The sequence below is a fragment of the Lolium perenne genome, chromosome 6 (assembly GCF_019359855.2).
Source record: "Lolium perenne isolate Kyuss_39 chromosome 6, Kyuss_2.0, whole genome shotgun sequence".
NCBI lineage: Eukaryota > Viridiplantae > Streptophyta > Magnoliopsida > Poales > Poaceae > Lolium > Lolium perenne.
In genome coordinates, this window is record NC_067249.2 from 257,738,580 (window position 1) to 257,810,668 (window position 72,089).

At 44.4% G+C, this 72,089-nt stretch overlaps 1 protein-coding gene and 2 long non-coding RNA genes across 5 annotated transcripts; 1 reads left to right on the plus strand and 2 right to left on the minus strand.

Moving 5' to 3' along the window:
* Positions 1-14,966: 14,966 nt before the first annotated feature.
* On the minus strand, positions 14,967-27,037 carry LOC127309166 (uncharacterized). Of its 3 annotated transcripts, XR_007856980.2 has the most exons (12): positions 26,776-27,037; positions 26,597-26,696; positions 24,880-25,162; positions 23,987-24,184; positions 23,184-23,310; positions 21,946-22,137; positions 19,316-19,388; positions 18,274-18,431; positions 17,000-17,256; positions 16,235-16,337; positions 16,029-16,093; positions 14,967-15,370 (listed from the first exon to the last, which is right to left on the minus strand). It is a non-coding gene; the product is annotated as an uncharacterized lncRNA (long non-coding RNA). The 3 variants fall into 3 exon arrangements; XR_007856979.2 differs by lacking the exon at positions 16,235-16,337 and having other exon boundaries at positions 14,972-15,370; positions 24,010-24,184; positions 26,776-27,034; XR_007856977.2 differs by lacking the exon at positions 16,235-16,337 and having other exon boundaries at positions 14,972-15,370; positions 26,776-27,034.
* A 1,408-nt stretch (positions 27,038-28,445) lies between these two features.
* On the minus strand, positions 28,446-32,278 carry LOC127309167 (uncharacterized). Its single transcript, XR_007856981.2, has 8 exons — positions 32,003-32,278; positions 31,589-31,689; positions 31,262-31,471; positions 30,512-30,800; positions 30,039-30,138; positions 29,651-29,744; positions 29,324-29,532; positions 28,446-28,791 (listed from the first exon to the last, which is right to left on the minus strand). It is a non-coding gene; the product is annotated as an uncharacterized lncRNA (long non-coding RNA).
* An 82-nt stretch (positions 32,279-32,360) lies between these two features.
* Positions 32,361-32,995, plus strand: LOC139832714 (coumaroyl-CoA:anthocyanidin 3-O-glucoside-6''-O-coumaroyltransferase 1-like). Its single transcript, XM_071822533.1, has 2 exons — positions 32,361-32,373; positions 32,529-32,995. The coding sequence occupies exons 1-2, from the start codon at positions 32,361-32,363 to the stop codon at positions 32,993-32,995; spliced, it is 480 nt and encodes a 159-aa protein (XP_071678634.1).
* Positions 32,996-72,089: the final 39,094 nt, after the last annotated feature.

Here is a 72,089-nt window from a genome sequence, read left to right on the forward strand (position 1 = left end):
AAATTTAACGATATAAGACTTGACTAAGCATAAACCTAGCGGAGAACTAAAAAGGCCTTTTTCTTTTTTCTACCTCACGGCCACTCTTTTGTCTCCCTATTGTTTTTTTAGAAGAAAATTGTTATATTACAGGAAACATATTTTTTTAATACAGTACTAATTTTTTGGTGGAAGATTTATCCTAGATCAAAGGAAGGTTCCTTGTTTGGTGTAAAGTGCAAACTACTCGAAAGATTTTATCTTAAGACAAATAGGTGAGGGTGGGCTGGGTAATTTTTCTTATAGAGGCTCTTTATTGGGCCGAGTAGTTAATATTGATCACAAAAAGCCCTATATTCCATAGCGGTTGGGCCCCAACACTCACTGGGGCCTAAAACCCTAGTCCACTCTGCTCTACCCCGCTTGAAGCTGGGCAGCCGTAGCTGTGATAGATCGCCGCTGGACAAGGTCAAGATCAATGATGGTGATGGCGCCCATGTAGAAAGGGCAGAGCCAGAAATATTGTAAGAGGAGGCCGATCAGAGAACTAAACCTATTGCTAATTCTTAGAGAGGACGAAACACAATATCACACATTTTAGTAGCTTTTAGCATATAAAATACGAGATCTAAAAAATTGCATGAATGTTAGGACTTAGAGGAGCTACTAGTCCTCCTGTCTCTGCCCTGCATATAGATGACTTCAATGCACTGGACTAAAGCAAAACTTGTGGATTTATGCATTTTTCAAAGAAAAACCCATCAAATCGATTCACACAATTATACATTCTTCATTATTCGAAACTATTAGGCAAATCCAGGAATGTCAAATAAGTCCACAAAAAAAACCGATGGTGCATGCCTGGTGACAGAAACTCCACCAACATGCTAGGTTACAACAACCCTTTATGACAAGTGACAAAAAAAACAAAAAATACACAACTCATGGACAAAGTTGTACAAAGGTCCATCGCATGCGCGCATATGTTTGAGTCCAATCATAGGTTGGTCTTCGGGTTTTCATCCACAAAGTCAAGATTAAAGCAACCACCTTCAATAAGGAAACAATGTCGGAATGTCGACTGGTAATGGATCTTGTGTTTTCACCTCGAAATCATCACTTCAAACTATCGCTCTACCAACATACGACATTTCTCTGAAGTCTAAATAGATACCATTGGGGGAGATGGTAGAAGAAAGAAAGTCCCCATACCACTAGTCCACTATCAACAACAACAAATGTTTTGCCGACGTCCATTACTGATGTGGGCCTCTGTGGAATTTGACATTTAGAGAAAGCTATGTGAAATATGAAGACACGACACATAATAAACATTGATTCAGTAGAAACAGGGTTGTGTGGCAGCCCTTAACAGAGTCATTTGAAGTGACAAATGAAAGCCCCGGTTGATAACATACCGTTAACATTATGACAATGCTATTGAGAATTATAATCGTCACAGAGGACTGAATGTGGTTGATTTATCTAGGTATTAACTAGCACAAAACCCGTGCGTTGCTACGGTCCTTAGGTGGTCCAAAGACCTATTTGTAATTTTTATTACTTTTAAATCTGTTTGTACTGCTATTGATGATTACTATTAGATAGACAGAATTTTCGCAAAAAATAAAATAAACGAGCATCTATTCGTTTAAATCCTTACATCGGTAAATGGTGTGGACCATTTGATTGACCTGTCCATTAGGTATCAAACTTGGAAACCTAAAGACAGAAAATAACCTACTCCATCCTTATATAGATCGGAGGGAGTACATCCTTTTAATCGTGTAAACTACTCTCGAAGGGCCTTAATCTTGTAAACTACTACCGCAATGAACTATCAATTATAAAAGCTTGATTATTTTATCATGAATTAAAGGCTTAAACCTGCTTCACATAAACTCGGTACGGTGGACCTTATAGAGACAGTAGGAAGATTACATATGGAGAAGATCAACGTCTTTTAAGTGTTGGGGTCTCTAACCTGCCTGTTTTTGACTATGGAATTCTAGCTGTACGTGACTGTCAGTCTAGAGAAGGACCTGGAGAAAAATCTGCATGGCAAAATTAAGCAATTCCTCACCTGGAGAAATGCAACTAAAGCCGCAATTTCCATGCAAGCGGGTCACTTAGTTGCAAGATTGCTTGCGGCAACCCCTAGCCTAGGTGCATGTTTGTACTGCCAAACTTTGTATCAAAAGTGTATGTACATGATAGATCATATGAGATGAGGGAGTTGAATCTGGCAAGTGACATAATCATATTGCAGGCTTGCAGCTAGTACGAATGGAGAGCAACAAAATCAGGCCATCGGCTCTTCGGCAGAAGAGGCACCAAGGCATCGGGGAATTTTGTCTTGGGTGTAGCTAGAAGCTGCAATGCCAGGGGGCTCTACATAGTGGTCACCTCCAGCGGCAGCCCTCAGACAAACTCCGTCCGGCTGCTGCCCCCGCAAGGCGGAAGGCGGCGAGGCCGCCTGGACCGTCGCTGCCCTCAGCATCATGGCACCACTGAGCGCCTCCGTCACATTTGAGTCAGGCTTGGAAAAACACACGTTTTTCGGCGGTCGCCATGATCATACTTCGCTTATGAATCTAGGAAATATTCAATCGATCGTGAATCCCTAGAATTAGGGCTAGCGTGCTTTTACACCAAAAAGGCTTGTGTTTTAGGTGGATGAAAAAGAACAGCTTGAGCCGCAGGTGAGATCAGCCTAGAAAGCACAGGTCTGAACGTGAACGCTATGTTGACATCGAACCCCATGGTACCCGGCATCGCAGCAGGCCGACGCCGACAGCTAGAGGCAGAGCATATCCCGCTCCCGTTTCGGTTTAGACATGGTGTCTCGCCACATGAGGACGACAGAGTATACGTTGTGTTGTCCACCATGGCGCACCAGAGGAGGCCGCCTGGTGTAGAAGGCTGAGCGGTACGGGAGTCATGGCAGTTGCTAGATGCAAAAGACGTACGGTGCCGGATGGATGTGTGACGAAACTGGGATACGCTTTGGACTTTTTCTTGTCGAGGGTCTCCTATTTATATTACCTAGGTTTGCGAAAGGTTCGGTGCCCATGCATGGTTCGTGTTCTGACTGGAGTCGCCAGAGATTCCATGTTGAAATAGATCGACTTCCTGTCGCTAGGAGTTCAATCTGTGTTTGGAGACCATTGTGGATTCGTTTTTTTTTTCCTTTGTAACACCGATCGGTGAGAACGGGAGTATCAGGGAAACGTAAAGGCGCACTCACGGACGGACGAAAGCGTAAAGAGACGGTCCGAACTACGGAAACACTTCTCCCTTTATTATTAGGTATAGATATAGATATAGATACCACATCTATTGCGAATAAAAGGCGCCCATACCCAACTCGTCATAGCCACTTCATCCTCATATGTGCATTTTACATCATCAATATAGTGACTTATATGATTTTTTAATGATATTTTCCATGATCTATCATTATTTATGCCTTTTTAGTTGATTTATGAGAGTTTCCTATAAAGTTCCTTTTATTGGTATTTATTTTCTGGGAGGCAGAAAACCTACTTTTTCATATTTTGGTGTTTGAGGGACCTTCTCGACGCCTAAAAATCAAAAGAAAAATACATGATTAGTTTTTCATCAAGAGGAAGGCCGTGGGCCAAAGAATCACGAGAGGGGAGCCACGAAGCCCGAAAAAGACCAGGTGGCGCGCCCCCCTCAAGGCCTAAACAGGACGCACCACCTAGGCCGATTTCGGCCTCGAGTGTCATCCCGGCCCCTCTTTTTTTACATACGCCTCCGTCTCGCTATAAACCTACGCCATAATTTTCCCAAGATTTATAGAGGCGGCGGCGGAGGCGAAAGTCCTCTGCTACTCCGGGAGAGGACAGATCCTGCAGCACCGAAGCCTCTAGTGAGGGGGAAATCGACACCATCGTCATCACCACTCCTCCTTGGCGTAGGGGGAGGCCTTTCCATCAACATCATAATCACCATCTACATCTCCAAGATCCACTTCATCCCCCTCATAGTGTGTGATTGATTGAACCCCGACTATTGTTTAAGTGCTATTTGCATATTTGTGATTGGCAACTTGTCTTTATTTGGTGGAGATATTGTAATCTATATGCCTCTGATCCATATTATGTTTGTGTATTAATGATTCCTATACTTGCTCATGAAAATGTCTCTAGGACATATCATAATGGGTGTATTTGATCATATTTATGGATGCACCTAATTTAAGCTCCGCCCCCAAGGAATGAAACTTGACAAGATCCTCATAATGTTGTGTACGTAGAAATCTAAATGCTAAGTAAATCCATGCCACCTGGGGAACACTTGTCACATATAAGTTCACACACCCATATTTGAGCTTGTCCTCTTGCTGCATAAAGGATTGGGCTTACTCTCATCGAGAGCATTACTTGTTACTATTTATTTTCAGTACTTTATTTTATTGCGAACTACAAACCCAAAACAACATAACCACTACACCCTTTAATATATTGTTTTACTTGTCAAACTTACTAATCAATAATTTCAGCTCCTTGCTGGTTTGATAACCTTTCCTATTGAAAAGTGCTACAATTGATCTCCTGCACGTGGGTTCAAAAATTCCGAAACATTCCAATAATGTCTAAAACACAAATTTCCTCCATATAACTTCATTAGAGAATTTTCAATAAATCCCAAAACAAATTTAGTAACTCTGGAACTCATCTAGTATTACTTCTCTCTCATATTAAGTCTAAGATTAATATCAGTGTCCCTTTGGAACTATTCGGATGACACGGAATATCCACCGAATCTATTTCGATACTGCCACAACTATTTCCGGACACTCTCTCAACCACATTCCATATATAGAACTCTCACAACATATTGATTGAACTTAAGTGTATGACCTACCATGTTCGGAAATACACGAACATGAAAGTCCTTTTGGACTAATAACCAGCAACGCGACCTGGACCTCTATAATTGCACCAACACATACACGATAATTTCGAGACAACCTTGGGTTAATAAAAATGTTATTCCCTATTGCCTCACGATACTTATGAAAGGGATTTCTATTTGCGTGCCCTCGGGTCTTTATTTGTACTCAGTTTTTCCCAGCTTCTTAGTTTTTCCTTAGTTTTTCCCAACCCTTGTCTGAAACCCGCAGAAGGAGCTCGGACGGGAGGATTCCTGTTTAGTTGACCGTTTCGTGCTGACGTATCGGGCCGCTTCGTGTGGGTCTGGTAGAAAGGGACCATGTGGGATAGGATGAGACCATGTTTGGTTATACGTGAGCAGAAGCTGGGTTATGTCTCTCTCGTCCCAAATTGGCATCCCTTTTTAAGAGCACATTTTTTTCCTCTTTCTCTCTTTGTCTTTCTTCACCAAATTATTATCAAATCTAGAGAAGCTTCTATTTCTGTCTTTCTTCAATGATTGTTGCCTTTTGGCCCTCGTTTTTTGCCCAATATGGTAATAAATCTAGTAGCAAATCTAGAAGCTAGTATAGGATAAATTCACAGCAGCATAATAAATCACGAAAACTAAGTATAATACTTAAACTGCATACAACAGCCAAAAGCAGCCAATAAAGATGTTAATGTTCACGACAAACTAAGCTGAAAATAATACAAGACGCAATGTATGGCCAATATGAAGACTATGATACCCCAGGATGAATGAATCTTTTCTTCATTCAGCATATATTTCTTTGTCGCTCCATTCCTGTATCTGAAGGAAATATTAATTGAACTCCTTTCGTCTGCAGTGTGCATCCAATACATCCTCCAAACGGTATGGCCTTAGTTCATTTCTCAAATTGTAGTTTCCTAATCTATCCACACGTAGTGGCCACTCATCCCAAGCCTTTATATCATCAAAGTACTCTCTGATATAACCCAAATCTGTGTAGTAGATGCAGCTAGGTCGAAGTGTCGGGTGCACTCTGGTATCGACGGAGATACACCGGATATAATGGACGAAGAAGGCACGACTACCAATGTTACTGACGGCATGGAGAGAGCGGCGGCAGATCACCATCCGACTTCACAAGGTAGAACTTGTCAATTCCAAGTTCTGGAAATGAAAGTAGTGTCTCCATCTTGATAGTGCTCGCGCGCTGCCCAACTGGACATTGTTTGTGCACACTAATTTTCCGAACTCAAAATTGTCCACAACTATTGCATACAATTCACCATTGAACGGGGTAATGCAACGTAGAGCATGGTGCTCGATCGAAAATCTTCCTTCTCCCCAATCTTCATAAATACCCTTAGTTCGAGTGCTCTCATCGACCCAAGCAATTTCCATCGGGTAATCTGTGGAAACGAATACCATAGTCGGGGACTTCATTACAGCGACTGACTCCAGAAAAATAGATGGCATCTGCGCCTCAAACATAATGTTCAATGTCTTTGTGAGTGGGTTCAGAAGCCGTATCTTGTGTGGCTGGTTCTTCTGGGCAAGCACGATTACGCCACGGCAAAAGTCGACGAAGTAGTCTCTAAAATATATTGATGAAGATAACATTCAACACTAAGATGTTTACGATTGAAAATAAAAATAGATTAACTCTATAGATCTGGAGGAATTTGAACCTTGCATGTACTTCCGTTAGATCGATGGTGACGTAGCAGGATGTGCGGAGGTGGAGGAAGGTGAACTCAGCGGCGCGTGTTGTACCATGATCCATTCGTGCACGTGCACGTCGGGCTCAGGTAAACCTGAGCACCAATTTCTACTAACTTGCCTCAAAGCAGAGTAGGTGTCCACGTACTCCTCGTTCGCCAGTAAGCAGTCGCCGATCTTGTGAAGCGGTCCGTCAGCCGTGAGAGAGGCCCAGTTCACAGAGGCGTCGCGCTTGGATGCGCCACCCTTGGAGGCGACGGGCTCGGCGGCGACGGCCTCGGATGCGACGGGCTCGGCGGCGACGGCCTCGGATGCGACGGGCTCGGAGGCGATGGGCTCGGAGGAGACGGGCTCGGAGGCGACGGGCTCGGCGACGACGGCCGCCGGCGCAATCTTCTTCTCCATCGCCGGCAGGGGAGCGCGCGTAGGGCGGTTGCGGTATTTTTTCTTCGATTTGGAGAAGCTGATGGGACATAAGAGGCGTGGTTGCGTGCGTGAGGGGGAGAGGGGCTCTGTACAGGTAAGGTGACGGTTGGTCTCGGCAGTTCCAAAAAACTAGACGTTTGGTCACAACACTCGCACCGCCTAACTGCTACGCACCGCGACACGTGTCTGTGGTACTGCACGTCTGCACCGTTACGTGTACTCAGTTCTACCCTCGAGTCTTACACTGGAAAAATATCTATACTCATTTTCCCCCTCGATTACTAATACTGGCTAGTGCAATATACTTAATTTTACCCTCAAGTGGTTGGTCAACAAAGAGTCAACACATGAGATTAAGCTATCTAATTGAGTCATTTCATGCGCAAAAAATTCCAAAAAAGATAAAACCATAGTGACACTTACTCATGGAGTCTTCTTACGCGACCTGCCACGTTGGGAACCATAACAATCATAGATAAATCAAGTTTGACCACAAATTGCCACTTCTCAAATCACCTAGTAGCTATGAAGATGCATGGATTTCCACAATAAGCCCTTCCCAAAACAGCTTTCCTCAAAACATATTTTGTCTTAATGAGGCCACAATTTTTACACTCGTGTATATTTGTATTGCAAATAGTTTGAGGTAGGCCAAGATGGGTTTCATTGTACAAAACACAAATTTTCCATTTTTTAAATCTTATATTTGAATCCCTTAGTCTGTTTACTACTCATGTGCCCTTGGTTTCTTGATACTTCTCAATTTTGTCCTCTTCCTTCACAAATTCTCACAAGGGACGCCCAACCTTGTCCTGATTGGTCTAGCCCTTGTCACGCGGATCGTGTCCGTGATCGTATGATCTAACGGGCAGGATAAGCCCTCTCTCTCTGATCGGGGACACCACCCTCTCTCTCTCTGTCGGCGGCTAGCTTCCACCCTCTATGTATGCTAAATACCCAGTTTGCCACCGGATTCAGCAAGTTTGGTTTTTTGTATTATTTTTCACGCGCTAAAAATTATAAACTATTTTAGGCATTACTTTCTCGCAAAAAATGATAAACCATGACCGATTTCTTGTAGCCATTACTTTTCACGTAAAAAATGATAAACCATCGTCGATTTGTTGTAGCCATTACTTCTCACGCAAAAAATGATAAACCATCACCGATTTCTTGTACTCCCTCCATACCGGTTTATAGGCCTATTACATGTTTCGAGAAAAACTTTGATCATTAATTTGGTCAACCCAATATAATTTATATGCCTAAAAAATTATACCATTGTATTCATATGCAAAAGAAGTTTCCAACGATTACAATATTTGTGATATGTATTTCATATTTTGTTGACCAAATTAATGGTCAAAGTTCATCTCAAATCACGAAATGTGCTTATAAACCGATATGGAGTAGCCATTACTTTTCACACAAAAAATGATACACCATCATCGATTTGTTGTATCCATTACTTTTCACGCAAAAAATGATAAACCATCACTGATTTGTTGTAGCCATTACTTTTCACACAAAACATGAGAAACCATCACCGATTTGTTGTAGTCATTACTTTTCACGCAAAAAATGATAAACAATCACCGATTTTGTGGTGACCCAGCATACCACTGCATGGTGTAGTATGCAAGTCTGACATAACACCAATGAAACATCGTTCCACTAGTATTACATCGCTCAGAGTGGTACAACAGAAACATATGCGGGTCCAAGGCATGTCTATAGAATTACAACTCTGACTCTTTACAGAAGATCAACCTAGCCTCCTACTCCCTCCGTTCTTTTTTAATTGACTCAAATTTAGTACAAAGTTGTACTAAATCTGAGTCAATTAAAAGAGAACGGAGGGAGTACTTTACAATGAGGTAAAACTGCAAATTAACTCCAGAAGAACGACTCGTAGTCTAATCTTTTCACGAACTCTATTTATAGAGGATTTCACTAGCTATAGAGGCTATGACTAGATTCTAGCTAAATAGGAGCTAGGTTTAGGAATCTAGTTCCCTTCTACTCCTAGTCTAGGTTTACTCCATGGTAGATGTGGTATTTGACTCTTCTGACAGGGTCTTGTCCCTTGAAGTAGTTGTTGACTCATCGGCCTTCGAGTTGCACTGTAGATCCTCCTTTGATGCCTCCATATCTAAGCAGGGGATTTAAGGCGGGATGAATACGAGCGTACTCAACAAGTTCATTATAGGAAAGAGGTGTTTAATGCGCCTCCGTCTCGCTATAAACCTACGCCATAATTTTCCCAAGATTTATAGAGGCGGCGGCGGAGGCGAAAGTCCTCTGCTACTCCGGGAGAGGACAGATCCTGCAGCACCGAAGCCTCTAGTGAGGGGGAAATCGACACCATCGTCATCACCACTCCTCCTTGGCGTAGGGGGAGGCCTTTCCATCAACATCATAATCACCATCTACATCTCCAAGATCCACTTCATCCCCCTCATAGTGTGTGATTGATTGAACCCCGACTATTGTTTAAGTGCTATTTGCATATTTGTGATTGGCAACTTGTCTTTATTTGGTGGAGATATTGTAATCTATATGCCTCTGATCCATATTATGTTTGTGTATTAATGATTCCTATACTTGCTCATGAAAATGTCTCTAGGACATATCATAATGGGTGTATTTGATCATATTTATGGATGCACCTAATTTAAGCTCCGCCCCCAAGGAATGAAACTTGACAAGATCCTCATAATGTTGTGTACGTAGAAATCTAAATGCTAAGTAAATCCATGCCACCTGGGGAACACTTGTCACATATAAGTTCACACACCCATATTTGAGCTTGTCCTCTTGCTGCATAAAGGATTGGGCTTACTCTCATCGAGAGCATTACTTGTTACTATTTATTTTCAGTACTTTATTTTATTGCGAACTACAAACCCAAAACAACATAACCACTACACCCTTTAATATATTGTTTTACTTGTCAAACTTACTAATCAATAATTTCAGCTCCTTGCTGGTTTGATAACCTTTCCTATTGAAAAGTGCTACAATTGATCTCCTGCACGTGGGTTCAAAAATTCCGAAACATTCCAATAATGTCTAAAACACAAATTTCCTCCATATAACTTCATTAGAGAATTTTCAATAAATCCCAAAACAAATTTAGTAACTCTGGAACTCATCTAGTATTACTTCTCTCTCATATTAAGTCTAAGATTAATATCAGTGTCCCTTTGGAACTATTCGGATGACACGGAATATCCACCGAATCTATTTCGATACTGCCACAACTATTTCCGGACACTCTCTCAACCACATTCCATATATAGAACTCTCACAACATATTGATTGAACTTAAGTGTATGACCTACCATGTTCGGAAATACACGAACATGAAAGTCCTTTTGGACTAATAACCAGCAACGCGACCTGGACCTCTATAATTGCACCAACACATACACGATAATTTCGAGACAACCTTGGGTTAATAAAAATGTTATTCCCTATTGCCTCACGATACTTATGAAAGGGATTTCTATTTGCGTGCCCTCGGGTCTTTATTTGTACTCAGTTTTTCCCAGCTTCTTAGTTTTTCCTTAGTTTTTCCCAACCCTTGTCTGAAACCCGCAGAAGGAGCTCGGACGGGAGGATTCCTGTTTAGTTGACCGTTTCGTGCTGACGTATCGGGCCGCTTCGTGTGGGTCTGGTAGAAAGGGACCATGTGGGATAGGATGAGACCATGTTTGGTTATACGTGAGCAGAAGCTGGGTTATGTCTCTCTCGTCCCAAATTGGCATCCCTTTTTAAGAGCACATTTTTTTCCTCTTTCTCTCTTTGTCTTTCTTCACCAAATTATTATCAAATCTAGAGAAGCAAAACAAATTCATGGCAATAAATAAGGCAATTTGAACACAAGAGACAATTCAAATATGATCAATAAATATCTACCTCATAATTGATTACCAATTGTCCTAGGACAAGAGGTATTAGGAAATATTTCTCGGTGGTAGTTTGTAAGTATACATAAGATCATATTTACAACGAACAAAGCATATGGTAAAAGATAAGAGTTAACCATCATGCAAAGAAAGTTTCTTGATAGCTTCATTTAGTCACACCAACATGCAAGGCAATTAATAGTATTCATACCAACATGCAAAGCAATTAATAGTATTCATACCAACATGCAAAGCAATTAATAGTATGACTTGAAGCACATGGTTTTTCAAAAATGTATTGAGGGACACGTTGTGAAAAACCATGCCAAGAAAAACTTTCACAAATAAGATCCACAAAGATATTAGCAATGAAGCTATTTAAGCAAATTGGAGCTTGTTTGAGCAAACATGCCACATAGGGGAGAGATAATTAACGGTATCAATTCTATGTGACACAACCTCCAATATATGTTTCATTCTCTTTACTCGTTCATGTATTATGATATATCCTCGTGATCTAATCATTCATGTATTACAGTGTCCTCATGACCATTCTCTTTACCCTTCCCGACTCAATTTATAGGATCCCAGTGAAATCAACAGATAGGTGGGCATGAGTGTGATAAAATGACAAATTCCTAACATTACTAATGCAAAAGATAAGGTAACACTTGATTAGGGATGGCACCCGCAGGGTATGGGTACGGGTAAAGTCATCCCATACCCGTACCCGTCACCTTTAATCTTACCTATCACCTGTACCCATATCCATCAACGAGTACAAGTTTTTCCAATACCCGTCACCCGACAGGGTAAATGGGTATCCGTGGGTAAAAATACCAGCGCTTACATCACATCAAATTGATAAAAAATGACATGAGGTGAAGCGATTCTTCTCTTTTGACTAAACTTGGTCACAACTAAAGCTAGTTTTCCGCTGGTACATTTGAGCATATCCTCTTAGCTAGCGTTTGTACGTACTTCTTCCTAAACCAGACCATTAGCTTGCATACGCACTGATCGCATCTCCATGTGTATACTACGCAGCTTTCCGGCCGGACGACTCGATTACACGAACAACTTAAACAAATAAAATATGATGAACTACTAACTAACAAGATTAGTTCCAACAATCACCTCCCTAATCTTGTTGTTACTTATTTCTCTCTCTTGAAGCCCATGGTCGTCGATATCGTCGGTGCACCTCGCAGATGGCCGCCAATGCCATCTTGCACGCCGATTGCCGCCGTCACCATTTGGCCTCGCCGAGAGACGCACCTCCTACGCCTTCACCGCGAGCGTGCCGCCATGACACACTCGATGCCGCATGTTCGCCGCCGGTGCCGCACCTCGCCGGTGGCTCGCCTCCATGTTCGCCACCGGCCGGTGCCGCAACTCGCCGGTGACATAATTTGATAAGATCCCTACACAGCACTGGTCCATGGCGTCCACAAGAAGGCCTTTAACAGCCAAAAAAGTAGATGAATTACATTGGCGTGGATTCGTGTTTGAATCGGATGGGTCAGGTAGATAGGTAGGCGGGGAAGAAAGAAGAAAGAACGCGGGATAGGTAGGAAAAAGGATGCACTGATGAATTGTTGCGAAAAATACAGAATTGGGACCCAGAAGAAACTATTGTGCTAGTACTGAATACAGGAAGCTACGGGGCATTTTCTTCACCAGCCAGGCGCACGCGATGACGGGTGGCCGGTGCAATCTCGCTATATACCAACATGAATAATGGATGCCTGAGAACAAGGAGTTGAATACTGGCCTGATTGTTAGATGGAGAAGAGCTAGCCGCTGGCCTTCCGGCCAGTCCACAACGCCTCGCCTCCGCACGAACACGTCGGTGAATCGGTGCCGCCGCTTCTGCCGTCACCACTCACTCACCGGCCGGCCATGGCGCTCACCCTCACTCTCCTCGACAAGTAAAAGTCAAAGTCTAAGTCATAGTCACACGCGCAATCCACACGCGGTGTGTTGCGAATGACTCGTATATATAGAACTGGGGGAGCTTGAAGAAGACAGGATGAAGTGGTACGATGGGAGAGGATGGATAACCAAGATCAACTGTGCCACGGATGGCTGACTTGCCATATTCCCTCTCGTCAAACAAGACGTTGAGTATGTAAATGATGTGACTCCTTAAAATTTGTGATCCATGGCATTCATCATAGGCCCAAAAAACAATCCAATCCCATTAATTAAAGGTTGGTAAGTAAAGCGTGTGAAATACTCACAGGTCATAGCCATTAGAAAGCATGCAACTTCACGATTTTTCCCTAACAAGAGTGGACTATTGCTTGCTTCCCTGTGCCTACCTAGATCTTATTGTGTCTGGGTATCACGACCTGTTGGTGATCCTAATTTGCGGGACTCGAAACATTTTTGTTCTTTTCAGGCTCATTAGCTCTGATGTGCAACTACGAGTTCATATGTTCCAGAATTTGCATGTGTACATTGAAGAAGCATTGATCTTTAGATATTTTCGGTCATGTCCTAGCTGAGTCGCCACAGCGTTTGTCTCGAACCCAACCCATGATTCACATGTTGTGCCAAGATAGCTCGTACAGAGAAGTGTCAAGTGTCCTCCACATAGTGGCCTGCTCTGAAAATACAAATTCCCTGTCATAGTCACACGCGCAAGCCACACACAGTGTGTGACCGAGTGTCTCATATGTATACAGCTGAGAGAGGTTGAAGAATATTGGGTGAGGTGCTACGATGGAGAGGATGGATAGCCGAGATTAACTGTGCCACGGATGGCTGAGTTGCCATGTTCCCTCTCGTCAAACAAGACGTAAATGATGTGACTCCTTGAAATTTGTGATCCATGGCATTTATCACAGGCCCAAAAAACAATCCAATCCCATTAATTAAAGGCTGGTAGGTAAAGCGTGTGAAATACTCACAGGTCACAGCCATTAGAAAGCATGCAACTTCACGATTTTTTTTCCTAACAGGAGCTGACTACTGCTTGCTTACGTGTGCCTATCAAGATCTTATTGTGTCTAGGTATCACGGCTTGTTGGCGATCCTAATTTGCGGGAGGATAGACTCGAAACATTTTTGTTCTTTTCAGGCTCATTAGCTCTGATGTGCAACTACGAGTTCATATGTTCCGGAATTTGCATGTGTAGATTGGAGAAGTGGTGATCTTTAGATATTTTCGGTCATGTCACAGCATTGCATGCTTTGTCTCGAACCCAACCATTATTCACATGTTGTGCAAAGATTGCTGCCTAACTTCCGTAAAGAGAATTGTCCTCCACATAGTGGCCTGCTCTGCAAATACAAATTCCCTGTCCTAAAAACCCTGAAGTGAAGCACACAAAAATGAAACCTTATCCAGTTTGATCAAGTGCTATTCATAGAACTAAATAGAAACAAAGTTTGGATGTCAAAGGATCTTTTGGTAAAAGAAAATTATTCAAGACTCGCAAATCAATGAATCAATATACATTCTTGTTCAAGTAATAAGAGACAATATAATTCAAGTTTTAAGTCGTGTTCTACTTCTCTTACTTTTGTACATGCATGGGAACCCTAACAACTCAACATGAGAGACCTACTACTTCCAGGTAGCATTCTTCCCTGATGCTTTTGCCCCACGTACGCTGCCCAGCCTCATGTTCAAAATCAATCGCCGAAGCTAGCTGCCAAGATATATTCTGATTACAACGTAGCACTTGTCAAACGATATATTATCTCTGTAGTTGTAAAAGACTGGCAGAAAAAGTGGTAATTAATCAATCAAAATTAATTCCAAATTTCAGCTTGGCATACTCTGTTTTTAGATACACGGTAAAAACCTATACTTCAAGAGATACTAAAGTGCATAAAGCACAGATCTCAAATGACATTCAGGCATACAAATATATACCACCAAACAGCAACCCCAGGACACCGAACAACCAACATCAAGAAAACGTGCTGGTGCACGGAGGGGAAGTTTCTGCAATCAATCCCAAACACATTGCTATCATTCCTACGGCGGGCATATGACGACGTCTCCTTGTACCCGATGGTCTTCCAGCTCCAAAGGGATGCTTTAGGCAACATGATATGGGCAGATTTCTAGACATTAACGATTGCATGGCAACATGGAAAAATAAGGATAGTCATAAGGGAATTAAGTGCAGCAGCACTAGCTAGTCAAAGTACACAAGTAGATACACATTGTATATCTGGATCTATATACATAATCAGGCATACATGTTATCTGATACAAGTGAATAGACTTGTGTGTGGTAATCTACCGAAGCAACTAGCCTTCCTTTCAACAAGAAGCCAGCTTGACGATTTCCTTGAGCCCCATATTGATTGAGCGGTGCTCCACACATCCTCCCCGTCAAACTCCATCTTCTTCGCTGGCAAGGTCGACACCACCAACCGCTCCAATTAGAAGCACGAGGACGCTCCAGATGATTTGGTCATCCCTGTCATACAAAAGCATGTTTCTTATAGCAAATAAATAAATGCAACATCATCCTAATCTATCCTCACGAAGAAAGATACAAAATGTAGCCTAAGTGCATGCTGACCGAAATGTAGACACAGGATGTCTATTCAGTTATGGTAATTCTTTTAAAGTGCAAGTAGCAAGTACAACCAACTAACATAGACATCTTAGCATCGATCTCAACATACTGGCACACTGCACACGAATCTCAGACACAACTCAGAGGAGTAATAAGCAAAGCTGCATTCAGTTCCATGGTTTTAAACCCACCATAGAAGTGCAGAAAAAAAAAGCCCACCTTTTTCCGACAGAGCAACCAAAATGGAGGAGATACAACCCAAAATTCAATACTGTACGAAAGCACTAACATGATAAGATGGTCCTCGATATATTTATATTGAACAAAATAACAACAAACCACATAGTGTTCATTGAATCTAAACAAGGAGACACAATTTGCAATTACTGATTCAAATAAGTTGTACATGGTATATGATACCAATCGACTCAAAATACGATGTGATAAGATTAATCCATACAATGTACGATTCATTTGCAAAACAAACACACCAGGTACAACTGAAGATACGACACAGTATTAAGTTAGACTGGAATAGAAAGTAGTAAATAGTTACCTCCATGCCAATCAAAAGACGCCAAATAAGGATGTACATTCATCGAGCTGCGGTAAAGCGGAGTGCTGCAAGTTGTACATAAGTGCTAGATTAGGCTTCAACAAGTAAAAAACATGTTGATGTCCTCAAAATTATAGCGTCACAAGTAAACAACTCTTTATCCTTGACAAGACATCTTCAACAATTACGCAACACACTAAATTTACCATTTCAATCATACACCAAGAGAATCCATTTATCTGACCTAGAAGTGAACTCTCAAATACAAGCCGACAAAACTCTATCTCAAGCTTTCCACCAATAAGGAAGCTGCATTAAGCGAATAAATGTGAGTCCCAAGCATTGGAAACTGTATATCTGTATTTCCATTTTAGAGGATATGCTCTTGGGGAAAGAGCACACGGCTAGCTATGCAAGATACGCTACATCGGAAACACCACTAGGATAACGACAACTCATTATATCGCAGAGAACAGGAAGCGGTTCATTCACCGGTCAAGTTATCACCCAAATGAATAGAATTGAACATGTGGTTGCTATACTACTACATTCCAATACCAAAATTGGATCAGGTCCAATATCTACTCCAAGTGGTTGTTGTGCTACAAAAAACCTTAAACATTTTAATCAATTAAACAACACCGAGACTGCACCCACATGGACTGGGCCAAGCTGAATCAGTTCGGCTACGTAACCGAGTAATATTTTTTTTGCAGTTTTGGAAGACCGGGGCAGGGCCCAGTATGGTCCCCAAGAGAGTCTGCCTATGGCTAGTTGCCATCCCGCTCAAGCTCCCTCTCACACAGGTTGGCCAAGATAATATTTAATCTACAAATATGAAAGAATAAGTTATGCTATCATCAATCACACAAGGTACCCACTAGTCAGACAGATTGGTGTACTGTAATGGAGGAAACGCTAAGCTAGCCGCAGACCTTGCGTACAGATTAGGAGTGCCAGAGTAATCTCACCATGAATCTCTAAGCTGCAACAATCGACGAAGCAACCCAGTAGAGGCGGCATCCTGGCACCCAGCGCTCATCCCCTGACCTGACCCAAGTGGTTGGACCGGTGGCTTGAGCACCGGACAAACAGAAGCGGCCGAGGTAGGTCCGGCATCAAAGGCCACCACATGGTGTCATGTTGGAGCCACGGTGCATGAGTCAGAGGGGGTACCAAATAGAACTAGTGAAAAAGATTGTTGCACGAGAATGGCTGTCAAGTTGTCCTGTCAAAGTCAAAGTAACAGAAAAGAGTCAAACATCACACACTAGCTATTGGCCAGTTACAAGTAGATACAACGAGCAAAATCAACCACAAATTATATTAAAACATGTATAATGTGGTCGTTCTGTAACTAGCCTATCGAGGAGATCATAACTTTCTTTCACAATAGTAGTATATCAGGAATATCATATCCTTTCAATAATTATGTTTTATGTTATATATAGCGAAATGACTGGCAAATAAGGAGAAACACTTTCAGTAATGTATTACAGACTTGCTTAGCTTTATTAAAGACTGGCTCAAGGAAATAGAGCACGGATTAAATATTTTTTTAAAAAAATCAAGCATGTTAAGTTCGACATTCTCTCATCCCAAATGCATGATGTTTCAAGAATTTGTACTCAAAACCAAGAAAGGTGAAAGAAAGACAGAAAAAAAGGAACCAAACTCGTGTCACGTCCACGGAACCGCACCCCTATTGATTTAAGGATCTATCAAAAATAGGTTAGAAATATATTTACTGTTGGTTACTTATAAACACTTATTTTTCTACAGAATAACATAGTACTGCCATCAGACTAGACGATGAAACAACTCGTGTTCTATGATAAATATTCAAACGCATAATTTATTGAGTGCATGGCAATGGTGCTGCACAAACTTTGTTAAGCATGATTACTTAAACACGTGAAACCATGAAGGGCTGAACTATTTCGGGCAACATAAACTATCATTAACTTCACTCCCAAGAACGAAAGTATGAAACCAAATAAGTGTGAAGCATAAACAGAGGTAAGTGGTTGCATGAAGCAATGTACTATGATAAGTACCAATCCTATTACTTCAGCTTGTTTTCTGTATATTATGTAGTACATATAATTTTAGCCCAACGTTTGGTTGTACAAGTAATGAATTTCAGTAGTGTGAGCTAAAACTAGCCAACTAGAGCACGGTACAACGATTTATGTTGAATTCACAGGGACAGAAAAAAAGGAGAAGGGGACATGCGCTTGTCAACCTCATATGTTTTTTCATACACCGGCAAGTATCGGAGTTCCTGACAGACCCCGCCACACCCTGGTCAACATAAGTGCCTTTGTTGCATGTGTGGGCCGGCGAAAGTATGTATAGAGGCCACTAGGAGCAGGGATGCAGTCCATCTGATGCGCCCTTCTTCTGTAAATACACACATAGAAATGTCAGATCTGATATACTAGGAGTTTCACAAATCAATTGGCTTCCATGCAATTATTACAAAAACCATCTAGATTTTATAACATTCAGTGATGAAAACGAGTAAAGTTCTTGAAATGAAACCTGAAAAAAATACAACTGAGAATAACTACACAGATTGGATGACAAACAGTAAAATTTTGAACCAAATCATCATTAACTGCTTCTTACAAGATAAGATATACTTCAGTTAATGCACATCCACACACCTGCTTACAAGAATAGCTTTGGTTTGTGAAAATAAATTGGGGCCTAGTACATCTTATAATAGTGAACAGAGGAAGTATACTTAAACATCCATCGCTCTATTTCCTTGAGCCAGTACATCTTATAATTGTGAAAAAGCAAGGAGTCTGACCAAATTAAGCAACCACTTCATAACAATGTACTAACTCCTAATCAAACTATCAGGGCTAGGTAAAAATATACTAATAAAAAGATAAAAAAGTTTGTAACAGAGTGAAAAAATATTTCCCTCTTAACCAGAACTAAAACATGTCAAATAAGGGAGCTATTCTCCCAAAACAGGAACTGATCAAGACCACACAGCACTAACAATTAGCATTGAGAACCATGCATATAACAACAACCAGAGTCAACTAAAAAAATCATGAAGTCCACTACCTTACCAAGAATACTAGCACAAGGACCTCAAATAACCAGTATAGATACAAAATTCCTACCAAAAGAATTTAGAAAGCTAGATGGCAAGATAGCCATCACAACCATATTTCCAAATCCAAGTCATCGCCTCGATGGCCAGAACATAACATGGCTACAACAAGCGCAAGGCAGCTAGACTTCGAAAGGGTGAACCAGGAGCTCACCATAGAGGTTGTACCAGACCAGGCAGAACCTGCCAAGCCGAATAACCCCCGCCTGCACCAGACCAGGCAGAACCTGCAGATAACAAAAATGGTGAGCTCCAGAAACAACTAAGCACCAGACCAAGAGGCAACATATTTAGTAACCGATAGCATCCAGCCATCAACAACAAAGCAACCATTGACCCTTTAAACTAAAAACAAAGCTTCAAATTACAAAAAAAGTCAACACTTCAGGAATGAGTTAAGGTTTAGTTTCCAGGTTAGAATCTAACTAAACCATGATATGCGCCAAGATGCTAAATATTCCGAATTAGCACAAACAGATCATTATTCCACCACATAATCAAAATAGCATGAATTTAATTAAGGCAAGCACCAGATCGGAGAACACATGTACAAAAGCATTCAAACTGACCACAAAGCTAAGCTTTGGGTTCAATATTATTATACAAAAGGGAAGCACAATTTCTATGCTGACAGTTAACCATAATTCTAGCACAAGTATATCAGTTGGCATCACAACCAGGAGACAACACCACTCCATATACCCGTCTGACCTTTATGACAATGAAGAGCAAAGCATATAAAACCAAGTTACCAGAAAAACAGAAACAAGCTCTCATACGAGACATCATGACAACAACAGTTACATGTCTCCATTTCCAGAGCTCAAAAACTAGATGGGTTGTACAAAATTAGCACAAAGAGAAGATGACAACAGAACAAGTACTCCAACTTGCAATTCGGGCAACAATACTAGGCAAAACTGCATATCCATCTTTCAAGAAAAGCAACAGCAGCCCATGCATTTCAATTCCTCTTTCAATATCATTTCAAACAACCAACAAAAAACATCTTTATAAGGCAGCATTATGTTGAATCACAGAATAACCGATAAAAAACAATATAACACGATACCTGACTATGCCAAAACAAGAAAAAAGCATAGGTTTAAAGACAATTGCATTAAGAAGGGCTCGCCACAAAAAAAGGAAAAGTAGCATTATATGCAACCACCAAACAAGCAAGAATGATCCCTACGCTTACTACAGTAGACATGGTTCAAAAAAGCGTATGCCTAGGCGCGCTTAAGCGCTGAGCGGCGGCCTTACGCTTCGCTTATGGCCTGAGCGCGCAATTAAGCGACCTTGTGTGCTCATGCTAGAATCTAGTCAAGGAAAGAGGGTAGGGAAGGAGCGATGGATGCAGGGAAGGTGGGGCGAAGCCATGGAGGGAGGGGCGGAGACAATCCATGGAACAGGAGCTGCAGGAAGGCCATTGCGGCTGTTGATGCGTGATTCAAAGGGAGCAGGTGAGGGAAAGAGATAAAAGAGAGTAGATGGATGGTTGAGATTAGAAAATATAGATGGTTCAGATTGAGCTGAGCAGTCTAGGGTTTTGAATGGGCCTTACTGGGCTAATATTGTCTCGCTGGGCTAACTTTAAAGGAAGATTGGAGGTTGTATGCACTAAAAATGCAACCGACTGCACTTAAGCAGCACTTCCGTACAATTTTGGCCTGAGCGCTTAAGTGGCGCTTAAGCTCGCTTAAGCAACACTTCCTCTAGGCGGTGCCTCACTGCTCGCTTAGCGCTCAGCGCTTTTTTGAACCTTGACAGTAGACGAGGTTTCAGAAGAGTAAGACACCTGTTTTCAAAAGGTACCGGTAGGCCAAGTCAAGGGGGTGACCCGGGAGGCACCACAATCATCATGTGCCCGCGTTCCTCACCACTACCAACCCCGTGCCCTCTTTGCTTCCTCGGACAGAGCCCACTGGTACAACTTCTCATATGCGTACACTTGCTCCATAATCAGAGCCAGAGCCATGTTATTGTTAGTTGGTTGAACAAGATCGCCTCATCAGTCACTTGCACGAGGACCGACATGAACTACCTGAATGCACTTCAAAGTAAAAACTTCAATATTTCAAGTTTTAACTTTTGATACGCAAATGTTTTTGCTATTGTGTTAGTACTGCCATTTTTTTGAGACAATATAAAAACCCCTTTTTTAGCAACTCTGAGATCATGGCCAAATAAAATTTGTTTCATAATGAAAGGAATCAACCACCCTGATGAAGAATTCAAATCGAAATGAATTTTCATATGGCTGTACTAAATAAGAATAATCTTGCAACACTTGAAGTATGACCATCCCTTTTATGATGTCATTTATTTGGTAATAGCAACTAGGCATGTTATTGCATCATTATCAGGAGTTAATAGCTATCAGTCAAACTAATCCCTAGGACCAAGCAAACCCTAGTGTTATTGGCTTCCCACTTTAATTCATGCTAGAAACAGGATACATCATCAAAATTCTAAAACAAGAACAAAAAGGCAAAATATTTTTTGTACAAAAGAGCATTTAGGAAAACTAGAAACGGTAGGATGATTGTGTAATGCAATACCATACTTGTGAAGCAACTCCATGACACTACAAGGTTCTAGCCTGGTACTAATAATCATGGACATTTAATAAAAATCATTCGTAAAATACAAATAAAGAGTAGAGCAAATAGTGCATGTATCTGAATGTGCACATAAGAAACAACACAGAAATGATGAAGTGGTTTATGCAACTCAATTTACTCGAAAAAATTGCACAAGGATGAGGAATAGCGAGTATACCTTATTGCAGCAACAGATCATCCACATCACTCCACGAGTGAGCACACAAAGAGGGTGCTAACAGGTCTCGACGGCTAACTTCTTGAACTAGATGGCCAATTGCGGTCGACTTACAAGAGTCGACATGGCTAGTGACCACAATGTTAGTGTGAGACTTCTCCTTTCCCATGGCTGAACTATTTAGTTGCCAAACTGTAGAAACAAGGTAAAGATGTTCAAAAACAACAGATGAATAAAATGGAAAAATCAACACCTAAGACAAGACACTTTATACCAGCCATAGTCAAATCAAATCGGTTCAATACTAAAATTCTTAGGTCTAGTCACATATATAGCCTAAGGTGCACAACTAAAGTGAGAGCAGTAAAATTCTCACAAGCAGTCGATAACAAATGGTAAAGAAAGTAGCGAATGGCACAATGATACCAGTAAATGTAAATACTACAGGTTTTGAAATTAGAAAAACCCTAAATATAGCATCAATGTTTGAGAAGTATCCAAATCCACCGCTTGGAATATGGGTGTACAGCTGAATTTTCTCTGTTTACTAGGACTTAATGGCGCCATTTCTATGGTTTAGGACAAGTTGCGGGTCCTTCAGATCAATCAGAATGGTGCAGCATAGAAGATAAAAAAAATGTGTTCATTCAACCCCACAAATAAAGGATACTAGAGCCCATCTTAAGCACACAGATACATTCTTCATCCAACTTCCAGTGTAACATGCACATTTTCACATATTCCTTTAATCCATTCATTTAGTATGGAAAATAAAAATAAGTCTACAAATAAACATTAGAGCATATAAAAGCTAACAGAGAAATGGCTCAACTCTTCCTATTATTCAGGTTAGCATGATATTGTTCTGAATGTGATGTTGATAAAATTTCTGCACTAAAAAGGTAAGTGTTGCTGAATAAATTACACAATGGCATCCTCTTGGAATAGTAAGAAATTTTTAATTTGAAAGTGGAAAAAATGAAATCTTTTAAGATGGCTAATGGCTATTACCATATTTCAATACAGCACAAGTCCAATCGCTTTACATGTATGATAGATGGCACAATAAATAACTAAACCTAACAACTAATCCACGTGCTTGTTTTGTATTGCATTGCAAGCTATTAAGATGTCAGCATCATCTACCTTTGAAAATAGCTTAGTACAAAACATAAATGTTTCGATACTAGAAAGCAATATCCAATGGGACAAGCCACAAACAAGAATGAGCTGCTTACTTATCTGTTGCCACAAATGCGCAGCGTTCTCCTCAACAACCAGCTGGTGTTCATTCTCATTCATAAGAGTAGCCAACACCTTCCTATTATACAGCCTCAAGCCTTGAAGGCTCCTTTATCTCGGCACCTGTAACAACCAGAACAATATTATAGCTTAGCATATACTACAATATAAAAATCAATATAGATTTTTCTAAAAATCAAACATCATAAATTTTGAACAATTTTAAAGAAAAATTATCAACATCTATACTAAAAAATCAATATAGTTACATACATTATGCAATTTGATTTCATACTGTGTCTATTGTGTGGTGTGATAGTTGATAGTTTATTTTATAAATTTGGCAAAACATTACACCATTTGACTTCAGAAAAAACAAATACTTTACCAACATCTATACTACAAAATCAATATAATTAGATACATCATGCAATTTTCTTTCATACTGGGTCTATTTGGTATTGTGATAGTTTATTTTATAAACTTGGTCAAACATTACACCATTTGACTTCAGAAAAAACATATACGCCTCCTTTTTAATAGGGGGTAGTACTTTTTATGTGTAGTGTAGATTTGAAAAAAGTCACATACATTTCAGCAAAAGACAATAACTCATAAATACCACCAGCTAACAAACCCGCAAGATACTGTGTTACAATGTTGTCTCAGTGTTATGCTCAGTGAAATGTGACATAAAAAGGTCCATTTGCAGATGATGATTTGTAATGGAAAGAGCCTACTTATAGTGACTCTTCCGAGAGCAAAAGCAACAAGGGGATAATTAATCTAGCATTTGTACCAGGACAGTGCAGCAGCCACTACCAAAATGATTTAGACATCCAGCCTAGTCCTTGTGGCTTATGATGTGCATCGTTGCTTGCCGATGCATCCAAGCAGTCCTTGATCCACGGTGAGATCCAGCCTAGTACATGGAATCAAAAACGGGCGCAGGTTGCTGAATAATGCATCTAGCAGCTCTGGAATGACCCGAGCAGATCTGGAAATGTGGCAATATCAGTAATAGATAGTGCATGTAGCTGAATAATCTAGCAGCACTAGCTACTAGTAAACATCAAGAAATAACCCGAGCTGGTCCGGAAACACATTCATGCAAGCAAGAGAAATGCCTGACAAACACCATGAGCCAACTCACAAAAAATACTCCCTACGGCTCCAATTAGTTGTCACAGCAGACGGGCACGCATGTTTGTAATCAGTACATGTACATCGACAGGTAATCTAGGCAAGAGGGAAAACAAAATTCCGACAGCAGTAAGACACCTGTCGTGACCCAGGTCAAGTAAGCAGGAGGCTACAGGACAATAATGATGGACAACACATAGTAGCAGCAAAAAAGATCTTGTGGATAACAGATCTCGTGGAATGAGCGGCAATAATTAAATAGATGACCTAGAATGTGCACCTGCTTGAATTGTAAAATTTCAGAGATCCAAGTTTTTGAAAGCATACACCACTTAAGCCAATTACTAATAACTCAGTAATATGCACGAGTTAAATCAGGTCTACACCTATATGTGCACGACAGATAACTTGAGAAGTATACAAATCGACCACAAGGCACGACGACAATAGAAATTCACAAAGATACAAGCATGCATTCCTCACTAACATATTCATCAGGAATAAAGACATGATTTTTATGCAAGAATAAATGGAGGAGAGAAACCTCACCGAGAAGAAGCATGTCGTTGACGTGGCTGGCAGCAGTGGGTTGCGGACATGGTGGCTAGAAGAAGGAGATCGCGGAGGTAATCGCTGCAAGACGCCGACAGCAGCCCCCCATGGACGCCACCAGTAGCTCCGGGAAGGCGACCAGCAGGGTGCCCTCCACGTCTCGCTGCACCATGCCTGCACCGCAGCGAACTTCTCCCGCCCGCCGAGGCCGTCGCCCGCACTGCTAGTCGACACCAGCCACCAGGACGACGGATGCAACTCCGCCCCAACCTGTGGTCGCCTAGCATGCCATGGGAACATAGTTCATTTTAGCAAAGATGGTACTGCAACACTGGGACTAATTCCCTAAGTATTATTGTGCACAAATCAATCAGAAGTTCTGCTATTACTGCGAGCTAATGTGTGGAAAAAGCAAGGCTTGCAAAAAAGCTTTGATTCTTAAAAAAAGTAAGGATTCCGTGCATATTACAGACTAGATATGTAAAACCAGAACTTCAGGAAGAATGACTTGCAATACAGGGACCTCTAAAGCCAAGTATTTATATGGAAGCAACACAATCTGGGTAAAAACAGGGACTAGTAAAGTAGTAATGCATCAACGTGTAAAATGAGAAGAACATTAAATTGCACTACTGTTTGTGCTATGCAGCATTATTCATGATTGAAAAAAATGAATTAAAATAAAATCAAACTGTTGCAAGAGAATCACCAAACCTAAACAACTGATTATAATGCATTGAATCCATTAACCATAACACCACTGTGCAATTGGTGGTTAAGTATTGCCGCCACACATGTAAGCGCCATCTAGTACCTGATACGCAAGCATCCAGACCCACGGTTCATCGCTTTGTACAGCTAGAACTATAGGGGTACCAAAATACAGAGGGTCAGCGCCAAGCATATGTAAACTAGAAACACCCATGGATGTTTTCACACTCCTTAATTCAGTGTTACGCTTTTTTTTGTGAGAAGATGGGAATGATTATGTTTACCATCTGACTGATATCACAACAGAAGCACTGAAAGGGTTTAGAAAATGAAGATACCTTAAGCGGGTTTTCTTTCTTTGAATTTATTCCATTTCCAATGAATTTATCTTTATCTACAAAACCTTGGTGCACAAGCATTTAGAATGCATCTTGTAAACTAGTTCTCCTAGAAATGACCGAATAATGCGTGTTACCAGCCTCTTGCCTCTTGACTTTAGAAAACATGCCTAGTCTATATATACAGTTCAATCATAAAAAAGTAGCTACCGAGCTCATCATGATAGCATGGCATGGCATCTTCATTTGGGATGACACTGGCCACTCCAGGCTCATCTCACTATGCAAGACTAGCCAAGATACTTGCAGTAAAGAAAAGAGTCTCTTCAGTACACAACACTGGTGGACTGTAAGCTACTGAACAACAACGGTAGTACTAGAGAGAGAACTGGTAGTACTAAAATGCCCAAAATATGAATGTGCATTGAATCATCAATCAGAAGCTGAAGATTTAGTGTGCGATCTAAGCATGTTCCGTATGTATGTGAGCTGAACATGACTTCCCATGAAGAGAAAAGAGAAGTCAACCATTGAATGAATTAATCCCTCCAATACAGATTGCATGTACGCCATAGAGTGCAGCAGGTTAGCAAACGGATCACCAATCGTGGGAAATTAAGTAGGGAAGAGCACAACAGAACAGAGCAGGGGGAGAAAATAGGTACATTTGCGGGCGGGGCTCCCCCTGGAGCTGGAGCTGGAGCCTGGAGGTCGGATTGGCGACCTAATCGTCCCCACATCTTCACCGTGGCCGTCTACCTAGACCTGCTCCGAATCAAAGAACAAGGGCATTAGCATAGCGGCAAAGGAAGGCGAAGACGCATCGGAGGTGGCACTGACCGACCGAGGAGAAGTTGGGATGGGGTGAAGGTGAGGCCCTCCCTCCATGGATTGGGGGCGGCGGGTGCTCGGGGACTGCAAGGAGACGCGCTTGGTGGTGCGGCCCAGCCGGAGCCATGGATGGCCGGAGCCGAGGCGGCGGGGAAGCGGCGTTGGGTGGATTGGGTACTGAGAGGAGATCGATTGAGTGGGCGGCGTTGGGTCTTGGCGTTCGTTTGCCTCCTCGATTAATGCATGCGTGTTAATTACTAGGAGGCAGCCTATTTTGTTGCTTAGAATTCCCAGCTACCTAATTTATGTGCACTTAAACTAGGATATACTCCAGTGTAGGCCATCGCATTCCCGGCTAATTTTATTGGGTAGTACTCCTCCTCATGTTTTGCCTATCACGACGCATGTACAGTATGTTCATGCCATCTCTTCATTTTCTTCACCTCCTTACACAGCACTATCAGTTTCAGTAGTAGTAGATGGACAGCCAACCCATCCATCATTAGACCTAGCCCTACCCGTCGGCTTGGTCTAAAGATGCCGCTGTCATGGACTTAATTAGGTGACCTTCCCTTGGACGCCACGGTTTCCACCATGGACTCCCTCGCTTGGAATTGGATACACACCGTCTCAACGCCGACTCGACGGACGCCTGGCCGGCCTCAAAATTGTGGTTCTTCTTTACCATCGGCAGTCGCGTTCGGCACCGGCCATGCCAAATTTCAAACACAAGTAGTATCGATTAACTTTTTTACTACTTAGCTACACGGGCTATTTGTTTGAATTTTGCATAACCAACCGCCATCTAGATGTGAAAAATATCAATGGTCATATGCTTTGGCTCAGTCGTCGTCGTTCTGATGTCCACTCTCGGTTCGTTCGCTCTACGATGTCGCATCCACCGACCGCTACTCCTACACACCGACCTCACTTGCAACCATTGGAGCCGCGACGCCAACCTCTACCCTCCTTTCCCCACGCCCCCTTGTGTCCCTCCTCAACTACTCACCTCAGCATGCAAGGTAGTCGGTCACGGGGGCGAAGAGATTGCCATATGGGCTAGCTAGGGCCGTAAGCGGTAAGTCTAGGATGCTCAAGGTACATTGGACGTTGATAATTTCTCGAGGACATGTCTTCCTTATAGATGGGCGATTGCAATGTACTGCTATATGCCTCTTGCCAGCTAGATATATTGATCACTGGTACTTTATTTGGAACAATTATTTTGTTTTATTAGTTATTATATGCATGCTTCTTTCTACTACGAAAGATTGTGTTCGATCGTGTAGCAGCAGAAGCTCAATACCACGCAACATCAATGCAGCCAATGACCTGTTGCTTAGAATTCCCAGCTGCCTAATTTATGTGCACTTAAATTATGAAATTCCCAAACCTACTGATGCTAGGTGAGTTACTGCTCTACTAAAAAGAAGCTAGGTACTTGTCAAATCGATTCTAGTGGATGTATTTGCCAGCTTGCGTGGATCTGCAGATCGATTCTATCTTAGCTTGACTAATCAAAGCTGAATCCGATCTATCAGCTCATCTACGTAAATAGTTTAACCTTCTTTTATTCTACTAGTGTTGCAAACGTACACCAAACTAGATAGCTTCTTCAAGAAATCTAGTTTCAAAAAATACTAATCAACAGTTAAGCTAATTAATAATCATATAAAGGCTAATTCACAAGAGTGTTCAAAGTTTTGGCATGGCTTTGCCTGTTTTGGGGACATTCAAAACTGCAAAGCAAACAATATATTTATATTACAACAATAGTCACAACTAACGTGACAATCAACCAGAATTTCCAAACCACCGACCAACAAACATAGGGCAAAAGCTGATACACAGCAGCACATGTTTCCGATCACATCCTAGGAGGGTTATATACATAAGAAAAAATAAAGTTGAAAACTTTGGCGGTTCTTGGATTGCAACCATATCATCGCATTCAGGGAGCTACAGGTGGCTCAATATGATGCATCAAGCAGCTACAGGTCCAGCTAGCATACCCTGCCATGTCATTGTCCTAGCACAAAAATAAAACATGATAGTCAGCTCTAGAACCAATTTAGCAGGAATAAAGAGATTCGGAAATTGGCATAAACAGATAACATGCCATTGGAATTACAAAACAGGAATACAAACATGGCTTGATGGTGTCAAAGATCAGCATGTAGAAACCAAGACATGTGCAGATTTACAACAAGGCAAAAACATTTGTCACGCATATTAGGAGCTGCAAAATCCCAGGTACAGAGATATAATTTATATCATTGCATATATGTCTTGGATATGCTAATTCCAAACTCTTAACATTGCACGAGTATAATGAAAGGAGTTACTTGGATACATTTGGATATGGCCAAATGCGACAGATCTAAGCATGGAATATCCTTTCATGTAAGCCTCTACTGAAACAAAATTAAACAAAGCCATGCAGTCTAGAATCTACAATATTGGTGCGTCAGTCAATATGCATGTGAGATCACAATCAATTTATTAGGACTCAGTTTTAGTAAACTTAGCATATTTCCAAGAGCGTCAACAGAAAAAAATACCATGATTCTTTTTTGGAGAAGGAAGCAGGAGGAACCTCGCAGAGATTCTTGTCCCCAACAGTGTCTGAGTGGAGGAAGACATCCTGAACCGATTTATGAGCTCTAAGGCACCCTCCAAATTAAGGACCCTCCTGGACCTTCATGCATGGCGCCATCACCGCTGCCGCCAGCAGTGGGCTCTACCAGCACCACTGCACGCAATCCTGAACCTTCAACATAGAGAAGGCAAGTTAAGTTAAGAGTTCAATTTTCGCCAGAGAAAAAGAAGCTGCAGACTCTCAATCAGCAAAAGGGAACCAGACAGGTCCAGGAGGATGCGAGGCTCACCGGCATGTGGCGGCGGTCAGCAGCAGCAGCCCGGCCACCCATATTTCAGCACCAAAGCACCGTGCATATTCAGGAAAAGTGGCAGCAAGAAAATCTGTGATCAGAAATGAAGAGAATAATTAGAAGAGAGAACTCAATGTGCTGATATATCTAGAAACACTAATGTTACTGCCTTGCCTTGCGGTTGAACCGATTAGATTCAGGATTAAACTAGAAAAGGGTGTAGATATATTAACGACACGAGGACATCTAGTGCTACCAATAATTGAGCAATCAAAGATTATCATCTACAAAATTACTACACCTAAGGAGAAATTTACTTGAGAACACCTAAACCAAATACTTAACCTTGTGAGTTGTTACAAGGTAAAAGGCAGGCAGGAGGCACCTAGTCGTTCTTGTCCCCGGCGGCGTCCTAGTGCAGGAAGTCATCCCGAACCCGCCCATTTTGCAGCAACAAGGCACCCTCCATATGGCAGCAAGATATTCTGTGATGACAAATGAAGAGGATGATTAGAACTAAATATTAATAATTGAATCGAAATGTCTAGAAACATGCTCAAGTATACATTTATTCATGAAACAAGGACATTAATTGTCCTGAAATATTATTTACAACATTACTAATCCAGAATTAGTATCCAGGTGCTGAAATAAGGTCATGTGTCCACATATTTCGTGGTGATCAATAATAGCAAACAGTATTGCTACTGTTTGTTATTGTAGATCACAACATTTTTCAAAAAAAAAAATCCTCTTACTCTTCCCTAGATTGAGCAAAAACACATAATGCCCACACACAGATCACCATGAGCAGCCAGCAACCATATCAGACCACAGGGCTGGAGAGAGTGTGATTACCTTGATGGACACCTCATACTCGAGGCAGTCCTGGCCATCCATCCAGGACAGTTGCGTCCCCTGTGGACGATATTAGCCAGGGATGATTTTTTTAAAACATTTCTTGATGTTTCCTTCTCTTCATTATTTCCCATTTGTCATCCCAGAGTTCATTCCACCTCCACCAGACCATATCATATCAGGAGCAGAGTAGCTGCTGATTTTATTGCACCATAACAAACGAGTAGTACTAAACCTCCTCAAGGATCCACCAGAGTCACTATTCATACATCTCATCTATCAGAGTTATCTGCAGCATAGCACAGGAGGCTTTCATCAGTTTGGGGTACCATATTTACTTAAAAGACGATTTGCGCAGAAACAGAATTAGCACATATATATTGGGGGTTCGTAGGAGAACAATATTATAGCCAGTAACAAATCACAGAAGAAACAATCAAAGAGAAGCCAATAGAATGTCCTCTTGACATCAGTACCATGTGATACCATTGCATGATATTCCTATGCGACAAAACAAAGACAGAATCGATGCTAGAGTAGAGGTTAAATCAAGCACCAAAATCAAGCACCAAAGTTAACACACATAATATATCTGCCAGCATATGAATTACGACAAGCTCATCACGCCTCCAGTAGAGTCCAGATTCTAAACCAATATGCTATGTCGATCCAGCAAAGCAAGTGAATCAATCAAGCACAGCTAATAATCCACTCAGCGGTGAGAAAAAAGAATAGGATGCAGATATATACCCCTGGCGTCTTATAGCCGAGTATGTACTTGTCACTCTTCATCACTTTGCTGGAAAGGATGGGTCTGGTAGTGCAGACGACTGGCAGGAGTCGACGAGGTTGGGCTGCTGTTGATGGAGAGCTCGTAGTTGATCCGAATCAAGTGAGATTGGCATGACAGAAGGCAGAAGGTTGTATGTTGATCCGCGTACTGAAGAAAGTAACCTCGTCCTGAAGAGCACAGAAGAGGAATTCCGGAGCAAGAGTGTGAGCACGGCACGCACAAAAAGAAATATGAGGAAGAAATCAGTAACAAGCAGGCAGACGGGAATGAATATTTGGCCAGACCTGGATTGCAGCCTTGTGTGTAACTCCATCGAACCTGCCTGGCCCTCCCAAGCAGGGTGTGAAGCAGCAGCGGTATTTGGATGTATTTGGATACATCAAGACTGTAGAGAAATCAAAAGACAGGTTTCATGCATGTGACGGAGTGAAAAGTAGGTTTTGATGTTTGGTTGTGGGCATGGATGGAATCGAATTTGGACAGCATGCATTCATCCGAAAGCAAGCAATCCGTGAGATTTGGAATGCTGTGTCTAAGATCAAAGTCGAGCTAGAAGGCTAGAAGGCGTATTGCAGTTATACATCAGGCTGATCAAGTGGTGGTAATTAGCAGCACAAAAATGGTTGGTTTGTTTACAGATTACAGCCGGCCTTGCTTGGTTCAAGAGGAGGGGGAGGAGGATGGATTAGAGGACTCACCGCGAAATGCCTGCTGGGAAGTTGAGGGCGGTGAAAGTGGCATCTGGTGGTGGCAGCGTGATGTGCGTTCCCCGTTGGGGGCCGTGGACTCGTGCCCTGGAGCGTCGGCCACGGTCGGCGAATGGTCCGGCAAGATCCGGGCGTAGGCGAGCAGGCCGGGTAGTGGGAGGAGCGATTGGGGGCGTCGGGATTGAGGCGGAGCTGCGAGCTGGCTAGGGTTTGGGTGCAGCGGCGAGGGTGGGGTGCGCCGGCAATGCCAAGCGTCGGCGGAGTTAGGGTTTGCGCAGGGGAGGGGAGGGGAGGGGAGGAGAGGAGAGAATGGAGGTCGATTATTTGCGCTTGCGCGGGGGAGGAGAGAATGGAGCTGGAGGGTGTGTTTCGGTCCTTTTTTCTTTTTCTTTTGTTTTTCTTTTCGGGAGGATCCATATCGTTGGAGGGCGTGTCAGGCGTTTGGATGGATCCGCGCGGGTCAAATCGGTGGCACCTTGCCATCGTATAACTTTCGTGCACCTTGGGGCCGATAAAGGTTTGGACGTGGCGCACCTGCTCTTCTCGGTGGAGTGCCCGTCCCGCAGGAGTACCTCGGCAACTGCCTGCGGCCCTAGCTGCTTCGTGGAGGTCGGCGCGCGCGACCTGCTCGCGCCCGACGGCGTCGCCACGGCCGCCGCCGCCATCGGGGCCTCCATCAGGGCGCTGGACGTTGCCGGCGGCGTGATGGCCGGCGCCGAGGGGTGGTTCCAGAAGATCCTGTCGCTGGTGCCGCGGCGGCCCATGTCCGTCGGCGGCTCGCCGCGGTACGGCGTGTACGACACCGACTTCGGGCTCGGCCGCCCAAGCAAGGTCGAGCTGGTGTCCATCGACAAGACGCCCGGCACGGTGTCGCTGGCGGAGGGCACCGACGGGAAACGCGGGATCGAGGTCGGCGTGGCGCTGCCGGAGGCCGAGATGGCGCGGTTCGCCGAGTGCTTCGCCGATGGCCTGCTGCAGCTATGAGAGATCTTGCAGCTCGCCACTGCAACAACAAAAGGAAAACTACAGTAGTTGTTTTCGCTGTTCATATTGCCAAATCGCAATTGCTGCTAGTGTATACTACTACTACGGAGTAAAATGTATATTTCAGAGATGGATAATACTAAAATAAAAATATCAGAAAATGCGAGCATCTTAGTGGTGATCAACACGCGAATTAGCAATGGGTTTTGACCATTATCAATCAAGGGAGTAGATCATGTGCACATCATGGTATGTGCAAGCGCATCATTTTCAGGTTAGGCAATGTGAGTGCCAAAATTCAGAGGAGTTGGCTGGAAAGGTATCCTAATAATGTTTCACGGAATGAGCTTTCAGTGGTGCACCCCAGCGAAGCAAACACCAACGGCATCACATTCACATCCGCTAGCTTGTCCTATTTTTGTTGCCTTTTTCTAAAAAAAAATTTGGTGTGGCTATTTCTCAGTATATTGAGAAATAATTTTATTCTCAGTCAGATGATGTCACAAATTCTGATAACTAGCACGAATCACAAAACAAATTTAACGATATAATACTTGACTAAGCATAAACCTAGCGGAGAACTAAAAAGGCCTTTTTCTTTTTTCTACCTCACGGCCACTCTTTTGTCTCCCTAATGTTTTTTTAGAAGAAAATTGTTATATTACAGGAAACATATTTTTTTAATACAGTACTAATTGTTTGGTGGAAGATTTATCCTAGATCAAAGGAAGGTTCCTTGTTTGGTGTAAAGTGCAAACTACTCGAAATATTTTATCTTAAGACAAATAGGTGAGGGTGGGCTGGGTAATTTTTCTTATAGAGGCTCTTTATTGGGCTGAGTAGTTAATATTGATCACTAAAAGCCCTATATTCCATAACGGATGGGCCCCAACACTCACTGGGGCCTAAAACCCTAGTCCACTCTGCTCTACCCCGCTTGAAGTTGGGCAGCCGTAGCCGTGATAGATCACCGCTGGACAAGGTCAAGATCAATGATGGTGATGGTGGCCATGTAGAAAGGGTGGAGCCAAAAATATTGTAAGAGGAGGCCGATCAGAGAACTAACCCTATTGCTAATTCTTAGGGAGGCCGAAACACAATATCACACATTTTAGGAGCTTTTAGCATATAAAATACGAGATGTAAAAAATTGCATGAATGTTAGGACTTAGAGGAGCTACTAGTCCTCCTGTCTCTTCCCTTCATGTAGATGACTTCAATGCACTGGGCTAAAGCAAAACTTGTGGATTTATGCATTTTTCAAAGAAAATCCCAGCAAATCGATTCACACAATTATATATTCTTCATCATTCAAAACTATTAGGCAAATCCAGGAATGTCAGATAAGTCCACAAAAAACCGATGGTGCATGCCTCGTGACAGAAACTCCACCAACATGCTAGGTTACAACAACCCTTTATAACAAGCGACAAAAAAACAAAAAATACACAACTCATGGACAAAGTTGTACAAAGGTCCATCGCATGCGCGCATATGTTTGAGTCCAATCATAGGTTGGTCTTCGGGTTTTCATCCACAAAGTCAAGATTAAAGCAACCACCTTCAATAAGGAAACAATGTCGGAATATCGACCGATAATGGATCTTGTGTTTTCACCGTGAAATCGTCATTTCAAACTATCGCTCTACCAACAAACGACATTTCTCTAAAGTCTAAATAGATACCATTGGGGGAGATGGTAGAAGAAAGAAACGCCCCATACCACTAGTCCACTATCAACAACAACAAATGTTTTGCCGACGTCCATTACTGATGTGGGCCTATGTGGAAATTGACATTTAGAGAAAACTATGTGAAATACGAAGACACGACACATAATACACATTGATTCAGTAGAAACAGGGTTGAGGGTTGAGTGGCAGCTGAAAGGATACGGATGTCGCCTAGAGGGGGGGGGGGGGGTGAATAGGCGGTTTAAAACTTTTACGAGATGGGCTTAACAAATGCGGAATAAAACTAGCGTTTACTTTGTCAAGCCCAAAGCCTATATACTATGGTTCACCTATGTGCACCAACAACTTATTCTAAGCAAAGGTTCACCTAAGTGCACCAACAACTTATGCTAAGCAATACAAGCAAGCATGTGATAGCAAGATATATATAACTTCAAGCACGATGGCTATCACAAGGTAAAGTGCATAAGTAAAGAGCTCGGGTATAGAGATAACCGAGGCACGCGGGAGACGAAGATTTATCCCGAAGTTCACACTCTTGCGAGTGCTAATCTCCGTTGGAGAGGTGCGGTGGCTTAGTGCTCCCGAACGCCACAAGAGGCTCACCTTGAGGTGTGGTTGCTCGATGCACACCAACACCACAAAGGCCTCACCCCAAGATGTGGTACTCACACCACACACCGAACGCCACGAAGGAGCCTCACCTAAATCTCCGGTGACCCTCGCCACAAAGGCCTAGGTCACGGTTCCACTAAGGGATTTCCTTCGAGGCGGAAACCGGGCCTTACACAAAGATTGGGGCACACATCCACAACTTAATTGGAGGCTCCCAACAAACCGCCACAAAGGCCTAGAATCCGTCTAGGGTTCCAAGAACCCAAGAGTAACAACCTTCTTGCTTTAACCACCACGAATCACCGTGGAGAACTCAAACCGATGCACCAAATGCAATGGCAAGAACACCACAAAGATGCTCAAGTCCTTCTCTCTCAAATTCCAACAAAGCTACAAAAGCTATTGGGGGAATAAGAGAGGAAGAACAAAGGAATTCACAAAGAACACCAAGATCAAGATCTAGAGAGTTCCACTCACAAAGAGATGGATTTGATTGGTAGAAATGTAGATCTAGATCTCCTCTCTCTTTTCCCTCAAATGGGGGCAAGAATCATGGAGGGATTGAGAGATAGAGCAAGCTTCTCTAGTTCAACAATGGAGGAGAGAGAGAGTGAGAGAAGTTACATCCCAAGGAGGAAGAAGGGGGGTATTTATACCCCCCAAGAAAATCGAGCCGTTGGGCAAAACCAGGGCCGGATAATCCGGCCTAAGTAAGGGCAGGATTATCCGGGGGGCGGATTATCCGGCCTCAGGGACAAAACCTGGTCAAAATCCGGCCAAAAATCCGGCCCCTATCCAGAGCTGCTTTTCTTCCGGTCCTTAGCCGATTTCGGGGCGGATATTTCCGAAATATCCGGCCCGGATATTTCTGAAAAATCCGGCCTGGCAAAACTGCAGAAACACCAAAACTAAAACGGGCATAACTTTAGCATCCGGACTCCGATTTTGATGATCTTGGGCTTGTTTTGAAGCTAGGAACAAGCTCTACAAGATCATGCAGGAAACCATCATAGTCCAACAAGGGAGGATAGAAAAAAATGATGAAAGGTTTGACCTATCTAAAAAAGACATACCGGTAAAACCTCCAATCTCGAAAATGCAACAAGTTGCCCGCGCAAAAACCATTCTTGATGAACTAGAGCTTGTCATGAGGATAAGCACAAGCTCTAAATCATCACATGGATAAGATACAAATAACAACCAAGAAAGATGATGAATCAAACTCGAAAACGCAACAAGTGATCTATGTGAAATCCGTTTTCGATGAACTAGAGCTTGTCATGAGAATAAGCACAAGCTCTAAAACATCACATGGATAAGGTCCAAATAACAACCAAGAAAGATGATGCAAGGATGCAAAGGTTTGAGCTCTCTCCGAACGATACGATCGAGTTACTCACTCGAGAGCCCTCTTGATAGTACGGCAACTAAACTATAAACCGATCTCCAACTACACTATGAGACCGGTGAGAAAGAAACCCTATCAAGAGCAAACCTTATACTTGCGCATTCCACTTGAGCTCGATGACGACGATCTTGACCTCAACAAGATGGAACGCCTTTCTTGCTTGTGCTTGCTTGACGAAGTCTTGTGGATTGCTCCCCCATAATCCACCATGAAAGAGCTTCTTCTTCGGCGCATCTTCACATAACCATGAACACATGTGGATTGCTCCCCCATAATCCACCATGGGAGAGCTTCTTCTTCGGCGCATCTTCACATATCCATGATCACCATATGGATGGCAAGACTCAAGCAAAGGATCTCTTCGAGATGGCTCATCTTGAACTTGCACTTCATTTCTCCATGGCAAGCTTCAAGCTTATGAACTCTTCGAGTTGGCTCATCTTGAACTTGCACTTCATTCTTCATTCTTCATCATATTGATGTCTTGAAGTAACTTGAGGGCTCACTTCATCTTCATCTTCAAGACATACTTGACACTTGATATCCTTCATCAAATTCTTCTTATTGCAACCTTGAAGCCAACATATGGTTCAAGAATTGCCTATGGACAACTCCTACAAATATAACTCAAATGCAAACATTAGTCCATAGGGATTGTCATTAATTACCAAAACCACACATGGGGGCTCCATGCACTTTCAATCTCCCCCATTTCGGTAATTGATGACAATCTCTTTGAGAGGGTTTATATAAGGAATTTGAGTAACAATAAGTTGAATATATAGAGCAAACTCCCCCATAATATATGCATGTGTGAATGATCTTGACTTTCATTGCATATATTGGCATTAAAGCCTAGTGGATTTTCCTCTAAATATTCAACTATGCAAAGCAACAAGATGCAATGCAATAAAGGCACATGCTTAAGCACAAAGCAAAGACATAACCAAATTCCCTTAAACCCTCCAAACTTCTCCCCCATTGGCACCAATTGCCGAAATGGGTGAAAAATTTAGAAGGCCAATATAGTGAGAATTCCTCCATAGCGTGTGCATTTTTCATAATTTGAGTGGAATCAAATGCACATATCCAATGACGAATATTCGGAAGGAATCACACTATAGGCACTACAAGAAAAGTTGCCATGGCCGACGAAGTTGAAGTCGCGCCGTGGTTGCTGGTGTACCATGGCTGACGATTTTGGGTCTGTCCGTTGTGCATGTCAAAACGTTTTTTTTCTCGTTTTTGAGGCCACCTAGCCCGACGAAACCGGCCAAAACGTTGCGTATGGTGGCCCGGGACGTGGTGCATCTCGAATTATCGGGTTCGCCGGCCGAGTCAACGCAAATCCGCACCGCCGAGGGATGTAGGGCCCAGATGGCAGCCTCTCTGGCATTGTTTTTTTTCTCGATCGCGCCATCTCGTTCAACGCTCTCCGATCGAGCCGTTTATGATGCAGGATCATGGGTCCCGCATGTCATCCTCTATGAACCAAAATTCTTTCTATTCTTGGATTTTTTGACCCCCTGATTTCTGGCTACTTCCTTTTTCTTTTGATCCCTTGCCGCCTTGGAAACGTTGAGACCGCTGCTGCTAAATGGGACCCGCATGTCATCCTCTATGTGCAATCAACTTTCTTTTCTTGGAGTTTTTTTTGGCACCTCAAATTTGGTCACTTGCCTTTTTCTTTCGATCCCCTGCCGCCTCTCAAACGGTGATACCGCTGCTGCTAAATGGGACCCGCATGTCATCCTCTATGTACTATAAAACTTTCTTTTCTTGGATTTTTTTGGCACCTTATATTTGGTCACTTGCCTTTTTCTTTCGATCCCCTGCCGCCTCTCAAACGGTGATACCGCTGCTGCTAAATGGGACCCGCATGTCATCCTCTATGTACTATAAAACTTTCTTTTCTTGGATTTTTTGGCACCTCATATTTGGTCACTTACCTTTTTCTTTTGATCCCCTGCCGCCTCTCAAACGGTGAGACCGCTGCTGCTAAATGGGACCCCCATGTCATCCTCTATGTACTATAAAACTTTCTTTTCTTGGATTTTTTTTGGCACCTGATATTTGGTCACTTGCCTTTTTCTTTCGATCACCTGCCCCCTATGAAACGTTGACTAAGCCTGTTGGCTCATGGGTCCCGCATGTCATCCTCTACGACAATAAAAGTTTTCTTTCTTGGAGTTATTTTTGACCCCTAATTTACGGCTATTTGCCTTTTTCTTTTGATCTCCTGCCCCCTCGCAACGATGAGGAAGGTCATAAGGTGTCGGTCCCACATGTCATCCTCTATGAACAATAAAAGTTTCCTTTGATGGATTTATTTTGAACCCCTAATCAATTTACGGATATTTCCTTTTTTCTTTTGATCCCCTGCCGCCTTGAAATCGCCGAGGATGCCGCCGCATCATGGGTCCCGCATGTCATCCTCTCGTAACGGTAAATGTTTTCTTTTCTTGGATTTTGTTGACCAAACGATTTTTGGCTTATTTTTTCTTTCGATCTCCTGCAGCCTTTAAAACGTTGAGGACGCTGCTGGCTCACGGGTCCCATATGTCAGCCTCTATGAACAATAAACGCTGAGGATGCTGCTGCCTCATGGGTCCCGCATGTCATCCTCTTAGAACGAAAATGTTTCTTTTCTTGGATTTTTTACCAACATATTTTTGGTTTATTTTTTCTTTCCATCCCCCGCCGCCTTTAAAACGTTGACGACGCTGCTGGCTCATGGGTCCCCGATGTCAGCCTCCCCGTACAACAAACATGTGATATCTTGATTATTTTGCAGACAATAAACAGTGTATTGCGCTCTGAGCTATTTCAAACGGATAAAATAAATCTTTATTTTTACATAAACAAACTTATATGTCGAATCTCCTTGTTTTTTTTGTTTTTGCGAAGCATAGGACTTTCCTGTTTTTTTTACAAAATTCCGAACTTTCCTGTTTTGGAGTGGGCTGAAATTGTACGAGTCAAAAGGCCAAGCAGGATAGTTCGAAGGCCAAGATGTCCAGATGCAGCCCAATTGAAATCTTTCTTCTTGGATTTTTTTTCACCCCCTGATTTCTGGCTACTTCATTTTTCTTTCGATCCCCTGCCGCCTCTCAAACGGTGATACCGCTGCTGCTAAATGGGACCCGCATGTCATCCTCTATGTACTATAAAACTTTCTTTTCTTGGTTTTTTTTTGGCACCTCATATTTGGTCACTTACCTTTTTCTTTCGATCCCCTGCCGCCTCTCAAACGGTGATACCGCTGCTGCAAAATGGGACCCGCATGTCATCCTCTATGTACTATAAAACTTTCTTTTCTTGGATTTTGGCCCGGCCCACTATCTTGTTGGGCCGGCCCACTTGCTATATGGTGGACCCCACATACTAAATGGGCTGGCCCATTAACAGGAAAGTGGGATCCACCTGTGCTTTTGGCCCGGCCCACTGGCTTGGTGGGCCGGCCCATTTGATCTAATGTGGACCCCACGCACTAAATGGGCCGATTAGCAGGAAAGTGGGACCCACGTGCTAATTGGGCCGGCCCAATAACTTCTTGGGCCGGCCCACTTGCTTTAAGGTGGACCCCACTTGGTAAATGGGCCGGCCCGATAACATGAAAGTGGGTCCCACATGTTTTGTGGGCCGGCCCTTTTGCCTGTTGACCGGTCAAACGAGTGCATTCGGCCCGGCCCACATGCTTAGCGGGCCGGCCCATTAATGTTTTGACCAGTCAACCTTAGAGGTTAGGCCCGACCCACGTAACTAATGGACCAGCCCAGCTATATAGTTGACCGGTCAAACTAAGTCAGCTGGCCCGGCCCGCAAACTTAATGGGCCGGCCCGCTTAAGACGTGACAGGCCTCGTGTGGGCCTACCATCTACCACGAGGTTTCAGCGGTTAACGCCGTTAACTGCCAGTTAACGGCGTCTGCCACGTGGCAGTTTGCATGACGTCAGCAGTCAACGGGCTCCCGGAAACACTTCTGCAACGGTCCGATTTTCCGTGGCGGAAGGGCACCCAAGCGCGACGGACCGGAAAAAACGTGGTAGGACTTTGCCTGACGCAGTTTCGACAACAGAACCCATATCGTCGGGTTAGGCCCATAGGCGACAAAAACACCCCTTAGCGGACGATTTTGGGACGTTGCCTATCAGAACTTTTCTTGTAGTGAGGTAGGGTCAAAGATTGCAAAAAGATAACAAAGTCAAGAAGCTTCAACAAATGAAGCAAGCAACCAAATGAACCACAAAGAAGATACCAAAAGAAAGATAGATATTATGATAAGATCAAGAAGATTGCTCTAAGTAATATGAGAAAGCTCCCCAAGGTTTGTGCACAAAACTAGACAATTTGCATTGGAGTATAAAGTGCACAAACATGGAATCATCACTCCCATAATATCATTCAAAAACAAAAGATACCAAGTGAATCAAACTCTAATGATCACCAAAAGATAGTGCTCTAAATCAAATGAGGAAGCTCCCCAAGGTACATGCATAAATTAAAATGTTGTATTTGAATACAATATGCATAACATGGAATCCTCACTCCCTCATTTAAAACACAAACATTTGTAATAGATCATAGATAAAAAAAATAAGCTAAACACTTGCAACAAACAAATAGTTGAGCAACAAGTAAGAGGCACCATAATAAAAAGGCTCAACCAAGAGGATATGTGAAAGGCATGATAAAGCATATTATAAGACTATTACAAGGATGAGCAAAAAGCATCATCATAGTCTTCAATGAATTATATTGCTTAGCATGACCAATCAACACACAATAAATAAATAAGATATCAAAAGGAGATGTATCATCTCTTATGTGTATAAGTTTCTCTAAGTGGGCAATATCACAAAGATATTTATCCACAAACAAACATGCACACACAAAATAGATACGCAAGAAAAATAGTATGATATCCGAGACGAAGTCATGCAATATACCAATAAGAATTTTTGCTTAAAAGCATGGCCAAAGGCTCAATTTTATCTTATTGTACATTCATGAATTCAACCACAAACAACTAAAATACATCACAAAAATCAACAAGGGATAGAAGATAGTTGGGATGCATTTGAGAAAGGCAACAAGTATCAAAAGCGAGGATACCAAAAGAAGTAACTAAATTTGCACTTTCATCTATATTGCACATGTGAGAGCCTTGAGGAATTGATATGCAATAAAATTGCTAGATAGGCATAGTTGGGATGGATGAATCATGATCATGATTTAAAATACTTCCCAACAAATGCACTCATCTCAAATTACTCACATTCACAATAAAGAGGTTTCATTAAGACTTTTGCAAGAAGCACAACATTTGCAAATCAAGAGATTCATGCCAAGATGCAACCATAAGGTTGGATACAAGAAAAGTATGCATGAGAAGATACTTGTTACCAAGATAGCATTGGTGTGGATGTAGTAGATATGTGTTCGTTGACCATCCTAGCTTGCCTCAAGTTACCATTGAGTCACCACTTCTTTCCAAGAGTGAGACAAGCATTCAATGCATATCCATTGTACCTAACACAAAGGTAAGTACAAAATGGTCCCCAAACTAATTGGGTCCGAAGTAGTTAGACACACTACAACATATAGGACAAACTCCACAATTCTATGTGCATATAGATATGAAATTGAATTTCATGCACATCTTAGCCAAATTAGGATTTGATGGAGTTTACCCTATATATTGGATCAAAGAAAGTGACACATGTCATAAGATATACATATATTAAATATGCATGCACAATATTTTCAAGGACCAAAGGAAGATACAATTTGGACAAAACACCAAATAAATCAAGAGACAATGGTTGCCCAAATTATATCAAAGAATCAAATCAACAAAAGATTGACTCCAAATACTTATCTCATTATAAGAAGCTAATTAAACCTAAACACAAGGAATGAGATAACCAACTCCCAAGAGAGCAAGGTTCCAACAAATAAACCAAACCCTCAACACCTTTTTTATGATGGCACAAAGTACCAAAAGGAAAATTTTATGTCTCCCAAAACCAAATTTTTGATAATGATCAAGAGATGTTAAGCATTCTAACAAATATAGAAGAGCTCCCCCAAGATTAGTGCATTATCTAGGATTTTTCATATGAATACAAGATGCACAAACACTAGGATCATCACACTACCTATATCTACTAAAAAGCTAAGAAAGTTTGAATAGACAAATTAGATCCATAAGATGCAAGGAAGACACATGGGAGTCAAAGCAAAACAAATTCATGGCAATAAATAAGGCAATTTGAACACAAGAGACAATTCAAATATGATCAATAAATATCTACCTCATAATTGATTACCAATTGTCCTAGGACAAGAGGTATTAGGAAATATTTCTCGGTGGTAGTTTGTAAGTATACATAAGATCATATTTACAACGAACAAAGCATATGGTAAAAGATAAGAGTTAACCATCATGCAAAGAAAGTTTCTTGATAGCTTCATTTAGTCACACCAACATGCAAGGCAATTAATAGTATTCATACCAACATGCAAAGCAATTAATAGTATTCATACCAACATGCAAAGCAATTAATAGTATGACTTGAAGCACATGGTTTTTCAAAAATGTATTGAGGGACACGTTGTGAAAAACCATGCCAAGAAAAACTTTCACAAATAAGATCCACAAAGATATTAGCAATGAAGCTATTTAAGCAAATTGGAGCTTGTTTGAGCAAACATGCCACATAGGGGAGAGATAATTAACGGTATCAATTCTATGTGACACAACCTCAAATGTTCACATTTTCTAGGCTTGTAATATGCACAAAGCTTATTACTCCCCCATAATGTGATAAGGAAATTATTTTCACAAGAGGCAAGTAAGATCCAAGTAGAGATATTAATGGACATTAGAATTTGAATTTCTCATGAAGATGACATACCACATAGCGACTAGATAATCTCGCAATATCAATTCTAAGTGATATTCCTCATGTACACACATTGTTTAGGATCATGAAATTCCCAAAGGAATATCACTCCCCTAAAATGGGATTGTCCAATAATCGCTCATAAGAGCCATATAAGATACAACAAGATGCAAAGAGGCTCCAACACAAACACAAATACATGGTGTGCAACCCAATATGCATAGACTTGATTTCTCAAGCAAAACAATTAGGAAGCACAACATATACAAACACATGTTAGGAACAAAACTAACACATGCAAAGGGGCGAGTAACTTTCAATATAAATGAGTTGAGAACATGTTACCGCAAGGAGGAACATTGGATATATGATAGTAGCAAGAGATTCAAAAGACTTGGCTTGATATAATATAAATGATGAAGATCCCTTAATTCTTCATGATGTAGCCAAGTCTCCAATGCCCTTCAACAAGCACCTATTGATCAAGTTTTGGATTGTTGGTCCCCAACTAAGTTGGGTCCTAAGAGGTTAGTCACAATAGGCTTGGCAACCCAAATGGTTCTTTTCTTGACACCACTTTGAGCACCAACAAATTTGGCAAACACATTGCCACCCTCATCCTTACGAAGAGAATAAACATCATCAATGGTGATAGAGTTGGATGAGGTACCAATAGTGCAAAAGGAGGAGATGTGGCCCTTCTCACGGCATATGTAGCAAGTTCTTTTCTTCTCCTTCTTCTCACTAGATTTCTCCACAATGGGAGCATTGGCTTGATTCTTCTTGGGAAGTGGCATTTCTTCAACTTGAGGTTGAATATGAGTTTGAGCTTGAGGCCGCTTCCCTTTTTGCTTCTTCTTCAAAGGGCAAGATCTAACATGATGCCCTTCAATTTTGCACTTGAAGCAAACAATCTTGGCCGGGTCTTTGACTTGTAATTGGCCCTTCTTAATCTTGTTGTTCTTGGACTTGTTCTTGTTGTTGGAGTTGAATCCAAGTCCACTCTTGTCATTGAGGGATTGTTGCACACTTAACATCTTGTCAAGTTTGCATTTCCCTTCATGACCCTTTACCAAGTCGTTCTTCAATGAAGATACTTGGGCCTTGAGCTCTTTGATTTCCTCTACATGGTTAGTAACGACACAAGTACTAGAGGAAGTAGAGCATTCATTGTTAGAGCAACAAGGCAAGGAAGATAATTCATCACAAGATTTAGCAATATTATGAGTGGATGAATTACTAGGACTAGCACATGACAATATAACATTTTGAGTAGTAGTGCTAGTACCGACATGACGCTCATAAGGTGTTGCCTTAGATATTATAGCCTCATGAGCTAACTTTAGCCTATCATGAGAGGCTAGAAGATCCTCATAGGAGCTAGAAAGCTTTCCATGATTTTCTTCCAATTTCCCATAATTGCTAGTTAGCAATTTAAGTTGAGCCCTTAGCTCAACATTCTCCTTCAAGATAGATGCTTCACAAGAAGTGGAGTTAGTAGCACAAGCATCATTATTAATAGAAATGGGAGAAGGCAAGTTGTCATGCACTTTTATATAAGAAACTTTAAGTTGCTCATGCGACTCGGTGAGTTTGGTGAGCGCACTCTCAATAACCCTTGAGCCCTTTTTGAGTTGCTCAAAATCCTCAAGGAGTTTAGCATTAACAAACACAAGCTTATCATTTTTTAACTTTAGTTCATTTGCCACCTCAAGAGCTTTATCATGGGTTTCCTTTTCTCTAGACAATTCTAGAGCAAAGGTTTCCTCAAGAGCTTCCTTGGTGGTTTGTTCTTCTTCAAGTTCATCCTTTAGATATGCCACATCATTGGCGTACTCACGTTCAAGAGCACCCATTTTATCAATGGTGTTCTCATGCATCCAAATAATTTTTTGGCTCTCAATAGCGGTAGTCAAGATTTCAAAGAAGTGAGTGCTAGCAATTTCATCTTTGCAAAGAATCTTGAATACACTCTTACCCTTATCGCGTAGAGAGACAACCCAATCCTCTTCTTCATATTCATCCTCATCCTTATCACCACGAGACATATTAGGTTCCATGGTAGGAGGTACCGTGGAACCCTTGGCCATAAGGCATACATGAGGACCGTGAGATAAAGATGAGGAGTTACTTGAGGCTCCTTTCAAGATCTTGTCTTGACCAATAGAATCTTTGGTTTCCTCTACATTGTTAGACACACAACAACTAGAGGAAATAGAAGCATTTTTATCATGGCCACAAGATAAAGCAAGCATATCATCATTAGATTTATTCAAGCCACTTACACATGATATGCAAGGACTATCAACACAAGCATGTAAATCATTTCTAGTGCTAGATGTGTTTGAGTCCGTAGATGAAGCATTGTAATGAGATAGAGATGAAGAATCATCAATAGTAAGCTCAACATCAACATTGCAATTTTCATCACCACTCACCATATCATTACCTTGTGTCTTGACACACTTTGGTGAAGTGGATGAAGATGAGAACTTATCACGGCCGGAAGTGGAAGCAATACAATCATCCTCAATAATATTGGACACATCATATTTGTCTTGAAGCTTTGTCCATAATTCATGAGAGCTCCCAAAAGGCATGATTGACGAAGTAACTACATTGCTCACAACAATGGAAAACACATGAGAAGCAAGAGCATCGAGGCAAGAGTATTTCTCCTCCTCAAGAGATAAATTTTGAGGATCCTTAGGAGAAGAAAAACCCATGCCAAGATATCGCTCCATGTCCGGGGACATTCCCCGTAAGATTTTAAGCACATAAATTTTCCATAGATCATAATTTGTGCCATCAAATATAAACAAGTTATTGTGCGCTAATCCCCTAACCGACATCTTTACTCTCAAGGCGGTGAAGCCTAAGAATGAGAGACCTTGCTCTGATACCAATTGAAAGGATACGGATGTCGCCTAGAGGGGGGTGAATAGGCGGTTTAAAACTTTTACGAGATGGGCTTAACAAATGCGGAATAAAACTAGCGTTTACTTTGTCAAGCCCAAAGCCTATATACTATGGTTCACCTATGTGCACCAACAACTTATTCTAAGCAAAGGTTCACCTAAGTGCACCAACAACTTATGCTAAGCAATACAAGCAAGCATGTGATAGCAAGATATATATAACTTCAAGCACGATGGCTATCACAAGGTAAAGTGCATAAGTAAAGAGCTCGGGTATAGAGATAACCGAGGCACGCGGGAGATGAAGATTTATCCCGAAGTTCACACTCTTGCGAGTGCTAATCTCCGTTGGAGAGGTGCGGTGGCTTAGTGCTCCCGAACGCCACAAGAGGCTCACCTTGAGGTGTCGTTGCTCGATGCACACCAACACCACAAAGGCCTCACCCCAAGATGTGGTACTCACACCACACACCGAACGCCACGAAGGCGCCTCACCTAAATCTCCGGTGACCCTCGCCACAAAGGACTAGGTCACGGTTCCACTAAGGGATTTCCTTCGAGGCGGAAACCGGGCCTTACACAAAGATTGGGGCACACATCCACAACTTAATTGGAGGCTCCCAACAAACCGCCACAAAGGCCTAGAATCCGTCTAGGGTTCCAAGAACCCAAGAGTAACAACCTTCTTGCTTTAACCACCACGAATCACCGTGGAGAACTCAAACCGATGCACCAAATGCAATGGCAAGAACACCACAAAGATGCTCAAGTCCTTCTCTCTCAAATTCCAACAAAGCTACAAAAGCTATTGGGAGAATAAGAGAGGACGAACAAAGGAATTCACAAAGAACACCAAGATCAAGATCTAGAGAGTTCCACTCACAAAGAGATGGATTTGATTGGTAGAAATGTAGATCTAGATCTCCTCTCTCTTTTCCCTCAAATGGGGGCAAGAATCATGGAGGGATTGAGAGATAGAGCAAGCTTCTCTAGTTCAACAATGGAGGAGAGAGAGAGTGAGAGAAGCTACATCCCAAGGAGGAAGAAGGGGGGTATTTATACCCCCCAAGAAAATCGAGCCGTTGGGCAAAACCAGGGCCGGATAATCCGGCCTAAGTAAGGGTCGGATTATCCGGGGGGCGGATTATCCGGCCTCAGGGACAAAACCTGGTCAAAATCCGGCCAAAAATCCGGCCCCTATCCAGAGCTGCTTTTCTTCCGGTCCTTAGCCGATTTCCGGGGGGGGGGGGGGGGCGGATATTTCCGAAATATCCGGCCCGGATATTTCTGAAAAATCCGGCCTGGCAAAACTGCAGAAACACCAAAACTAAAACGGGCATAACTTTAGCATCCGGACTCCGATTTTGATGATCTTGGGCTTGTTTTGAAGCTAGGAACAAGCTCTACAAGATCATGCAGGAAACCATCATAGTCCAACAAGGGAGGATAGAAAAAAATGATGAAAGGTTTGACCTATCTAAAAAAGACATACCGGTAAAACCTCCAATCTCGAAAATGCAACAAGTTGCCCGCGCAAAAACCATTCTTGATGAACTAGAGCTTGTCATGAGGATAAGCACAAGCTCTAAATCATCACATGGATAAGATACAAATAACAACCAAGAAAGATGATGAATCAAACTCGAAAACGCAACAAGTGATCTATGTGAAATCCGTTTTCGATGAACTAGAGCTTGTCATGAGAATAAGCACAAGCTCTAAAACATCACATGGATAAGGTCCAAATAACAACCAAGAAAGATGATGCAAGGATGCAAAGGTTTGAGCTCTCTCTGAACGATACGATCGAGTTACTCACTCGAGAGCCCTCTTGATAGTACGGCAACTAAACTATAAACCTGTTATCACCAGAATTTGACCGGATCAGAGGTGGGCCGCGATCAAGATTGGGCTTGAGGAATATACATGGAAGAAATACGTGAACCGGCCTTGTACACGAAGTTTGGGCTAGTTTGCCCTTGTATCTGTAAATATAGTAGGATACGTGTCGGTTAGTTAGAGTTTGGCTCATGCACGGTTGGGATTATTCCCACGTTAGAAAGTCTACGGACTATAAATATGTATCTAGGGTTATTGAGAAAAACAACAATCACGTTCATCACAAACCAATCTTGGCGCATCGCCGACCCCTTGTTTCGAGGGTTTCTTCCGGGTAAGCATCATGCTGCCTAGATCGCATCTTGCGATCGAGGCAGTATACGTTTATTCGTTATCCATGCGTTGCTCGTGCTGAAGCCTTTTTGATGGCGAGCAACGTAGTTATCATAGACGTGTTAGGGTTAGCATTGTTTTCATCATATCACATGCTTTCGTTCATGCAACCCTTAGACGTCTAGCCGCCCTTACACCTTTCTTAGGTGTAAGGGTGGCACCTTGCTTGATCATTATCTAGTAGATCCGATCCGTTATGATCGCTCCTTGTTCTTCAAGGATTAGTTTAATATCTGCATAGTTAGGCCTTGCAAACGGGTTGAAGGATCCAGTAGCATGTAGGGTGTAGTTTGCTAACCCTAGACAAGATGTTCCGGGGATCAACTTCGTGTTGGTTTTTAGTCCTTGTCTAGGGTCGGTTTATTATCACCGTGCGTGGCTTCCAGGCTCAATCACGAGTGGGATGTTCCGATTATGTGGTGAAAACCCTAGATCGTCGTAGGTCGTTTTAGCTATATATCGATCAAGCAGGACCACCATGTGATCGTAGACCTCATACGAACCATGGGTGGATCGGCTCCTTGAGCCGATTCACGGGATAACCTGAGAGCCAATCGAGGCTCGTATTTAATGTTTACGTGTATGCCATGCAGGAAACTAAGCGAAGCAAATCCATCACCTTCCTGATCAGGTATAGATCAGGTGGCACGCCCTTGCACCAGCATCGGGACGTGCGTACCAGGAGCTTTGCGGGCCGTCGCTCGGAGGGACCAGGGCCAGCCGCAGCCCTAGGTTGTTCCCGGCTCTTCGTGTTGCCAGCCGTTGCTCGCCGGTGGGTTTCGGACGCCAACACATTCTGGCACGCCCGGTGGGACAATCTTCGACATCAACTGCATCGCCATCTACATCTGAGATGGCGGAAGGTACTCCAGTCACGTACGAGGATCTGCCCGAGGAGCTCAAGAAGAAGTATGACGATGTCAAAGCTATCCTCGAAGCCGACCTCATCGGCTCTTTCCACAGGACCCGCTCACACGGCATCAGGTGGAGAGGGTTCACACCTGAAGGCGCGCTCGATGGAGTGGACCTGTCCACCCCTTCAGAAGAACGCACCAGGTCCTTGCGTCAGGAGATCAATTTCATGGTAGCTCATTCGCTACACTGCCACTCCGAGAGCTTGGTGAACACTTTGGAGCGTGTCGCCCTTCGGGTGCTCCATGAAATCTTGAAGCATCAGTACTCTCCGTCAGGACCTGCTCTAGGGACTCACCAAGGAGAGCTACCACTCAAGAGCCAACCACCGCTGCCGTTCGCGCTGGCAGCACCAGAGGTGCCGAGTACACCAGCATTCGTTGTTTACAAGATCGGTGGCGATCCTAGCGACTACCAGTTCTTGTACGAGGCGCCTAAGGAGATCCCTCACGGATACACGTGCACATACGTGCCAGACAGCAGTAACTGGGCACTCACGAACCAGGCTGCAACAGCGGGGACTTCCGGAACAGCAGGAGGAGCCTCTGGATCAGATCTTGAGAAGCAGACGTGGTTAGCTAAGTATACCACTCCGACGAACCTCCAGAGCTCAACTCCTGTAGCTAGCACAGATCTTGAGAAGCAAGCGTGGCTAGCTAAGTATGCCACACCAGCGAATCTTCAAAGCTCCACTCCTGCAGCTAGCACTGCGGATCAGATCAGCACGATCTTGAGAGACCAGTTCGGCATGGTGCCGAAAAGGAGGGCAATCGGCTATTCCAAGCCGTACCCCAATGACTACGATTTGATCCCACTACCACCCAAATATCGGCTCCCTGAATTCTCCAAGTTTAGTGGGTCAGATGGCTCCAGCTCTATCGAGCATGTAAGCCGATATTTGGCGCAGCTGGGCACGATCTCAGCTGCAGATGCACTACGCGTGAGGTTGTTCGCACAGTCCCTCACATGATCGGCTTTTGGGTGGTACACCTCACTGCCACCAGATTCGATCCGGACTTGGAAGCAGTTGGAGGAACAATTCCACATGCAGTATCACTCAGAAGCTTCCGAGGCTGACATTGCCGATCTAGCACAAGTACGTCAGAAGCGCGGAGAAACAGTGTCAGAATACATCCAGCGCTTCAGGGCCGTTAGGAACTGATGCTATTCGGCTCGTTTGACTGAAAAAGAAGCGGTTGAGTTGGCGGTGGTGGGTCTCGCATCACCTATCAAGGATATGGCTTCCCAAGCAGACTACCCTTCACTGGCACACATGGTTCAGAAACTGTCATTATATGAACAGCGCCACCCAGAGCTGTACCAGGACAAATTCAAGCGTGCAGTAGTCCTGGTTGAGACAGAGGAAGATGAAGGGTCTGCGGGAGATCAAGAGGTAGCAGTGGCTGAATGGACTCGGGGGGCAACCCCCGTGTCCTGCAAGTGGGTTAAGCCACAAGGTCCGCCCAGAGGGTTTGATTTTGACGTAACTAAAGCTGAGCAAATTTTCGACCTCTTACTCAAGGAGAAGCAGCTGAAGTTACCCGAAGGCCTCAAAATCCCCACGGTACAGGAGCTGAACGGAAAGCCATACTGCAAATGGCATAACACGTTCTCCCATACCACCAACGACTGCAGGTTGTGGCGTCAGCAGATCCAAATGGCGATAGAACAAGGATGTCTAATTTTCAACCAGTACGCCATGAAAGTCGACACACACCCCTTCCCCGCTGTTAACGCGGTGGAATACGCTTACCCCGAGGGGTGCCAACCAGGTTTCTCGTTAAGCATTAACATGGTCGAGCCTGGGCACCACTCTGGTAAGAACAAAGGCGAGGGCAGCTGCTCTCGTAGCAAGGACAAGGAGGAAGCCGTTCCACGCGATCGGCTCCGGCACGATGGCAAACACTACATCACTGAGGGAGAAGTGAAGAATGTGCGATATCAACGACCTCTCTCTGATCATCTCCTCAACAAATATGTAAGTCAGTACGACCAGCGCCGGCGGTACAACAGCGACGATGAAAGGGATCGTCTAGCTAGCAGGGACGCCATGAGACATCGTCGGCATGATCGCGATGAGGAGAGATACGAGCGCCGTGCCAAGGAAAGGTCAAGAGAACAAGACGACGTGGACAAGCACTGGGACTGTCCTTTCTTCAAGCACTGCTGGGATTCAGGAATGAGCCAATTGCCTACAATCGGCAACTGCCCAGAATGTAGACAGAAGAAGAAGGGTGCAACAGACGTGTCAGTGTTCAAACGTCTAGGGCCTCTCCCATCTAGGAACAAGCAAACTTAGTCCTCTCGGGAAGAAGACCTCGAGGAGTTAGAAGATGACTACGAAGAAGAAGAGGACAAGTACCACCGGCCAAGGTGGTGCCCTGATGGACTCAGCCGTTCCCAAAAGCGTAGGGTTCAGCGACTGCGTGACTTGGAGGAAGCCGAAAGGTTATACCTGCACACGCTAAGGAAGGCGCGGCCTGATCTGGCTGCGAAAATTCAACGAACCCTGGACGAAGAGGGTCGACCACAAAAGATGGAGTGGCGCCCCAAGCAAAGGAAAGCCGATGATGAGACATCGGCTAGTACAAACATGGTGTTCATCCTTCCAGCGGAGTTTTGTGCTCCAGGATTAGACGAAGCGCCTGTGGCACAACTTGGCTGCGGCCCACGGCCGGTTATCTTTGAGAAGCCACGTGAAAGAAGCTATAGACACCTGAAGGCCCTGTACTTACGAGGTTATATCAATGGGCAGCCTGTCAATAGGATGCTGGTGGACACCGGAGCGGCAGTCAACATCATGTCATACTCCATGCTACGTCGGTTGGGACGCTCTAGCTCGGATCTGATCAAGACCAATGTTACACTGAGCGATTTCAACGGCCAAGCATCTGATGCACAAGGTGTTCTGAACGTGGATCTGACCATAGGGAGGAAAACAATCCCTACGACATTCTTCATTGTCGATAGCAAGAGCACTTACGCTGTCCTGCTAGGGAGAGATTGGATCCACGCCAACTGTTGCATTCCATCTACGATGCACCAATGCCTAATACAGTGGGATGGAGATGAAGTAGAGGTTGTCCATGCAGACGATACAGCCGAGATTTCAACGGCTGGCATGAACGTTTGGGAGACGGAAGGCCAAGAGCCACTCTCAGGCATCACTTTGGACGACTGCGAGTACATCGACGTGTCAAAAAACGGGGTGAGGCTGGTCTTATCCACTGGCCTGACCGTGTAACAAGAGCAAAATCTATGAACGTACATGGGAAGGCCGATCCTTGTGATCGGCCCCAAAAAATAAAAAGTAAGGATCTTGTCTCAAGCATGTCACGTAGTCATAGTGAAGCACGAACAAGATGTAAACCTCTTTTGAGCAATGCAATCAAGTTGGGGCCGATTCCAGCAATCGGCCCATATTATCCTTACCACACGTTTTCCCTGTGTTCAGTGTCGATCTAACAGGTGACGGAAAGCTAGGGTATGGGTTTACATTGGCTTGTGAGCTCGAAGGAATCGGCATTGGTCATGTCGAGCCGATGTTCAGGTTTAGTTCTTCGGATAACTGCAGAGCCGATATCTGGAGTAACCTGACAGATTCGGCTCGGGGGGCACATAATCAGAGGAACATGTGCGATACATGGGCAGTGAAATGTGAGGGGCCGATAGAAAAATCGGCCGGTAAAAAAAAAACAATATTTTTACATGCAAGTCACAGCCGATGCACAGACATCGACTTCAGAATAAAAAGCCGATGCACAGTCATCGACTTTCGAGGTACAAGTTCAGCAAAATATTTGGCAGTTTACACAGAAAGGCTCTACTGAAGAAACGCGTTGAGGGCGTGAAGGGCGTCAGCACGGATACGATCCACCTCGGCGATCTCAGCCTCGTCGTCCTCGTCTTTGCCCGTCACCAACTGACTGCTCAGGGCACGGATTTCAGCCAGATCGGTCTTCAGATCGGCTGTAAGGCCCTTTGCTTCCTCTTGAGAGCGGACAATAAGGGATTCCTTGTCTTGGATAAGCTGCTTGGTCACCCTGACCCTCTCTTCAAGGTTCTCCAGTTCCTTACGCAGGGTCTCGAGTTCGACACTATTGGCAGAAGTGTCAGTTTTGGCGTCTAAAGCAGCCTTTTTCTCGTTGAGCCGTTGACACTTGTCTGCAATATCGGCTCTCAATGGAAGCTGGGTGTGGCGAAGATTGATTCTTTGACGAGCCGACTGCACCCTTGACTTGAAGATCGACAGAGTCACAACTGGCCAAAGCTTCACCTGCAGTGTCACAGGGAGATGGGGCTGGATATCTTCGAGGATACCCTTGACTTCCTCGGGATTTTCAACTAGGGTCTCAACTGAGGAAGAGAGCAGAGCCTTGAGACGCTGGAGTGGACCATGGACCGTGCTAGGACTCGGCTCTTCACCTGCCTTGGAAGTAGCTGGTTCGATGGATTCAGGATCGAACGTCAGCAAACTTGAAAGATCACAACCCTGACAAGACGAACAAGAGTAGTATTAGTATACAACAAAGAAAGGGATAGAGCCAAGGGAGTGGAGTGTACCTCTCCCAAGGTAGGAGGAGCAGCCGATGTTGTGATAATCGGCTTTTCCGTGGACTTGGCTAGGTTAGCCACTTGGGCAGCCGCGATCGTCGAGGTGGCTAGGTCTAGCGTGGCGGACGACATCAGAATCTCCTCGACGTCTCCGCTAGAGGTATCATTGGTCTGCCAAAGGGAGTAATTAGCCGATCCAAGTGGCAGTGGGTTAACATAAAATATAAACCAGGGAGATAATTACATTTGAAACCTCCTGGTTTGATGGAGAAGCTTGTGGGTCTTTGCGAGCCCTCTTGACGCATCGACGCTTCACGCGTGACCCTGTTCTGATCGGAGCTTGAAGGGCAGCAGGCTCGGGAGTTGACCTTTTCTTGGGAGCCAACGCTAGCGAGTCCGTCTGGCTCTGTGTGGTGGATCTCCCGGAGTTGTCCGAGTTCGAGTCCCTTTGGCTGGACTGTGCCTCCCCGCTGGAGTTTTCTTCGGTGGAAGTCTGTAAAAAGGGGTACAAGCATGTTGCAAAAGACTTGGAGGACAGATAAATTTAGCTAAGGCACGAGTCAGCTTACGTGCAAGCTTTCTTGGGCGGGAGCTTTGCGCTTCAGGGTCTTTCTGGCAGCTACTTTCCTCACGGCCTTCCTCGCCGGGATTGAGGCTCGGGGGGCAACTGGCCCCGAGGATGCTTTACTCTTGGGAGCCGATTTCGGTGAAATCGGCTGGCTCTCCATTATGACCTTCTTCAAGGTTGGCGAGCTCTGGCAGAAGAGAACCACCGGGGCTGGTGGAAGGAATTTGAAGGGGGAGCCATCGGCTTGCACGGGCTCCGGGCCATCTTGTTGCTGCCAAGAGATAGAGTCAGGTTACAGACAATTATCATGAGCCATTGCAAGAAATTTATAAGTAATGGTACCTGGTCTGCAGGAACGTCATATTCGACATCAAGTTGTCTCAGTAATGGCCCTAGAGCTCTTTTGAAGACATGGGTCTTCCACATGGACCACCAAGTCTCGAAACCATCGGTAGTGGTGGTGAAACGGAGGTTGTGGGGAATTGGAATGGCCAGAGCGTCAAAGAAAGTATAGCACCTTTGGCCAGTAAGGATGTCGAGCGGTTCGGCTACGCTGGCTTTGTCAGGTGGTGGAGAAAGAAGTGTGGGGGCACCTGCCCAAGACCAAGCTGCCGGGCTACTACTACCGGTTGGTAAGACTCATAACCAGGCTTGATGATCCGGTTTGAGGTACTCATGCCAACTGGGAGAAGGCAAGGCATCATGATGAAGAATACTGCGACGGTTCTGTTCTGCCACGACATGACCCGACGAAGAAAAGCAGAGTGATTTTGGAATTATCAATTCCGAAACCAGGGGGGCATGTGTTATCACCAGAATTTGACCGGATCAGAGGTGGGCCGCGATCAAGATTGGGCTTGAGGAATATACATGGAAGAAATACGTGAACCGGCCTTGTACACGAAGTTTGGGCTAGTTTGCCCTTGTATCTGTAAATATAGTAGGATACGTGCCGGTTAGTTAGAGTTTGGCTCGTGCACGGTTGGGATTATTCCCACGTTAGAAAGTCTACAGACTATAAATATGTATCTAGGGTTATTGAGAAAAACAACAATCACGTTCATCACAAACCAATCTTGGCGCATCGCCGACCCCTTGTTTCGAGGGTTTCTTCCGGGTAAGCATCATGCTGCCTAGATCGCATCTTGCGATCTAGGCAGTATACATTTATTCGTTATCCATGCGTTGCTCGTGCTGAAGCCTTTTTGATGGCGAGCAACGTAGTTATCATAGACGTGTTAGGGTTAGCATTGTTTTCATCATATCACATGCTTTCGTTCATGCAACCCTTAGACGTCTAGCCGCCCTTACACCTTTCTTAGGTGTAAGGGCGGCACCTTGCTTGATCATTATCTAGTAGATCCGATCCGTTATGATCGCTCCTTGTTCTTCAAGGATTAGTTTAATATCTGCATAGTTAGGCCTTGCAAACGGGTTGAAGGATCCAGTAGCATGTAGGGTGTAGTTTGCTAACCCTAGACAAGATGTTCCGGGGATCAACTTCGTGTTGGTTTTTAGACCTTGTCTAGGGTCGGTTTATTATCACCGTGCGTGGCTGCCAGGCTCAATCACGAGTAGGATGTTCCGATTATGCGGTGAAAACCCTAGATCGTCGTAGGTCGTTTTAGCTATATATCGATCAAGCAGGACCACCATGTGATCGTAGACCTCATACGAACCATGGGTGGATCGGCTCCTTGAGCCGATTCACGGGATAACCTGAGAGCCGATCGAGGCTCGTATTTAATGTTTACGTGTATGCCATGCAGGAAACTAAGCGAAGCAAATCCATCACCTTCCTGATCAGGTATAGATCAGGTGGCACGCCCTTGCACCAGCATCGGGACGTGCGTACCAGGAGCTTTGCAGGCCGTCGCTCGGAGGGACCAGGGCCAGCCGCAGCCCTAGGTTGTTCCCGGCTCTTCGTGTTGCCAGCCGTTGCTCGCCGGTGGGTTTCGGACGCCAACAAAACCGGTCTCCAACTACACTATGAGACCGGTGAGAAAGAAACCCTATCAAGAGCAAACCTTATACTTGCGCATTCCACTTGAGCTCGATGACGACGATCTTGACCTCAACAAGATGGAACGCCTTTCTTGCTTGTGCTTGCTTGACGAAGTCTTGTGGATTGCTCCCCCATAATCCACCATGGAAGAGCTTCTTCTTAGGCGCATCTTCACATAACCATGAACACCATGTGGATTGCTCCCCCATAATCCACCATGGGAGAGCTTCTTCTTCGGCGCATCTTCACATATCCATGATCACCATATGGATGGCAAGACTCAAGCAAAGGATCTCTTCGAGATGGCTCATCTTGAACTTGCACTTCATTTCTCCATGGCAAGCTTCAAGCTTATGAACTCTTCGAGTTGGCTCATCTTGAACTTGCACTTCATTCTTCATTCTTCATCATATTGATGTCTTGAAGTAACTTGAGGGCTCACTTCATCTTCATCTTCAAGACATACTTGACACTTGATATCCTTCATCAAATTCTTCTTATTGCAACCTTGAAGCCAACATATGGTTCAAGAATTGCCTATGGACAACTCCTACAAATATAACTCAAATGCAAACATTAGTCCATAGGGATTGTCATTAATTACCAAAACCACACATGGGGGCTCCATGCACTTTCTACCAGCAAACGACATTTCTCTAAAGTCTAAATAGATACCATTGGGGGAGATGGTAGAAGAAAGAAACGCCCCATACCACTAGTCCACTATCAACAACAACAAATGTTTTGCCGACGTCCATTACTGATGTGGGCCTATGTGGAAATTGACATTTAGAGAAAACTATGTGAAATATGAAGACACGACACATAATACACATTGATTCAGTAGAAACAGGGTTGAGGGTTGAGTGGAAGCCCTTAACAGAATCATTTGAAGTGACAAATGAAAGCCCCGGTTGATAACATACCGTTAACATTATGACAATGCTATTGAGAATTATAATCGTCACAGAGGACTGAATATGGTTGATTTATCTCGGTATTAATACCATATCTATTGCGAATAAAAGGCGCCCATACCCAACTCATCATAGCCACTTCATCCTCATATGTGCATTTACATCATCAATATAGTGACTTATATGGTTTTTAATGATATTTTCCATCATCTATCATTATTTATGCCTTTTTAGTTGATTTATGAGACTTTTCTACAAAGTCCTTTTTATTGGTATTTATTTTCTAGGAGGCAGAAAACCTATTGGTGTTTGAGGGATCTTCTAGACGCCTAAAAATCAAAATAAAAATACATGATCATTTGCGGAAGGTCGTGGGCCAAAGAATCATGATAGGGGGACCACGAAGCCAGAAAAAGACCAGGTGGCGCGCCCCCCTCAAGGCCTAAACAGGACGCACCACCTAGGCCAATTTCGGCCTTGAGTGTCATCCCGGCCCCTCTTTTTTTTACATACGCCTCTGTCTCGCTATAAACCTACACCATAATTTTCCCAAGATTTATAGAGGCGGCGGCAGAGGCGAAAGTCCTCTACTACTCTGGGAGAGGGCAGATCATGTAGCACCGGAGCCTCTAGTGAGGGGGAAATCGACACCATTGTCATCACCTCGCGGTGGAGTGTCGGCGCCGCCTAGCCCCGCCCATCCCGCAGGGGTACCTGGACAACTGCCTGCGGCCCTGCTTCGTAGAGGTCGTGTTGCGGTCAGAAACCCACCGGCGAGCAACGACGGGCAACACAGGAGAGCCGGGAGCAACTTAGGGCTGCGGCTGGCCCTGGTCCCTCCGAGCGACGGCCCGCAAAGACTCCGGCACGCACGTCCGATGCTGGTGCAAGGGCGTGCCACCTGACCTATACCTGGTCAGGAAGGTGATGGAGATGCCTCGCTTAGTTTCCTGCATGGCATACACGTAAACATTAAATACGAGCCTCGATCGGCTCTCAGGTTGTCCTGTGAATCGGCTCAAAGAGCCGATCCACCCATGATTCGCACGAGGTGTACGAATATATGGTGGTCCTGCTTGATCAAGATAAAGCTAAAACGATCTACGACGATTTAGGGTTTTCACCGCATAATCGGAACATCCTACTCGTGATTGGGCCTCGCGGCCGCGCACGGTGATCGTAAGCCGATCCTAGACAGGGCCTAAAAACCAACACGAGGTTGATCCCCGGAACATCCTGTCTAGGGCTAGCAAACTACACCCTACGCGCCGCTGGATCCTCCAACCCTTTGTAAGGCCTAACTATGCAGATATTAAACTAATCCTTGAAGAACAAGGAGCAACCATAACGGATCGGATCTACTAAATAATGATCAAGCGGGGTGCCGCCCCTACGCCTAAGATAGGCGTAAGGGCGGCTAGATGTCTAAGGGTTGCACGACGATAGCATATTATACGAAGAACCATGCTAACCCTAACACATCTAAGATAACTACGTTGCTCACCATCAAAAAGGCTTCAGTACGAGCAACGCATGAACGACGAATAAACTTGTACTGCCTAGATCGCAAGATGCGATCTAGGCAGCATGATGCTTACCCGGAAGAAACCCTCGAGACAAGGGAGTTGGCGATGCGCCTAGATTGGTTTGTGGTGAACGTGATTGTTGTTTATTTCATAAACCCTAGATACATATTTATAGTCCGTAGACTTTCTAACGTGGGAATAATCCCAACCGTGCACGAGCCAAACTCTATCTAATCGATACGTATCCTACTATATTACAGATACACGGGCCAAATAGCCCAAACTTTGCACACAAGGCCGATTCACATATATTCTTCCGTATATAATCTTCAAGCCCATCTTGATCGCGGCCCACCTCTGACTCGGTCAAATTCTGGTGATAACACATGCCCCCCTGGTTTTGGAATTGATAATTCCAAAATCACTCTGCTCTTCTTCGCCGGGTCATGTCGTGGTAGAACCGTCGCAGTATCCTTCATCATGATGCCTTGCCTTCTCAACTTCTCCTCGTGACCTGGCAGTTTTTTTTTCTTAGGCACCACTTCCTCGGAAACTGCTGTGGCATTGAATTTCCACTATATCCCCTTTTATTTAACCGCTCCAAACAGTTCGCTTCCGCATCCCCTTCGCATTAGCACTCCAAAAGCCCTCCTGTGCCACCATGTCTTCTTCCTCCTCTGCTTCATCGGATCTTTCCACCCAGTCCTCCACTTCCCCCGAGCCGACGCCGGAGCAGAACCCGGAGGAGGTCCATGCGGCGAACACCCGCCGTGCCATCGAGGCCGGGGAGGAATCCAGCCATGATTTCTCCGTCTGGTCTGAGGACGACAAGTCCTTGACCGACGGGGAAAGTGACCTCCGCTTCCTTGCCGACGGGGAAACGGAGGAGGAGAGCGATGACGATCGCTTCTCCTGCGACGACTTCACCTCTCCCGAGGAGGAGGAGGAGGAGAAGGAGGAGGAGGAGGAGGAAGACGACACTTCCTCCGACGAGCCGCCGGCCAAACGCTTCTGCCCCTAGCCGGGGAACCTCAGCGACTTCGACAGCGACGACGACGACGCTGACGAGGAGGATGAGGATAATGAGGGCCCGGCCGGCGGCCGCTGGAGCAACGACGACGAGCCCGCCGGGAGCAGCGCCGACAGCGGTGATGACGGCGACGACGAGGGCAGCGACGGCCCATAGATAGCAGGACCCCTAGCATAGGATCAGTAGTAGTAGATGGGGCAATGTATCCCCTAGTACTTCCTTTTGAGAGCAATCAGCTCTTTATGTAAGAAATCCTGCTTATCAATGAAGAACTTTCCCCAATTTGATTTTGCCGATTTCCCTTGAGCTAATTTAGCCGATTTCCTCTCATACTGATTTTGCCGATTTGTCCCCTTAGCCAATGCTTAATGAGCCGATAGTAACGCATCGGTCCTTTACAATCTATCCTTCAATTCTTCAACTGATGACTTTGAGATCTGGTGGATAATGTGGAGTCTTCAAGAGAGCCCTTAGATTCCTCCCACCAGGTCCAGTGATCCTCTTCTGCAAGAATTCACCATTTTTGAAGAAGGTTGTGACGAAGGATCAGCCGATGACACCCCCGATCGGCTTCTAAAACAGAGCATCTACCAGGCCAGCTGCCCCCCGAGCCTTAATCAAGGCGAGAATATCAGTGAGGATGCACAGATCGGGCCAAGGGCCTTGAACTCAGGCAATTGAGACAGCCATCATGCAGGGGTCCTAGTCATTCGAGCGCAGCTGAAAAAGTGGCCAACTCAGCCGAGCCGACGGTAGATGCACCAGAGCCGATCACCTTTCTTCCTTTGAAAGCCGATATTGTAGATGAAGTACCAACGGCTTAATGAGCAAAGGGCTGCCTTGTATGCCAAAACTGATGCTTACGACGATCTTCGAATCGGCGCCAAGGGTTGGAAATCCTCGAAGAAAAGGTTCAGGCACCAAAATCGGCTCATTGTTCACTCCCTCGAGGAAACAGAAGGCCTCACAGCTGAACTGAAAACTGACCTGGTCGAAATCCGTGTCTTGAACACGCAGCTGGTAGATCCTGTGTAATCGTACTAGAGTCGATGGCTGTGCATCGGCTTTGTTTCTTAGTTCTAAAGTCGATGTCCGTGCATCGGCTATCTATCGTGATGCTGATTTTTTTTTACTGGCCGATTTTTCTATCGGCCCCCAACATTTCACTGCACACATGTTCATCTGCACATGTTCATCTGATTAGGTGCCCCCCGAGCCGAATCTGTCAGGGAACTGCAGATATCGGCTCTGTAGTTAACCAAGGCACTGTATTTGCACGTCGGCTCCGGTAGGACCAATGTTGATTTTTCCTAACTCATCAGCCGACGTAAAACCGCTGCCCAGTAGATCGATGTTGAACACAAGCAGAACATGTGGTGAGGATAATTTTGGCCGATTGCTGGAATCGGCCTCCATATTGAATCGCTCAATGAAGGTTTTGTAATGTTCCTTCATAGATCTTTGGGGCCGATCCCAAGGATCGGCTTCGCCACGTTTGTCCGTAGGTTGGTTCTTGCTACACGGTCAGGCCGGTGGATAGGACCAGCCTAACCCCGTTCTTCGTCACGTCGATGCACTCGCAGTCGTCCAAATTGATACCTGAGAGTGGCTCTTGGCCTGCTGTTTCCCAAGCGTTCATGCCAGCCGTTGAAATCTCGGCTGAGTCATCGGCCTGGACGACCTCTACCTCATCTCCATCCCACTGTATTACGCATTGGTGCATTGTGGATGGAATGCAACAGTTGGCGTGGATCCAATCTCTTCCTAGCAGAACAGCATAGGTGCTCTTGCTATCGACGATGAAGAACGTCGTAGGGATGGTTTTCCTACCTACGGTCAGATCCACGTTCAGAACACCTTGTGCGTCAGACGCTTGGCCGTTGAAATCGCTCAATGTCACGTTGGTCTTGATCAGATCCGAGCTAGAGCGTCCCAACCGACGTAGCATAGAGTATGGCATAATGTTGACTGCCGCTCCGGTGTCCACCATCATCTTGTTGACAGGCCTCCCATCGATATAACCTCGCAAGTACAGGGCCTTCAGATGTCCGTAGCTTCTTTCTCGTGGCTTCTCAAAGATAACCGGCCGTGGGCCGCAGTCAAGTTGTGCCACGGGTGCCTCGTCCAATCCTGGAGCACTAAACTCCGTCGGAAGGATAAACACCATGTTTGTGCCAGCCGATGTTTCATCATCGGCTTTCCTTTGCTTGAGGCGCCACTCCATTTTTTGTGGTCGACCCTCTTCATCCAGGGTTCGCTGAATTTTCGCGGCCAGATCAGGCCGCGCCTTCCTTAGCGTGTGCAGGTATAACCTTTCGGCTTCCTCCAAGCCACGCAGTCGCTGAACCCTACGCTTTTGGGAACGGCTGAGTCCATCAGGGCACCACCTTGGCCGGTGGCACCTATCTTCTTCTTCATCATCGTCTTCCAAATCCTCGAGATCTTCCACCCGAGGGGACTCAGCGTGCTTGTTCCGCGGTGGGAGAGGCCCCAGACGTTTGAACACGGACACGTTAGCTGCATCCTTCCTCTTCTGTCTACATTCTGGGCAGTTGCCGATTGTAGGCAATCGGCTCATTCCTGAATCCCAGCAGTGTCTGAAGAAGGGGCAGTCCCAGTGCCTATCCTCGTCGTCTTGCTCCCTCGATTTTTCCTTGGCACGACGCTCGTACTCCTCCTCATCGCGATCATGCCGACGATGTCTCCTGGCGTCTCTAGCCAGACGGTCTCTATCATCATCGTCGCTGGATCGTCGGCGTCGGCTATATTGACTCACATACTTGTTGAGGAGGTGATCAGAGAGAGGTCGCTGATATCTCACATTCCTTACTTCTCCCTCTGTGATGTAGCGCTTGCCATCGTGACGGAGCCGATCGCGTGGAGCGGCCTCCTCTGCGTCCTTGCTACGAGAGCAGCTGCCCTCGTCTCCATCCTTGCCAGAGTGGTGTCCAGGTCCTACCATGTTGATGTTGAACGAGAATCCTGGCTGGCAACCTTCAGGGTAAGTGCACTCCACCATGTTAACGGCGGGGAAGGGGTGGGTGTCGACCTTCATGGCGTACTGGTTAAAAATCAGACGTCCTTGTTCTATCGCCATTTGGATCTGCTGACGCCACACCCTGCAGTCGTTGGTGGCATGGGAGAACGAGTTATGCCATTTGCGGTATGGCTTTCCGTTCAGCTCTGTCTCGTGGGGATTTTGAGGCCTTCGGGTAACTTCAACCGCTTCTCCTTGAGTAGGAGGTCGAAGATTTGCTCGGTTTTAGTCACGTCAAAATCGAACCCTCGGGGCGGACTCTGGTGGCTTAACCCATTTGCGGGACATGGGGGTTGCCCCCGAGTCCATTCAGCCATCGCTACTTCTTGATCTCCCGCATGAGCCTTCGTCTTCATCTGCCTCAACCAGGACTACCGCACGCTTGAATTTGTCCCTGGTACAAGTCCGGAGTGGCGCTGTTCATATAACGACAGCTTTCGAACCATGTGCGCCAGTTGAAGGGTAGTCTGCTTGGGAGGCCATATCCTTGACTTGTGATGCAAGGCCCACCACCGCCAACTCGATCGCTTGCTTCTTTTCGGTCACACGAGCCGAATAACATCGGTTCCTAAGATTTCAAGCGCTGGATGTATTACGCCACGGTTCTCCACGCTTCGACGTATTTGTGCGAGATCGGCAAGTCCAGGACTCGGAAGCCTCGAGTGATACCGCATGTGGAACTGTTCTTCCAATCGCTTCCAAGTCCGGATCGAGTCCGGTGGCAATGAAGTGTACCACCCGAAAGCCGATCCTGTGAGGGACCGTGCGAAGAACCTCACACGTAGCTCATCTACCGCCGAGATCGTGCCACTGTGCCAAATATTGGCTCACATGCTCGATGGAGCTGGAACCATCTCGATCCATTGAACTTGGAGAAATCGTGGAGCCGATATTTGGGTGGTAGCGGGATCAACTCGTACTCGTTGGGGTACGGCTTGGAATAGCCGATTGTCCTCCTTTTCGGCACCATGCCGAACCGGTCTCTCGGTATGGTACTGATTTGATCCGCGGTGCGGGCTGCAGGAGTCGACTCGAAGATTCGCCGGAGTGGCATACTTAGCCAGCCATGCTTGCTTTTCCAGCTACTGAGCCAACCGCAGAGCTGGGCTCGGAGGTTTGTCGGAGTGGCATACTTAGCTAGCCACGTACGCTTCTCAAGATCTGTTGCTGAAGTTCCTCCTGCTTTTCCGTAAGTCCCCGCTGCTGCGGCTTTGGTTTGTGAGCGCCCGATTACCGCAGTCACACGTATGTGCACGTGTACCCGTGAGGGATCTCCTTAGGCGCCTCGTGCAAGAACTGGTAGTCACTAGGGTCACCACCGATCTTGTAGACGACGAATGCCGGTGAATTCGGCACTTCTGGTGCTGCCAACGCGAATGGCAGCGGTGGACGGGACTGGAGTGGCATCTCTCCTTGGTACGTCCCGAGAGCTGGTCCTGACGGAGAGTACTGGTGCCTCATGATTTCCTGGATCACCCGAAGAGCAACACGCTCCAAAGTGTTCACCAGGTTCTCAGAATGGCGGTGCAGCGAGTGAGCCACCATGTAGTTAATCTCCTGACGCAGGGACCTGGTGCGTTCTTCTGACGGTGCGGATAAGTCTATTCCATCGAGCGCACCTTTAGGCGAGAACCCTTTCCACCTGATGCCATGTGAGTGGGTTCTGTGAAAGGAGCCGATGAGGTCGGCTTCGAGGATCGCTTTGACCTCGTCATACTTCTTCTTGAGCTCCTCGGTCAGATCCTCGTACGTGACTGGGGTGCCGTCCGCCATCTCAGATGTAGACGGCGATGTGGTTGATGTAGAAGATTGTCCCACCGGGCGTGCCAGAATGTGTTGCGGTCAGAAACCCACCGGCGAGCAACGACGGGCAACACAGGAGAGCCGGGAGCAACTTAGGGCTGCGGCTGGCCCTGGTCCCTCCGAGCGACGGCCCGCAAAGACTCTGGCACGCACGTCCGATGCTGGTGCAAGGGCGTGCCACCTGACCTATACCTGGTCAGGAAGGTGATGGAGATGCCTCGCTTAGTTTCCTGCATGGCATACACGTAAACATTAAATACGAGCCTCGATCGGCTCTCAGGTTGTCCTGTGAATCGGCTCAAAGAGCCGATCCACCCATGATTCGCACGAGGTGTACGAATATATGGTGGTCCTACTTGATCAAGATAAAGCTAAAACGATCTACGACGATTTAGGGTTTTCACCGCATAATCGGAACATCCTACTCGTGATTGGGCCTCGCGGTCGCGCACGGTGATCGTAAGCCGATCCTAGACAGGGCCTAAAAACCAACACGAGGTTGATCCCCGGAACATCCTGTCTAGGGCTAGCAAACTACACCCTACGCGCCGCTGGATCCTCCAACCCTTTGTAAGGCCTAACTATGCAGATATTAAACTAACCCTTGAAGAACAAGGAGCAACCATAACGGATCGGATCTACTAAATAATGATCAAGCGGGGTGCCGCCCCTACGCCTAAGATAGGCGTAAGGGCGGCTAGATGTCTAAGGGTTGCACGACGATAACATATTATACGAAGAACCATGCTAACCCTAACACATCTAAGATAACTACGTTGCTCGCCATCAAAAAGGCTTCAGTACGAGCAACGCATGAACGACGAATAAACTTGTACTGCCTAGATCGCAAGATGCGATCTAGGCAGCATGATGCTTACCCGGAAGAAACCCTCGAGACAAGGGAGTTGGCGATGCGCCTAGATTGGTTTGTGGTGAACGTGATTGTTGTTTATTTCATAAACCCTAGATACATATTTATAGTCCGTAGACTTTCTAACGTGGGAATAATCCCAACCGTGCACGAGCCAAACTCTATCTAATCGATACGTATCCTACTATATTACAGATACACGGGCCAAATAGCCCAAACTTTGCACACAAGGCCGATTCACATATATTCTTCCGTATATAATCTTCAAGCCCATCTTGATCGCGGCCCACCTCCGACTCGGTCAAATTCTGGTGATAACAGGTCGGCGCACGCGACTTGCTCGCGCCCGACGGCGTCGCCACGGCCGCCGCCTCGATTGGGGCCTCCATCAGCGCGCTCGACGCTGCCGGCGGCATGCTGGCCGGCGCCGAGGGGTGGTTCCAGAAGATCCTGGCGTTGGTGCCGCGGCGGCCCATGTCCATGGGTGGCTCGGCGCGGTACGGCGTCTACGACACTGACTTCGGGTTGGGCCGGCCGTGCAAGGTCGAGCTGGTATCCATCGACAAGACGCCCGGCACCGTGTCGCTGGCGAAGGGCACCGACGGGAAGCGCGGGATCGGGGTTCGCCTCCTGCTTCTCCGATGGCCTGCTGCAGCTATGAGAGATCTTGCAGCTGGCCACTGCAAGAACAAGAGGAAAACTACAGTTGTTGTTTTCGCTGTTCATATTGCCAAATCGCAAATGCTGGTAGTGTATACTAAAATGCATATTTGAGAAAAGGATAATACGTACTAAAAATAAAATATCAGAAAATGCGAGAATCTTAGTGGTGATCAACTCGCGATTTTTTTTTTTTTTTGAGACTATCAACTCGCGAATTAGCAATGATAAAGGGGTAGATCATGCATGTGTGCATCATGGTATGAGCTAGCTCCACAAGCGCATCATTTTTCAGGTTAGGCAATGTGAGTGCCAGAATTCAGAGGACTTGGCTGGAAAAGTCTCCCAATAATGTTCTTTGCGTTCATGGAATGAGCTTTCAGTGGTGCACCCCAGCGAAGCAAACCCCACTACCTACATTCCACAAAATAGTACACCACAAGTAGAAGCTAATGAATAGGCCCGCGATTCTGTCGAAAGACATCACGACTTCATGTGGAAAAAAAGAATTTGTTGAGATGGAAGTAAAGATATAATATTCTTACCAACATAACTGGAAGCCCCAACCGATAAGAATCCTAGTGAACCTCGAAAAAGAATACAGGCCCAGAAAAAATTAGTTTCTTCAGATTCTGACATAACAAACAATTTCTATGAGACATTAGAACCCCCATTTACCCCCATTTACACGAGTTAAGGATACATAAAGGAGATTTTTTTTTACTTTACTAGACTTTTGAACTTAGAACACTAAGGTCTTCAGATCCACTAGCTTTGTCCTATTTTTGTTTTTTTTTTGTTTTGCTACCTCACGACCGCTTTTTTGTTTCCCTATTATTTTTTGTTTTGAGAAGAAAATGTTTATATTACATCCCTAAAAAAACATATATTACAGGAAACATATTTTTTTTAATACAGTACTAATTGTATGGTGGAAGATTTATCCTAGATCAAAGGAAGGTTCTTTGTTCGGCATAAAGTGCAAACTACTCCAAAGACTCTGTCTTAAAAAACAAATAGGTGAGGGTGGGCTGGGTAATTTTCTTATAGAGGCTCGTAATTGGGCCGAGTAGTTAATGTTGATCATTAAAAGCCCTATATTCCATATAAAGGCCAGCCCCCAACACTCACCGAAGGCTAAAACCTCAGTCCACTCTACCAGCGGCAACCGTGATCTATCGCTGCCGGAGAAGGTAGAGATCAACGATGGCAGCCATGTAGATTTTTTTTTCTTTTTTCGAAATGGGGGAAATATCGCCCCAGCTTCTGCATCCAAAGGATGCACACGGTTTTTTATTAGATTATTCACAACACCTTACAAGAGCAATACAACAGATCAAACTCGAAGCTACCTCGCTAAACCTACAGAGGGATGAAGGGGGTGACAATTCACCAACTCACATCAACCAAAAACCAAATGTCTTCCCAGGCCATGTAGATAGGGGAAGAGCCAGGAATATTGTAAGAGGGAGCCGATCTGAGAACTAACCCTATTGCTCATTCTTATGGAAGGCCTAAACACAATTTTAAACATTTTAGGAGCTTTTAGTATAGAAAATACGGATGTAAAAACTGCTTGAATGTTAGGACTTAGAGGGCTACTAGTCCTCCTCTCTGTGCTCCTGCATATAGATAACAATATGTTGGACTAAAGCAACACAAGTTATAGATTTATGCATTTTTCAAAGAAAACCCCGCCAAAACGGTGAACACAACTATATATTTTTCATTGTTCAAAATTGTTAGGCAAAGCCAGGAATGTCAGACAAGTCCACAAAAAAAAATCGATGTTGCATGACTCGTGACAGAAACTCACCCAACATGCTAGGTTACAACAACCCTCTATGACAAGTGACCGAAAAAAGGAAAAATACACAACTCCTGGACAAAGTCATACAAAGGTCCATCACATTGTTCAAAATTGTTAGGCAAAGCCAGGAATGTCAGAAACTCACCCAACATGCTAGGTTACAATAACCCTCTATGACAAGTGACCAAAAAAAGGAAAAATACACAACTCCTGGACAAAGTAATGTTAGTATTGTAAATGTTCATATTTTTTTGTATAAACTTCGTCAAACTTTAAAAACGTTGACTTTTCACTAATCCTTAGGCCCCTTATATTTTGGGATGGAGGGAGTAGCAAACAACATGGCAACATGGCCTGGACGTCCATAATTGCGCCAACACATATACGAATAATTTCAAGTCAACCTTGGGTTAATAAAAATGTTATTCCCAATTGTCTCACGATACTTATGAAAAGCCGAGGTGAGATTTAGGATCCCCGTAATGCGAACTCTTTGATCAGTATACCATCCTCGTTCAGATTTCACTCTTTTTACTCGTTCATGTATTATGATATCAGTGTGATCCACCTGTTCATGAATTATGATTTCATCATGATGATTCTCTTTATGTGCCCTGGTTTAATTTCTAGGGTCCTAGTGAAATCAATAGATAGGTGGGCACGAGCCTAATAAAATAGGAAAAATCCTAACATTACTAATTAATGCAAAAAAACATAAGATAAAACATGATGCAACATGCACTAATCATGTATACCTAATAAAAACCAGAAACATCTATCTATATATTCTTCTACCATACTCTTTAGAAATCTCTACCAAGATAGTTCATGATGAACCAATAAACTTATACTCGATCTATTGGTTTCATTGGCATAGATTAACCGGAGAAGGCATGTGATTTTGTTTTTGTTTTTCATATGTTCGGACATTTTGGAGGATTTGGTTTAAATATGTTTTAAGGTGTAATGCATTAAAAGATAAAACAAAATATAACTGTATTAAAATACGATTTTAATGAGCACAATATACTGTCTATAGTTTTGAGACGAAAACACGTGTAACAAGTATAAAAGATTAGTATAAATATTCATATATTTTTGAAGATTCAATAGGTCAAGAAATGAAATTAGTAGTTCGTAGAGGGAATTAAAGGGATCGTAATTAGGATTTCCCTATCTGAAGATGCTATTGTGCGAAATAAAGCAATAGTAGCAAAAAAGAAACAATCACCTACTAACCAATATTACATGGACATATAGGGAAACTGGAGACTAGAGTTTCCTAACAACGGATATAGTAAGCTACACGCAAAATGTGGTTCTCGGACTAGCAGGCTTCGGACCAAGAGCACCAAAATTCAGTGGTCGGCTCATTTTTCTAGGCGAAATGGAATAACACTTAGATCATCAACAAGGGATTAGATGATTCTATACAAGAAAAAAGTAGGCATTTTTGCATTTTTGTTTTGTTTAGGCAATGATTGCCAAACTCGGAGGAAATTTTGTAGGAAATGTCTCCTCATAATGTTTGTGGCGGTATGGATGTATGCATCATGAAATGATCTTTCGTGGGTAGATCGCATCGAAGAACATCTACATACTCTAAATTGATTTTAGAGGAAAATGACTTTTCATACTAACACTTGTCTATTTTAGGGCTAATATATGAATTATATTAGAAAAAAATTACAGAACACACATACGTACCACAATTATTTAAAAATTAAAAGTATCCACCGTGTTGGACGGAGCTGGAGAAGAAGCAGAGTGGAAGATTTTTCCAGATCACAGAGGCTAAGGGTGCGTTTGGTTTGAGCCCCAACGAGTCTTACCAAAATTTCGGCATGACTAAAGCAAAGGCATGACCAAAAAATTGGCACGCTCTTGTTGTTTGGATTACAACCATTGAAGATTGCCAATATTTTGGCAAAATCATGTGTCCTTCATTTGGTTTGCAGCCGAACTGATTTTACCAACTTGGATCGGCTTTTTCATTGGACATGAATTGGATTTCTAGCAAACTGAAAACCATAGATAGCAGGCAAGATCTGGTGGTAAATTGTATGTTAGGGAATAAGCTGCAAGAGGCCTAATGGGCAGCGTACGCTTTTGCAAAAAAAGGGTAAGAATAGAGATGCAGACGTCCGAAATGTCCGTTTGCGTCGGCCCGTGGAAGCGATGTGGCCCAGAGCGACCGTTTGCGTCTGGGGTACCTCCAACGGTACGGATGCATTTTTTTAACCGGGAATAGCGTCAAGCTCGCTAATGGTGTTTTACGTCCCGTCGAGGACTACCGCCAGCGATTAACTGTTCTCGCGCGACGACGATCATTCACGCGCGTGCCCAATACATAGGAAAGTTTCACCGGCGCTTCGCGCGCGCTATAGTGGACACCGGTGGGGGCGACGGGCACACCTCACTCTACCATCCATCCATGGCCGACCACATTAGTTGGGAGCACGTTGTTCACATGTGCCGCCAGCTCCACCCGGAGGAGGAGGAGGAGGAGGTAGCCGCCGCCGGCGTTGAGGCCCAGCAGCTCGACCTGGAGGCGGCGGCGGCGGAGGCGGAGGTTGCGTAGGCGGTGGCGGAGGCGGCAGAGCGCGCGGAAGGGCGCCTCGCGGCGACCAGGGCGGAGATCGCCAACGCCATGGCCGAGCTCGCCGACGCCAGGGTCGAGCTCGCGGAGGCACGGGCGACCATCGCGGCCCCTTCGGCGGACGCCGTCATCCACGACATCGCGGACGACGACTGATACGTCTCCAACGTATCTATAATTTCTTATGTTCCATGCTAGTTTTATGCCAATAGCTACATGTTTTATATGCACTTTATATCATATTATGGCATTTATTGAACTAACCTATTAATAGTTGCAAAAGTGCACAATGTTCTTGTTTTACACTTTGTTGTGTAGAAATTACATGGAAATTGACAAGAACTAAAAAGAAAACCTTGTTGGAGTCGAATTGGAACTTTCCTTAAATCTGTCTGAAAACTTATTTTAAAGATCGTCAGTTTGCGACCCGAAGACAACATCATATTGAAAAAGCATAGTCACGAAAGTTGTGAGGAATTTCGAGAGAATCGATCTGGACTTAAAATTCGCCCAAATCGGAGTCCGGACGGCCGAAAAAAGCCCGTTTTACTGAAGCCCAAAATCTGATGATGGGAATCCGACGGGAATCCGAACTTCTATATAAAGAGGAGAATCCTAGGTCTTGGAGACCACGAATTTTCCTCCTCCCAAGCAGCCGTCTTGGAGAGGAGGACCAGCACCATTGCAGCACCATCCACAAGGAAGAAGGGGGGCCAAGGAGCCGCTGCCCCCTAGGTCCATGTTTGTTGCAATGGACGTCGTTTTCTTTGGGTCTGTCGGGTGAATCTGTACTTCCTTGGAATCCTTTGCAGTATTGAAAGCTGACTCTTTATTAGGCCTCCCTACATCTGGCAATACGTCGTAATCAGTTGTAAGCCTCGACTCTATGTATTCTGCTTGCATCCTGAAGATTTCTGAGAGCCGATGAAAATCCTTATCACATTTATCGGCCAGTGCGAAGCTGCCTTTAATTGTGATTGGCCCCTTAGGTCCAGGCATCCTCCACAACAAGTATGTGTAATGCGG